General features: G+C 41.2%; 1 protein-coding gene across 1 annotated transcript; it reads left to right on the top strand.

The window, feature by feature from the left end:
* The first annotated feature begins 2,247 nt into the window (after window positions 1–2,247).
* mtr (5-methyltetrahydrofolate-homocysteine methyltransferase) lies at window positions 2,248–51,821 on the top strand. The gene is made up of 33 exons (XM_031323857.2): window positions 2,248–2,435; window positions 5,926–6,137; window positions 7,704–7,793; window positions 8,244–8,313; window positions 8,431–8,523; window positions 10,043–10,149; window positions 11,734–11,793; window positions 12,054–12,148; window positions 12,760–12,860; window positions 14,596–14,657; window positions 14,795–14,862; window positions 14,963–15,042; window positions 17,517–17,629; window positions 17,767–17,907; window positions 19,091–19,276; window positions 19,369–19,548; window positions 22,888–23,004; window positions 24,062–24,202; window positions 24,301–24,390; window positions 25,640–25,792; window positions 26,784–26,891; window positions 28,813–28,913; window positions 29,492–29,559; window positions 31,746–31,866; window positions 35,519–35,600; window positions 38,433–38,531; window positions 40,643–40,718; window positions 41,784–41,939; window positions 43,406–43,605; window positions 44,225–44,425; window positions 45,770–45,962; window positions 48,507–48,619; window positions 51,181–51,821. The coding sequence occupies exons 1-33, from the start codon at window positions 2,396–2,398 to the stop codon at window positions 51,268–51,270; spliced, it is 3,807 nt and encodes a 1,268-aa protein (XP_031179717.1). The 5' UTR covers window positions 2,248–2,395; the 3' UTR covers window positions 51,271–51,821.
* Window positions 51,822–56,030: the final 4,209 nt, after the last annotated feature.

Here is a 56,030-nt window from a genome sequence, read left to right as displayed (position 1 = left end):
ATACGCCCAATGGCAAGCCATTTGAACATTTAATATTGCAGATATCCGTAATTCAACTCTTCCTAGTCAAAAAGAACAATTCAGATGTGCACAATGACATTCTTCCTATCTACAATTGTCATTTCAGATATCCACAACGTCATTCCTAGTAGTACAAATGACGTCACATTTCCCATTCATGTGTATGGGGCTTTCAATTTCAGATATCCACAACGTCATTCTTTCTATCCACAATGAACATTCCAGATATCTGCAATAGAATTATTACTAGGAAGAACTCCCATTTTAGATATCTACAATACAATTGTTACTAGTCAAAACTAAAGTGAGCCATTTTGGCATTCATTATTATCTTTTTGCTTAATCTGTTTGGTGACGTGTTTATTACATCACTCTCCCCTTTCATGTCTAAGCTGTCCTATCAAAGAAAGAAAGAAAAAAGAAATGCTATTTAGGCTCAGCTTTTCTTAGACATGAGTAGGGGGGCACCAAGGAAAAAAGGTTGGGAACCACTGCCTTATGTAACAGATTTTTAAACATTTAATGTAAGTAACAAACAATGCTTACTACTTTTTAAAGAGCACACGTTTATAACAAATGTACACATACTGCCTGTTTATGCCGTTTGTATGCTGTTACTGTCATTCTCTACAGCATGTTGTTCTTTGTTGTCACTGTCTGTCTGTTCGATTGTCCGTGTTTCTCTCTGCTGACACTGTACATATTGTCTGTCTGGTTCTCCATCTTTTCATCTGTTTTAACTCTCTAATTCTGCAATTTAAATATGTTTTTATAGCTGTGATTATACATCAGGGTTTTTCCTTGCTCAGAATTGGCCTTTGAGGGAACACATAAAGTTTTGAGGGTAAAAGACTTCAATTCCTGCATTTTGATACATTTTTAGGCACCAATTTATGGTAAAAACGTCTATATTTATGGCAAGGAAATCACAAAATTCTGGTGGCAGGTAACAATTCAAAATACAAAATATAATGGAATATTATTATATTCAGTAGTCCAGTAAGGGAGCTTTCACATCTGGGACATGGGCCGGATAGGACAACACTCAACCCCAAGGTCCAGTTGTTTAATTAGCATGAACAGGGCTTTATGGTCACTTTTTTTCCCCCAAGGAGCACGTTTTACTTACAGAGGCTACTGCTTTTACTGCTAAATTGTACAATAACACAATCATGTTATGGATATAAAACAGTGTGAAGTGTAATGTTTTCTACATTATATTGATCAAAAATGATCAGTAATGTTGAATATAGCCTACAGTGTAATGGACCACCACAGTTCATGCATACATGTGAACCGCAGATTAATTCCAGAGTTTAACCTACATAGTGTAAAACTAAACACTATGTGAATGGGGCACAGCAGAAAGACGGAGCAGAGCGACACTGCTTGTTCAAGGTTGTCATGTGTAATCCTATAGGCCTACACTTCGCATCAGGTGTTAAAACCAACTGTACCAAAACACAGAATTAGACTACTATTTAACGCGACAGCGAGACGTTTTTAACCGGTAATGAAACTGTCTCAATTTAATACTGATGCCGTCAAACGGCCGTGCGGACAGACAGCAGTCAGAGCTCCGGCCCAGCTCTCTACAGCCTGAACCCTGCAAACGGAGATCCCGTTTGAAGGTGATGTGCTTGATTTTGACTGAACCTCCCAATTTGAGTAACCTCTGGATGGTTCGGTCAGCCCATCTCGGGACCAGGCCGACCGTTGCCGACTGGCCAAATGCTTAATATTTATTATTATTATTAATAATATTATTATTATTATAACCATAGTGAAATCGTGCAAGCGATAAAAACCTGTCCTATGCGCTGTCGGCCTGTAAAGACAATTTATTTGTAGGCTATATTTAAAAAAAAAAAAAAAAATCTGACCGGCCCACATTTAAAAAAATGGCCCGGCCCCTCTGTCATTTGCCAGAATTGCCAGATGGCCAAGCGGCAGCTGCCAGGCCAGGGGATCGGTTTATGCCGCTGCACCAATGACATAATCCATCAGTCACTTTTCAATCTGTGTGTCACTCTGAGTTTTGGCCGCCTGATTCCTCTATTCAGGCTGTATCTCTTTTTTTTATTTTATTTATTTTTTACCTGAGATAAGTATCTCATTCATTTAGTAAAACAGGGCAAATATTTTGTCTCAGTTGAATGCAGGAGAAAATGTTACATATTATTAGTGCTATGCTAAAGCTTTTATTGTGAAGGACTCAGGCCGGAAGTGTAGATGTTGCCTCAAGCGGACCTCAAGTCAGAGGCTCCGGGAAAGTAAGAGTTAGTTGGTTGTATAAGGTTGAAGGTTAAAGATTAGCGGCTTGGCCTTCTTCAGACGGACTGCAGGGCTGTTTTTGAGGCTGACTCTTTACAAGATGGCTCCGACTAATGTCATTAAATACTCTTCAGAAGAAGGTAAATATACGAACGTTAGCTTTCCCAGCGTTAACAGTTAGCGTTTAGCCTACAATGCTCTCTCTGCAATCCGTGTCCATTCTGAACTCACCGCTGTCCACTTGTTGTAACACCACGTGTATGTGACAAGTTATACGAGCTATTAACGTTGTACGACATGTAACCGGATGCAACAGTTTATTTCTGTGTAAAGTAAGCTATTATATAACATGTATTCCATTAGTAACTTTAAATGACAGAGCAGGTAATTATAAGTTAAACATGTAACTCGTCATGTTGACCAGTATGATGGCAACCAAGCACCACAACCAGCTGAGTGAGTGTCAGTGTTCACAGTGTTCAGGTATAGTAAGTAAGTAACTAAGTAACATTTATTTAGAAGCGCCTTTCACACATAAAATCACAAAGTGCTTTACAAGGACAACAAAACACAAGTCCGAGGATGAATACTAGACCTACTATCATTACTTTAGCAACACAGAATGTGAGTTAAGGAACTGGTTACAGTCATGACATATTGTAAGGTAGAGAGCAGGTCTGCAAACTAATTAGTATTTTGGAGGGGGATGGTTGGTGAGCGAAAATAGCTATAGGCTATACCACTACACAAATATCTATATGCAACCCACTAGACTTACTTGCTTACTACTTTACTACTACTAATACTTACCATTAACCTGTTTATACTTGTATGATCTTTGCTATTAATCTGTTTATATTTTTATGATCCTCGCCTGTTTATATTTGTATGATTCTTATTGTTAACCTGTTTACATTTTTCTTTATACTGTTAACCTGCTTACATTTTTATGATCCTTCACAACCTTAGGGCCGTCAACGCAACAGAGTCAACGCATCGGTACGCAAGCGTCCGCAAGGCTACATATCGCTACGCTTCGACCGCCACTATGCGTCGATGCGTAGCAAAATGTGTCGTCCCAGTTTTTGTTACGCGACGGGCCGATGCACGCAATACTATGCGTTGTCGGTGGGGGCGGAATTGCAAATATTGTATATTATTTCAAGTATATGTTATATTTACAGAAGAAGGTTTGAATACAATGGCGCCGACATCCGAAAGTACTGGAAATGTCTCTCCTCGTCCAGGCTTCGCATTCGGGAAGCACCAGAGACACAAACTCCCCATCCTGAACTCTTGTTCGGTTTAAATGCGAACATACCACCGCCTATCTCTGCGCTGCCTATTTTGTTGCCGCCAACGACGTAAAATTAGCAATAGGATGCACTCCTCTTCAGTTGCCATTTTGATCTAGATATCACCCGACTCTGCTACTCCCTGTTGCGTGAGCGGTGTATTGCATTTCACGCATCGCCCGTGACGCTTGCATCCGCTGTGTAGACTATCGGTACAGATCCATTTGACCGTGCGACGCTTCTGTCACGCTGAGCTCTATTCTATTCCTATGGGTGGCGTCAAGCGACTTTAACGTGCACGCAAAGCATTCCGGGAAGGCGGTGCTGCATTTGAAAAAAATGCTGCGCGTCCAAAAGCTGGCCGATGCCCATCTTTATGCAAATTAATCCGTTGAAGGCGACGCGACTATCCAGCAGAAGTAGACGAAAATCTTTTAAACTGACCTTTGTCAATCTGAAATGAAGACAGATTCAGCAACTCTATGGCCTGTTTCTCTCTTAAAATGTTTTCAGAAACACGTTTCGCTGAACTATTTTCGTAAAATACTAGATTGTATTCTCAACGAGCCGCCATGACACTCTGTTGAAATTCTCGAGAAGCTAAACCCACATCAGGCGTTCGTCCAATCAGCTGCCGGTCAGGGGCGTGGAACATCAACCATGGATGTATGACGTCGCGACACCACGCTTAAGTTGTGTCAGACAAATGGATCTGTACTGTTATAGGTGAATTATACTGGACGCATCCAAGGTGGCGCGCGCCATCGTGACGTCAAAATTATGTCATATCCTGCCGGCGCGTCCGATTTATAGTGCGTGCCCGGCTGTCGCGCACGGCTCTTTTTTTTTTTCAGCGGCCCGCGACAAAGCGGAAACGGGAGGCCGAACGAGTTCGCAGCCAACCAGATGCCAGGACTCTCAGAGTGACTGCAAGTCTCTCTTGTAAACTTACTGGGTCAAGAGGAGTTCTTTTATGGTGAATGAAAGGCTTGATCTGACCAAGTAGGTCATCCAATCAAATCGAAGCATTGACGTCAATGCTGCTGCCAGTTCTGCCGTTGTTTACCTTTTTCTCCTTCTTCTAGTCCGTAGAAAGAGCAACGTCTGTAGCCTTTGCTCATTAGCGCCACCTCTGTTCAGGAGAAGACTGTAACTAGTGTCGCGAGCACCAGTGCGGATTAAATAGTCACGGCGATCCCATGACGTCACATTTGTACGCGCCAGCTGGGCTGCGTCCAGTATATAAGAGCCTTTAGAAAGGGAGCACGTTGCTCGCGTTGCTTGCTCGCATTGCTTGCTCGATTAGTTGTCAACTTTTAAATTAATCGCCAACTATTTTGATAATTGAGTAGTCGGTTTGAGTAATTTTTTTTAAGACAAAAGTAAAATTCTTTGATTCCATCTTCTTGAATATGAATATGTTCTAGTGTCTTCTCTCCTCTGCGACAGTAAAATGAATATCTTTGAGTTGTGGACAAAACAAGACACTTGAGGATGTCATCTTGGGCTTTAGGAAACACTGATCCACATTTTTCACCATGGTTTTTATTGTTATCCAATTATACATTATATGTTATCACTAAGAGAGCTGACACACCAGCCTGATAATCGGCCGTCGGACCGTCTGGCGAGGTCGGTGACTCAAGTCTGTTCAGTGTGTCCCGTGCCGTCGGCCGTCCGAGGAGCCGTCGGCATTCATTTTGGCCGACCCGACATGTTCAGTCGGAGACAGGACAGTCGGGACTCGCCCGGAAATGGGGAGCGGATGAGTCTCTCAAAATCTGACGAAAATCTTTTAAACTGACCTTTGTTGATCTGAAATGAAGAGAGATTCAGCAACTGCACGGCCTATTTCTCTCTTAAAATGTTTTCAGAAACACGTTTCGGTGAACTATTTTAGTACAATATGAGATCGTATTCTGAACGAGCCGCCATGACAGTCTGGCTGTGAATTTCCGGAGAAAAAAGAACCACGTGACACGTTCGTCCAATCAGCTGCCGGTTTTCATTTTCTGGGAAATAATCAGACATGGAATGGAAACAATACAGAGCAGCGCCGCCTGCTGCTATGGAGACGTATTACGTTTCGCGCACGCGCAGAGCGTACGCTCAAGTCTGCGTCGCCTCAGTGTGTTCTGAGGCATTTTTTGGACCTCGGGACCCGACTGATCAGTCCGACTGGCTTTTCTGCCGACGGTCGGCCGTCTGGTTGGTGTGTCAGGGCCTTTAGTTGTAATTTTCATTTAAAGTATGTTTTTTTTCTTTTCTTCTTTGAAACATTTGTCTTACTGTACAATCCCTGATGAACATGAAGTCACATTTCTTATCTTTCCAGGATGCAGATGTCCATTAGAGTCCGAGCTGCGAGCAGTGCTGCAGCAAAGGATCATGGTCCTGGACGGTGGTATGGGAACCATGATCCAGCAGCATAAACTTGAAGAGAAAGATTTCAGAGGGGATGAGTTTAAAGAGCACCCTCTTTCACTGAAGGGCAACAACGACCTTCTCAGTATCACACAGCCCAATATCATTTACTCTATACATAAGGTACGTCATCCAGGATGAAACATAACTAACTACTTTGGCTTATTTACCCTTAGTGATATCCAGTGGTGGAATGTAACAAAGTACAAATACTTCATACTTTTGACTTTTACTTTGTTACATTTTGCAGCAATTATCTATACTTTGTACTCCACTACATTTCTACAATGTTCCGTTACATTTTCTGATCAGTTTTCCCCACTGCCAAAACGTCTTCCTGTTACACGTTAGTCTCACCAGTGAAGTTTGGTTGCCATAGATATGGGGCACCGCCGATCCGTCATCGGCTTCCAAGCCGGCTCCGGTGCTCCAGAGCCCGGGCTCAGCGTTGCCGACCCTCGGTAATACAGCCTCCGGTAAAAGTGAAAATGTTTTTTATTCCCGTTTTTAAATCATAGTTGCCATCTATTTCTCTCCACAGCATCATTTACTTTTCCGCCAGGCTGCGTAAGACGCGTTCATATATCTTTTTTTATTTGGCTGGACCTTTTACGTCGCCTCCCCTTTTCCGCTGCTTCACACACTTTATGTGCTTACGCTCCCATGGTTAAAGGAAATAAAACTGTCTTAAAATAAACCATACCAACCAAAATAAAACCAACCGCATTCTGATTCTAACAACATATTTCCGTTTTATGCTAGTTAGGATAGGGACTTCTTTAAAAAGCCAACTGGCCTGGTTTGTGGTAGTGGATAGTATGGTTACTGAACCAGCCCTTTGTAAATCACGGGTCGCTACACACAGTGCCCTCACTGACACTTTTTTTCTTATTTGCCAATTACCATTTAAAATGGTAATATGCAAATAAGATAAAGAGATTAAATTGTTATGCAAGTACTTTTACTTGTAATACCTTAAAGTACATTTAAAATCGGGTACTTTTTACTTTTACTTAAGTAGGGTTGTCATTGTGGTACTTCTACTTTTACTAAAGTAAATATGTCTCTGGTTTTTGTACTTTTACTTAAGTACTGAGATTCAGTACTTCCTCCACCACTGGTGATATCAGCCATGCAGTTAATTTCAGTTTTATTTGTTGTGGTTTTGAGATACATGTATCTATTTTGAGTTTTCTGAAGCCAACCCAAGTGCAAATTAAGTAAATGGTATATTAATTGTGTTGCTCAAAGCAGTCCAGACTGACATTTAACAAACCCAAAATTAACATGTCTTAGTCCTCACTGTGAACTGTCTACTATGTCTCTTAGGGCTGCACAATATATTGTTTTTTAAAGTATTGCGATATCAGTTGGCGCAGTAACCATATCGTGAAAGGCTGCGACATATCGCGAGTTGTGTCTCAGTGTTTGTTGAAAGAAATAGAAAACAAATGCTCTCTAAAATGTCATTCTTGTGTTCTTCTTGTGTGTTCAATTTTAATGTTCAATTTGTTCAAAAAAAGCATGTTGGACATTATTTCCTTTCATTCGTTTTCATTTTAACAAGCACTTTGTTGTTTTTTAGCAGAATACTGAAAGCAGCAGAAATGCAGAACCGAGAACACTTTGATATGTTTATTTATCACAAGTAATATCGTAATGGTGATATTTAATGCTCTGGGTTTATAGGACTACCTCCTGGCTGGTGCTGACATCGTGGAGACCAACACGTTCAGCAGCACCTCTGTCGCCCAGGCTGACTATGGCCTGGAACACATGGTATGATCTGACGCTGCTAGACCACTGTGGATAACTCATGCACTTAGCCCTATTGCTACATGCAGCCCTTCGCCCAGTTCTGTGACCTTGCTCTTATCTCCACCATAAACTACAACATCCTCCATGCACTCTGCAGACCTAGCCTCACACCTTTACCTGTGAACATAAAATGTATTTATTTATTTATTGGTCCATTTTACAGTATTTTACAATTGTTGTGGCTCCATTTTCACAACAGTGTCAATTTGCAAAGCTGATATAGTCACTGGACTAATATTGGCACGTAACACAAAATGTAATTATTTGTTGAAGATTCAATAACATCATATTCCCACCCTTATTATCTGACATTATTGGCAGTTGTGGTATCGGCCTTAACTGTATTTGAGTCCCAGCTTTTTTCTTGCTTTAAAATGAGACTTGTGTTCTGTGTTTTCATTTGTTGTGCAGGCTTATCGCCTCAACAAGACATCTGCGGAGCTGGCGAGGAGGGCAGCCGACGATGTCACCAAACAAACTGGTCAGCTGAATTTTTAGCATTACAGCAGCAAAGCATTGGTAGATAACTGTACAATCCCAGACTCTCGGGGATTTCCTTACTTGTGTAACATCAACTGTAATCTGTGTGTGTTATCAGGCTGTAAACGTTATGTGGCCGGGGCAGTGGGTCCGACCAATAAGACCCTGTCTGTATCCCCGTCTGTGGAGAGACCTGACTTCAGGAACATCAGTAAGATGAATTTACTTTTTTTTTTTTTGTCTCTGTGCATGTTTGGACACTGTACAGTAACGGAATGATTCAGAGGCTAAGAGTTGGACGAGGGCCTGGGAACATGAAGTGATTAAAGGAAAGGGAGAGAAACACAAATGACACAATATTAAAGGACTTTATTATAAGGTGTAACATTTCACTTTGACCCACCAAGTGACCACAGCAGTTCAGTTTGTATTGTTCATGCTGGCTCACTGTCACACTGCCATGGCTTAAGGCTCTTATATACTAGTTGCAGCCCAGCTGGCGCGTGCAAATGTGACGTCATGAGATCGCTGTGACTATTTATACCCGCGCTGGTGGTCGCGACACTAGTTGCAGTCTTCTCCTGAACAGAGGTGGCGCTAATGAGCAAAGGCTACAGACGTTGCTCTTTCTACGGACTAGAGGAAGGAGAAAAAGGTAAACAATGGCAGAACTGGCTGCAGCATTGACTGACGTCAATGCTTCGATTTGATTCAATGACCTACTTTGTCAGATCAAGCCTTTCATTCACCATAAAAGAACTCCTCTTGACCCAGTAAGTTTACAAGAGAGACTCGCAGTCACTCTGAGAGTCCTGGCATCTGGTTGTCGGCGAACTTGTTCAGGCCTCCCGTTTCCGCTTTGTCGCGTGCCGCTGAAAAAAAAAAAAAGAGCCGTGCGCGACCTCTGCTCGCCGGCAGGATATTACTTAATTTTGACGTCACGATGGCGCGCGCCAGCTGGGCTAGTATATAAGAGCCTTACGTGCAGTATTTCTCAAATGGTGGTCCGTGTCCCCCTAGGGGTACTTTGGAGGACTGCAGGCTGTACGTGCGTACCAGACCATTGTACCTCTTTATAGAGACCTTTTTCCTACCAAAAATGAGATGTTTTTGTCACCTTCTTTGGACCTATTCTTGCTTCTTTCCTTCCTCTTTTCTACTGTCACTTTTTTCAAAGTTTGTTGCTTTTTTAAAATTATTTGTCACCTTTGCCGATCTAGTGTTAGCTTCCTTCTTTCTACTGTTTTTTTCACAGTTTTTGTTGCTTTTTGAAGGTTTTGGTACTATTTTCGACCTGTTCTTGCCTTACCTCCTTCCTTCTTTCTACCATCTTTTCTCAAGGTTTTGTCGGTTTTTTGTTTTGTTTTTTCTTTAAGTTTTTGTCGCCTTTTTACATTAGCCTTTAAATGTTTTTCAGTTACAAGGCAGTTGTTTAGTAAGTCTAGACTTTTTATTTGTACCAAAAATGATTCACGCTGGTCAGAAGGGTACTTGGCTTAAAAAAACAATTCAGAGGGGGCACATTATTGAAAAAAGTAGGAGAACCACTGGCTTAGTGGGACACTTGAATTGAACTGAGCCATTGTTGATGTTATTTGTAACACCTGTACTTTAACTACTACGACAAGTCAAAATGTCACACCAACATGCGAATGAGTATCGTAGCAATGTAATGCACAGTTTCTAATTACGTTGAGTGAAATGTGTTTGTGTGTATGTGCTTTCCCCAGCATTTGATGAGCTTGTAGAATCCTACACAGAGCAGGTCAGAGGTTTATTAGACGGAGGAGCAGACCTCCTTCTGGTTGAAACCATCTTTGATACTGCCAACGCTAAGGTATCTCTCATCTCATTGGTTTAAACATGTCAGCTAAATAACTTGACTTATTTTGTACGATGAATTCTGTCCTGCAAAGGCACTCTAGCAGTTACTAGAGGAAAGCTGCAGTTGATAGGAAGTTTCCAGGTTGACTGGGTATATACTGTAACAGATGGATAATCATTTTAGGTCTTAATGTATGTATTTTTAGACTTAAGACCACAAAATCATTGGCATAGACCTTTGGAAAAACTCCATTGTTTAATCCATTAAATATGTAATTTAAAAGTAATGTAACCACGCTCAAGACAAAAGCTGAGATGGCAGTAACTGGTTCTTCTTAGTAGGGATCGACCCATACTGGTTTTTCAAGGCCGATACCGATTATTAGTAGTTAATATAACCGATATTTGGAACCAATATGCATTTACAGTGAAAATGAAAATCTTTAAGTCAAAATTAAGATTTTGGAATGTTACAAACTCAACACAAAACGTTGTTTAAATGCTTTAAGCAATTATTTAATAAATGATAAACTTTCAACATAATGCACAGTAAAAGATAGTCAGATAGTGTTGTGGGGGGGGGGGGACATTAAGTCAGACTCAGTGGTGAGTGAAACCAAAGCAGAGGGACAGACACAGAGCTGTAGCCGAGTCAAAGTAGAACACTTTTTAATACATTAACTTTATCAGTTATCAGGTAAATAAAACGGCGATACAGATAATCTGCAAACTGCCAAAAAAACACCCCGATAATCAGCCAGGACCGATAATCGGTCTATTCCTACTTTTAGCAGGTTTTTATCCTGCTGATTTAGAGATAACAGACTAAATTACCAAAATAGTAGTTAATCAAAACTCATATATTTAAATTACAGAAAACCGCTTGGCAGGAAAAGTAAGTGAATTTGGCTTTAGTCAAGGTTAGCCGTGGTTAGCTCACCAGCTAGCTTCCTCTGGATGTGGCTCTCCTGCTCCAGCTGTGTAGTTTACCCTTGGTGTGGTTGTTAGCTGGGTTTGGTTGTAGCCCTTTTTTCTTTGTAGTAATACATTTCTATGGCTTATAAAATGCATATAGCAAAATAAATGCCATCAGGTCAGATTCTGGCTTAAACTAAGTTTTGACTAAATATGTACTTGGTGCGTTTTGGCTTTGCATGGCAGAATTGTCCAAGAACATTGTTTGTTTTTTATTATAATAACGGCAGGATGTTACAAACATTCAGGGGGTTCAGTACCTTGTGGCACTGAAAAAAAATCTGTTGTGTACTTATACTCTGTTAGACAAGACATGTTTTAGGCATTTACTAAATGTCTTTATTCATTGATACTCATTTATATACATATATACAGTACATGTGTATAATGTATGTAAGTATAAGTATTCCTTGTGGACTGATTTACACAGATGGTTACACCTTTGATGGGAACTCTGTTTGAAGTAGCCTGTGCCATACATTTTTAATGGACACCTGCCAGCCAATTAGGACAAGAGAATTTTCTGTGGGCATTATAAATCGAACTTAAAGTGTCTGTTGTGTAACCTGATGTTGTGTGTAAGGGGATTGATATCTCTACCTATGTATGTTTCCCTCTACAGGCTGCCTTGTTTGCCATCGACCTGCTGTTTGAAAAGAGCTACGAAAGGAAACCTATATTTGTACGTCTGTGGTATTTTATTTATAATCTCTTTGCATATGCAGTTAATATAAAATGCTGTATGTGTGTAAGTGATGTTATATTATATTCAAACTATATTTTCCTCCGTTTCAATTTATCAATATGTGGCTTTTAAAATATCTATACATTGAGTTTCTGGCCAATTTCAGTTAAAGAAAAAAGAATGATGGATGTATTTTGTGGGGATTAGTTGACTTCTTTAAATGCTCCTCTTGCCATCTTGTCCCATTCAACGTATAGATCTCAGGGACCATAGTTGACCGGAGTGGACGTACTCTGTCTGGTCAGACAGGAGAAGCCTTTGTACTGAGTGTATCTCACATGAACCCTCTGTGGTGAGTTACTGTACATCACACATAACTACACTTACAATATACAAAATGGTGTCAAACTGTTCTGTTGAGTTCTGACAATATCTTAACTCCTTTACACTATTCCCTCTCTGAAGTGTATTATAGTGCGTTCCTTTTTTACTCGGAGGTAAGAATCTCCTCAGATCTCTGCAGGGTAAATCCAGACAGCTAGCTAGACTATCTGTCCAATCTGAGTTTTCTGTTGCACGACTAAAACTACTTTTGAACGTACACATGTTCCACCAAAACAAGTTCCTTCCCGAGGCTATTTTGTAGAGGCAGCGGGGCTCCGTCCGGAGCTTAGCACCGCCCATGACGATTGTGATCGGTTTAAAGAAATGCCAATAAACCAGAGCACGTTTTTCTCCCATCCCGGAATGCTTTGTGAACTAGCCAGATCTGGCAATGCGAGACTAGGCTAGAGCTAACCCCACAATGAAAAATCCGACTTGTAAATGGAACGCATTCAACTCGGGTGTGATGTCATTCCCCGCTCCGGGGTCCGAGTTCCGATGCAACTGGAACGCACTGTTAGCCTGAACTCAAGTCTGAACTCCAGTTTCTCACTGGTTTTGTCCCTCTCTATGTTGCAGCATTGGTCTGAACTGTGCCTTGGGGGCGACAGAGATGAGGCCGTTCATTGAGGCCATAGGAAAAAGCACCACAGCTTTCATTATCTGTTATCCCAATGCAGGTAACCCTCACTCAGTCTAAACAACTACATATCTTCAACACAGTGCAGGCCTGGAATTCGTGGTCAAAATTTACAATACAGAGTTAAGGCTTAAATCCAAATGTTGTACCCAAATATACACTTGTAAAGGTTTGGGCTCCCCTTCTTAAAGTGCCCATATTATGAAAAAATCACTTTTTTCTGGGATTTGGGGTGTTATGTTGTGTCTCTGGTGCTTCCACACACATACAAACTTTGAAAAAAATCCATCCATGCTGTTTAGAGTGAGATACGGTTTCTGAATGTGTCCTGCCTTCAGTCTCTGGGTGAGCTGTTCAAAATCGGCACGGCTTGTGACGTCACAAGCCGAAACGAGCAGGCTAACTGCAACCATTAGCTCGTAGCATTAGCGTTAGCATGCTAACGCTAATGCTAACGCTAGCATGCTAACGCTAGCATGCTACCTCGTTCTCAATAGCAAAGCACTGCTACAACACACACAAGTTCACCATAATCTTCAAAAGAACTACTTACATGTGCGCCCTCATTTAGAAGTCTCCCAGCTAATCCTGCCTTGTAACTGACCGAAGTTGTAGAAACAGCCTTTCTTTTACTGTCTATGGAGCTAGCTAGCTGACATGATCTACATCTGAGCTACTGGGCATGTGCGAGTGCAATCAAAGATAGTACAGAAGAAGAAGAAGAAAAGAGGTCTCACTCTGTAGCTAAAACAGAGACCAGCTGAAAAGAGGATCTGCAGCAGTGAGAGAGAGCGGTGCAGTACAACAAAAATATGGTGTTTTTTGAAAATTAAACCATGTAAACCTATTCTGGTACAACCTTAAAATACAATTATGAACCTGAAAATGAGCATAATATGGCTGCTTTAAAGAGTTTATTAGAATGACTAATTCCAGCAGGTCAACAGAATGTATGGAGTCTTGATAGTGCCAGCCCCCATACCTTAACTTTTCAGACTTTAGTTATTGTCATGTTTTGAAAAGGCCATTCAAAATTTTAATTACATGGTAATTAAAATGATGCTTTTTTGTTATTGATTAAATGATACAAATATTTGTGAATAACAACATTTACATTTTTTAACAATATACAAAACATACAACTCACAACATAAACACATCCGATAAAATGATAATAAAATTTGCCTTAGATTTAATATATTGGCGGGAATCGTGTCAGAGCTTAACAGCTGACCAATCAGAGCTCCAGTTGCTGTGGGTTGGATGAAAACATAGCGCGTACTTTCTGTCTCCCCCATGAGGAATTCTTTTTTTTTTTTTTTTTTTTAGATACTTTTTTGGGTATTTTCAGCCTTTATTTTGATAGGACAGCAGAAGAGAGGGGGGAATGACATGCAACAAAGGGCCGCAGGTCGGAGTCGAACTCGACTCCGAGTTCAAACTTATAAATAAAAATGAATATGGTACTTGCAACAATTGGCATCCCTTTCAGACATTTACATGTTGTGGGACAGAATATTAGAAACAGCAATCCAACGATACACCACCACCAACACATACTACAGTCACACAGTTCACACAGACTGGATTTATTGCAGGTAAGGTTAGTTTTGGATTAGTGCATGATGTTAACACACTATAAATGATTCTGCTGTTCTTTTAAGCAGCTGGCGCACACGCTGACCTGTGGCCTTGTTTATGTTGCATCATGTGTCAGGCCACCCAGGATGATGTAATGATTACATGAGCTCTGTTTCTTATCTTCTTTCTGTTAGGTCTTCCCAACACATTCGGAGGGTATGATGAAACCCCAGAAGTAACAGCCTTCAATTTAAAGGTTCTACTCTATTCCAATTATTCATAAATAAAAGTTCAATTCAAAATGAAAAATAGAAAAATGTGTGCCAAGTAAGTCAAGCTGATCCTGGCTGCCTCATTGCTGCAGCTAATATTTAGTTGTATCTTCGTCTGCAGGAGTTTGCTATGGATGGACTAGTGAATATTGTGGGAGGCTGTTGCGGCACCACTCCAGGACACATCAGGTCACTGGCCTTTTTTTCTGACAAGTAAATGTCTGTCTTAAATTTCAGGCAATTTTGAAAATTTTTAAATATTGTCCCCCCTCATCTCCTACTCATACAGGGCCATATCTGAAGCAGTCAAACACTGTCAGCCCAGAGTTCCTGCTGCTGATATTTATCAAGATTACATGCTGCTGTCAGGTATCTAAACCTCCCGTTATCATCTGTGAGGTCTGCTGTGAAATAACTGATGAATATACTCTGTTACATTCATGTTTACAATGTGCATTATATTTATCACTTAATTATCTTTATAGTTTCTAGATTTTAGAGTCCAATTTCTTCAGCGTCTTTATTTTCTATGTCTATATATATATATATATATATATATATATATATATATATATATATATATATATATATATATATATATATATATACACGAGGAAGCAAAGCATATGATATGTAAAGAAGGAAACTCATGCTGTATAAAAAAAAACACGTGAGAAAAAGCGTGGCAGATAATAGCAGACTGACTGAATGATAGATCTAAAAATATACATTTATGAACTACTGCTCTTAACTGAAACCATTCAATGAGTCACTTGCAAAAACGAACAGTTGTACACTTTGCATTAAAAGCGAGCAGTGGAAGTTAATATGACTTAGGAAATTTATATTTTAGCCCATGAGAGAGAGAGAGGGAGAAACCGAGTGAAAGAGATATTTATAATTGATTTAGAAAATTGATCTTCATGGTAAATTGAGTAGCTGAGGAACATTATCTTCTGCTTACTTTTAAGGCAAAGAGTACAACGGTTAATGTGTGCAACATATTAGTAGCCTACTCCTTGAATGGTATGATTACGATAGTTTCACTTCAGAGCAGTGGTCAGTTAATGTATATTTTTAGGCTATTTACGCATTCAGTCGGTCCGTGGTCGTCTGCCTCGCCTTCTCTCGCCGTTTCATTACAGCGGCCGTGTTTCTTTTTTACAAATAATGTGTTTCACGTTATCATACTTCCACAAGAAGCTGCTGCTCACTCTGTATAAAGTACGAACAATGTGTATTCTCCATTTTAGCATCAGTAAATCTGTTATCAACCTTGCGGTCTGTTAAGGAAAGCCGTGAATGCTCATCTATTTGAATTACTCATTTACTCATTCACTCACTCATTCACTGTGCAATTTAATTTATAATCTACTCATATACATAACTGGACATTCTAACTGCTCTTAACTGCTAATTTATGCTAAATGTCATTTATTCACTGTATAATAACACAATACCATACACAGTCCTATATATTTATCTTTGTTTATCTATAGTTTTTGTTTTACTGTTTGTTTATTTATTTACTTTTTGTTTACTTCCTATTTTTAGCTAAAAGTTTATTGTTATTCTTATACTGTATTTTCTATACTGTATTTTTATACCTCTTTATTTTCTATACAAGTGTTTGTAAGCTGAAATATGCTGCTGGAAATCCAATTTCCTTGCGGGTGTCATCCCAAAAGGATCAATAAAGAGAAGTCTAAGTCTAGTCTACTTCAGCCTGGCTCCGCCTGGTCCTCCTCCTCAGCCTGGCTCCACCTAGTCCTCCTCCTCAGCCTGGCTCCACCTAGTCCTCCTCCTCAGCCTGGCTTGGCCTTCGTGAAACGCACCAAGCCAGGCTGCACAGATGAGACTAGGTCAAGTCTCACTTTATCGGTTATCCTGGATTTATAAATTCTGCTTTTGTGAAACAGCCCCCAGGCCCTTTTATTAGAAGGATTGATGCAAACTTCACACTTAACCCAACCTCCATGTTTACCTGTTCCGTGATTAATTTAATATAGTATAATGTAGTTGGACAAAAACTCAACTCAAGGTACACTTACTAGTTTCCTAGGTCAGCAATGAACTTTCAGCAGCTGTCATGTCACACACACCACTCTGCTTCACTTCTCTTTCCTTCATTGTTAAGACTTAACACTTCCTGTTCTCTTTCATATTAAAAGCCTTCTCTTTCCTGCTAGGTTTTTAAACCTAGAGATTCATTGATGCTAGCTTATCAGTGACTAAAAAAATATTGGAAATAATTAGTGATTACAGTCATAGTAACCATAGTTCAGGAAATTCCACTCTCTTCAATGTTGTTGTTTTTTTCCAGTGTTCATTAACATCCTTTATTTGTGCGTGCACATCACACCCCCCGACTTTGATTTGAATAGAGCCTTTCATTTGAGAATTTCCAGTACTGCTGGCTGTGGCTCAGGAGGTAGAGCGGTCGTCTACCAATCAGAAGGTCGGCGGTTTGATACCTGGCTTCCCTGGTCTAAATGATACTGAACTGAACACTGAATACTGAACCCCAAATACGGCACCATCGGCTATATAAATGCATTCACAACTCTTCAAAAGTTCGGCAAACTTACCTCAAAACATGTTTCCAGCATATATACCAATTAAAGTTAAATTGCCCAGGGATTATAACACTGTAACGTTTTTTTCTTTTTGTAAAAGCACTTTCGATTTGTTATTGTTATAATTCTTGTTGTTAATTTCATACTTACTCCTTTTTTGTGAGGCTTGTTGTTCTCTGTATTTTCCTTTCTGTATTGAAAAATTCCAATAAAAACAATTTAAAAACAGGATGGTAAATGTGATATAAATGTCTTTGTAATTTCCAGGTTTAGAGCCGTTCAGGATCGGCCCTTACACCAACTTTGTTAACATTGGCGAGCGCTGCAACGTGGCTGGGTCACGCAAGTTTGCCAAGCTGATCATGGCAGGAAACTATGAGGTGAGACAGATTTGTTATTATTTCTGATATTATTTAATTTGTCATTTTCAGAAATGTCAGTCAAATCATGAGCATAGATTCTAGAAATTCTAGCTTGATTCTGTTGATTTACTTTGTGCTTGTCTGTTGTTGTCCAGGAGGCTCTAAGCATTGCTAAGGCCCAGGTGGAGATGGGAGCCCAGGTCCTGGATATAAACATGGATGAGGGGATGCTTGAGGGGCCAACAGCTATGACTCGATTTTGTAACTTAATTTCTTCGGAGCCAGACATCGCACGGGTAGGAGATTTAAAGGCAGAGGAAATGAACACATACAATTTCTTAATAAGAATGTTTTCCCATGTTACTATATTGGGTATATTGCAAATAAATATATTACAAAAATGAATGTCCAGTCTCTCACATTGCAGACTGAAGTATTTCTGCAACTATTGGATGGATTGTCAAAGTTCACCACACACAGTCATGTCCCATTCAGGCAGTGATAACTTTTCCTCTAGTGCCATCATCACATTAAAATTTATATTTATATATATTTAAATAATTTGGTTTCTGACCAAATGCCTGCAAACCAATGACATGTTTCAGCCTCAGCTGTAGGGCTGCACGATATGAGGAAAATATGCGATAATGTTGTTGAATATCGCGATAACGATAAATAAACAGATATTAAAGTGTACTCTGTTCTGCATTTCTGTTACTTTCAGTATTCTGCTAAAATACCAATTGCTTGTTGAATTTAAAACAAATGAAAGGGAATCATTTCCAACATTCTTTTACTGAACAAATTGAACATTGAATCGAATATAAATTTCGCAAATTTTTATCTGTCCGTTTTTCATACTGCAATTATGCGACACTTAAAGCAGGATTTGGCAGATTTGCTGCCTTTGAGACGCAGCAATTCCCCCAGAAGCAGACACTTTTCATTTTGAGGTTGTGAAACAGGTTGCTGTGACTCGGCTGTGTGGTAGCCTGCTTTTAAAAAAACATAATCATTGTTTTGTTTGATTTGCTAAACTCTGTGATGGCTAAGAAACTTTTTGCTGACTTTTTTAGGGCTTTGTGTCGACCAAACTGTAAGTGAGAAGACTATATGAGACATGCAGTAATACAGCCAAAGATATTTGACTTTTCCGATGAAATAATAACCTCTACATGTCTGGCCCTTGATGTGATTCTCATTTCCAGTGTGGCCCTTAGTGAAGCTGAGTTTGACACCCCTGCATTAGGGGCTTGTGTGTGGGGCTAGCCAGTGATTATGAACTTGTTTCAGTTTCCAACGTTGTCATTTCTTGGGGCTTTTATAGCATTAACCATCGCCTTCAGTGATGCGTGTTCCTTTTATTTTCCCTCATGTTTTCTCCTGAAAATGTCTAATTTTGCGTATGAACCTTTTAATAACCAACCTATAAATGAATCTGCTCAGTAAATCAGAAAAAGGCATCCTTCTCCTCCCCAGGTTCCACTGTGTATCGACTCCTCGAACTTCTCAGTGATTGAGGCTGGGTTGAAATGCTGTCAGGGGAAGTGTATAGTCAACAGTATCAGCCTGAAAGAAGGAGAGGAGGAGTTCCTGCACAGGGCTGCCACTGTGAAGCGCTACGGAGCTGCTGTGGTGGTCATGGCCTTTGATGAGGAGGGACAGGTGAGGCGGCAAACACACACACACACACACACCTTCACACAAAAACACACAATCCAATGTGCATATGACAACAAGTCTGCTGTGCTCTCAAGGCGACAGATACAGACCGTAAAGTGGAGATCTGCACTCGGGCCTACAAGCTGCTTGTCGACAAAGTGGGATTTGACCCCAACGACATCATCTTTGACCCCAACATCCTCACCATCGGTACAGGCATGGAGGAACACAACGACTACGCCATCTACTTCATCAGAGCCACCAAACTCATCAAGGTAATGCACCTGTCAGTCCGAGGAAGAATGAACGCAAAGTCAACCAATCCTTACGCCACTGTTAAGCTTGATTTATGGTTCAGCGGAGGCTCCACACAGAGCTTTCTCCGTAGCCTACGTAAGCGGCCTGAAGTTTATACTTGTGCGTTGGTGTGTGCGTCGATCTCTTTAAGAGAATAGCAGGGCCGGCTTTTACCTGTGTGTGGGGAGTGTGGTAGAGCGAGTGAGAGAGTGACGGTGATTAGGTTTGGAGCGAAGAGTGACTTAATAGAGACATAGTGATAGAAACAGTGTCTCCTCTGTTCTTTCTGACCACGTTTGGAAATCAGGAGCAGGAGAAGTTAACCCTCTCCTTGATTTCATGTTGTTTATGGAGAAGGAGAACCAGGAAATGAGTCGGGGGGAAATGCAAAGCTACCAAGCCACGGCCGAGCAACATGCGTTGTGTGGTTGGGGGAGGGGGGAACTACGCACGACAGTAAGCATGATCGGTCCGCGTACAGTACAGGCAAAGACTTTGTGTTAGGGACTGTTCGTTACTTATTTAAGGGGCTACCAGAGGAGTTTGGGGATCTTTTATTCAAAATAGACTTCCTTGCTCCCTTCGCCAGCAATACATTTTTCTATGACCCTCCAAAATGATTGGGAAAACGGGCATGACCCTCCCCAACAATGTATTGATGCCTTCTCTACTGGTTTGCGCTTGGCAAAGATGTACAGATAGCCACTGTTTATTTACAACCATGACATACATGACTTAACCTCTGCTTTCTCATCTTACACATCACACTCCTCTGTTATGGTACACATAACACATAAACTGTTTTGCTATGGACTCGTCACTAGGCTTCTTCAGTCAGGGCTCCAGACTAACTTTTTGCCTTGGTTGCACTGGTGGGCCTAACTTTTTTATTTAGGTGCACCAGCACAAAATTTAGATGCACCCACATTTTTCCTCGCGTCGCCATTAAGGCTGAATGGGGATACACGAAATATAGCAATGTATTTTTTTTACTAAGTGGGCTAAATGTTCAGTTTTAAGTCAAGCCACATTTCACAAGCTCTTTTATTAAAACAGATTGTGATTAAAATAAAATGCAAAGACAGGGTTTCCTTTACCAGTTTGAAAATATACAGCTGCAACACATTCAGAAAGTTATCTGAAATAAATAGCTTAGGATATATTAAAAAATATATATATCTCTGAGAAAGCTCCTTCACTTGTTTTCAACAACAATAACACACTGATTAAAAGAGAGAGAGGACGCCCGGATAGCTCAGTTGGTATATATATAGAGGTTTGACTCCGACCTGCGGCCCTCTCCTGCATGTCATTCCCCCCTCTCTCTCCCCTTTCATGTCTTCAGCTTTCCTATCAAAATAAAGTCCGAAATCTTAAAAAAAAAAAAAACAGAGGGAGAGGGAAGTGCGATGGACTGAAGCGTATGCTACTCACAGAGTGACAGCTGACTCATTATGAATGGGTCCAGCACGGGTCTTAGACGTCTTGTGTAGGCTATGAAATGTCTCGTCACTGCGCTGCATTTTTATGAACTATGATATTCTGGCCATGGGTCACATCTCTCGCCCAGGTCCAGCAGGCTCCATCTCACGCTATTACTCAACCAACTGAAGTTAGTTGCATTCAATAACTTATAATGTGTTTTTTGCCGTGGCGGCTGCAATAACAGAGAGTTACCAGCGGAAACACTGGTACCAATACAGGTTTCCCTCTCATACTTAACAATATACTGCTGTGTTAATAACAATTACAACTGTAGACAAATGTCAGCAGTTTGGACCGGCGGCGCTGTGGCAGACAGACACAGCGCTGCCGGTCCAAACTGCTGCAGGAGTGCCGTGTGTGAGTGAATGGGGGCGGGGCTGCGCGGAGAGATCCAAACACAGGCACGGCTTTACAGAAGGAATGGGTCATGTAACGCAACATTAAACCATATCAATATAAACGACATTGCTTCGTTCGTGGAGAGGCAGCGGATGCAAGGACGTTAGGTGCACCGGTGCGACCTAGGAAAAATCTTAGTCGCACCCTTACAAATTTTGGTCGCATGTGCGCATGTCAGTCATTGTATATTTTAGCATACCGGTATAGGTAAAGCTAGCGAAGCTGAACAGTATCCAAAACTCAAGAGATTAGCTCTCATATTGAAGTTTATGTTCTCCTTGTTCAACAGGTGTTTGGTAAATTGCTCTTCAACGCATTTAGAGAGGATTTGGGCCCCTATTTTTATTCTTAATTCTTATCACCTTGGTGTTGGTGATTTTCACTTTTGGGGCTGGCTTTTGGGGGGTGCCAACAATTCTTCTATGCAGGAAAAACCCTGCCGACTTACTAGCTGTTATTATTTGCCTTTACCCACTTAGTGATTGTATCCACAATATTGGTGATTATTTATCAAAACTGTCCTTGTGTAAATATTTTGTGAAAGCACCAATAGTCAACCCTACGATATTGCCGCAATATCGACATTGATGTATTTGTTCAAAAATATCGTGATATTTGATTTTCTCCATATCACTCAGCTCTAACCTCAATCTCCTTGCAAATGGCTAAAGCACTTTGTTTTCCTACAATTGGGCTTCTCTTTCTCCCCAATAATCCCTCTGTAATCTCACTGGTGATACCTGTAACTAACCATTGGCTTATGGAGGTTGTTTGGAGTTCTACACAGTCTGGGAGGGAGCAACCTCTATCTGACTGAATTCAATAATACCTTAATTCAGGGGGGGTGTGTGTCTTAAAGGAATAGTTTTCCGTGGGGTTGTATGATGTTCTTGTCAGTGTATTACTCCCATTTTCCACCGGGCTCGTCTGTGCTGCGTTCCGGCTGCGCCGCTGTTTTCCGCCACCCGCCATACCACACCGGGAGCGTCTCCGAAGCGGAGCGTCTTGCTGCCCAACTCGCAGATTTTATTGTCTCCAAAAGTACTTTAAAGAACAATCACGTGTTTATTAAGCTAGTATCTAACTTCCACTCCAGGCACTCCTGCAATGAAACTCCATGTCTTCTCCTTTCTGGCGTTGTCTTTTGGTAAATTGACTGGATAGTTTTGCTGTTTCGCTTCCTGCCCGGCTGTCCGAACGGCAAGCGGCTTGCGAGAAAATTGACCTGACGCGTATCTTCAGCGGAGCGGAGAGCCGCTTCACGCACGCTTCTGGGACGCGCCGTTGTGCAGCTGGTGGATTATCAAACATTGACTTGAATGGCAGCGATTGCTCGCGGGGCAAGGGGTGCACCTGGAACGCAGCACAGACGCAACCGGTAGAAATGAGAGGTTACACTGTGTGTGTGATTGTGTGTTTGTGTGTGTGTGTAGGAGACATTACCAGGAGCCAGGGTGAGTGGAGGTCTGTCCAACCTGTCCTTCTCCTTCAGAGGGATGGAGGCCATCAGAGAAGCTATGCATGGAGCATTTCTCTACCACGCTATCAAGGTAAACACTGACACACAACTATTCATCCGCAGACCTTACTTTCAATAGAGTTCAAGGTAGAATGTTTTACGGAAGAGTCTTCAAATGGATTTTTCTATGCTGTGAATACAAATAATATTACATTCACCTCTATTGTATCGGCGTAATGGCATAAGTCTAAGCTGCAGAATTCTCAAAATTGTGCAGAGAAAACCAAAACTATCTCCATGGCTACATACCTTACAAGGGTTAAGCATGAAAAGTTTTTCTGAATTGGGTAAACTGATCCTTGAATGAGGGTTTTTATAGCGGATTGGGCTCTAACTCAGGATGCTCCTCTCGCTACTCAACATAGAGACCTATTCAGAGAAGGAACTCATTTCAAGGGCACCTGGGTAGCTCAGTTGGTAGAGCGCACACCCATATATCTCGATGCAGTGGTCGCAGGTTCGACTCCGACCTGCAGCCCTTTACTGTATGTCATTGCCCCTCTCTCTCCTTTCATGTCTTTAGCTGTCCCTTTATAAATAAAGGCCTAAAATACCCAAAAAAATAATCTTAAAAAAAAGAAAATTCCCATTTCAATAACTAAGGAGTAAATCTCATCCGAGTCAGCGAGCCAATAAGAATGCAGCATGCTTCTACCAAGATCTAACAATGTTTGTGATTGGAACGTTACACGTCACAGAGACACGCAGGAAAAACTCTGTTACACACCGAGACGGGCGGACAAAAAGATTTGTGCCGTAATGTTGTAACTTCTTTTTATTTTATAAAATTGGTATCGGTGAAAGTACCGTTTAGGAAGCGGTATCGATACCGTTATCGAACATTTTTTAACGATATCCAGCCCTAGCTATAATGTCCCTAGGAAATATCAGTCCAGTGAGCAGAGCATTCACAGGCAGACTTTATTTGGTTAATCTATGTTGCTATTTTGGAATGTGGTACTTTGTTATAAAAAATGGTGTCTGGTAAGCCCGTTTGGGCTGGGCATTTTTTTGTATGCAAGACACAATAATAAAATTATTCATTCATTCATTCATGTAACCCCAATCTGTCCTCTGTCCTGTCTCAGGATGGTATGGATATGGGGATAGTGAATGCTGGGAACCTGCCGGTCTATGACGACATAGATAAAGAGCTACTGTTACTGTGTGAAAATCTCATCTGGAACAGAGACGCGGATGCTACTGAGAAACTACTGGCATACGCACAGGTACACACACACACACATACGTACATACAAAGAATACATCATGCTGATGTTGCTTTAGTTTGGTTAACAGATGTTGACTTCACTACTCTTGTTCACAGAACAATGTGAAAGGAGCGAAGAAGGTGGTTCAGACAGACGAATGGAGAGAAGGAAGCGTGGAGGAAAGGTTGGAGTACGCTCTCATTAAGGTAAAAGAGGCCAGTTGTCTGTCGCTTCTAACTGTCACTTCTAACTTCCTATGCACAAACTCTAAATGTCTTTTGTTAGTGTGGACAAATGAAGACTTGATGTGCTTGTAGCTGTTCTCTATACTCTGAATCACCTCATGCGTCACAAAATGACCCTAGGGGTTAATAACGTGTACCGAGTTGACTGTTCTCTGGGATCTGTTTTCATGCTAATCCAATGTGTGTCTAGCTTGAAACAAGTTAGCGCAAACCGGTGATAGCTTATAACGCTAGCCTTCGGGGCAGAGGGTAAATCGCTATTTCTACACCACTAACGAGGCTCAAAATAGCACCACACTTCCACGGTAGCATATTGAAAAGACTGAAAAAGTTTATAAAGACTGTACTGTTCACTATACAGGCAGGCACCATGTTGGGAAAACAGTCATGACCAGTCGAACCACGAACGCTGTGTAAACAGTAACCAGTAACATAGCTCAAGCATGGCGGTGTTTTCCCAAGATGATAAATTCACTTTTTATTTAAACATAATAAGAAAAAGCAAACCAAAACATTTTAACAGCCTCTAAAAAGTCTGAGTCTGCCCCTAATCATCAGTTGCATTCAACCGAGGTCTATCTCTGTTGTTCTCCAACATTCTTGTAAAAATGTAAAGTGCTGATTGTTTCATCGGCGTTCTTGGCGAGCAAATCTGCAACCACGTTCCTAACATGCTGGAGAAGCGCTGTTCTCACTCGGATTTTAAGTTTTTTTTGTCTGTGACACCTAAACCTGCTGAGACATGTTAGTCTGTGTACACCTCGGCTTCCTTAAAGCCTCATGCAACATTCTAGACTTGTTTCCAACCGATGAATAATTAGTTCAAAATGATTTGGTCTCTTAAAGGTGCATACTAGTTTAATGTGGTTTTCAGTCGGGTTTTGCAGCCAAAATCTTTTAAAGTGCAAAGCTCGAAAATGCTTCCAGAAAAAGAATGTAGAGTTTTTGTTTTTATTGTCGAATTGACTTTTTTTTTAACCCTATTTCACTTTTAAAGTAAACACTGACTGAGACCAGTTCTATGTATCTATTTATCTTTTAAGAAAATATAATATAGAAATCAAACATAATTTGCTCTATTTGTGTTGTGATTAACAACTTTTATTAATTAATTATTATATGAACTGTATGAAAAGAAAAAATTCTCAGGTAATGTTTTAATTTCTTCTCTTTTCTTCTGTAATGCCCCGTCCTGTGTTGTTGCTGTCAGGGAATAGAGAAGTATGTGGTGGAGGATGTGGAGGAGTGTCAGGCTCTGGTTGACCGCTACACTCGACCCCTTCACATCATCGAGGGCCCCCTGATGAACGGCATGAAGGTGGTGGGAGATCTCTTTGGTGCTGGGAAGATGTTCCTTCCCCAGGTAGGATAGTCTCATGTCAGCCGTGCTGGCTGTCACCGTGCACACTAACCAGGATTGTGATTCATTACTCAGTTACAGAAGTAGCGTTTTGTCATGCATAAACAGTAAATGTTTTCTAATAGCTCAGACATTAAAGGACTGAAAGAGCCTTTAATTAAGGGGACTACATATATAGATATATCTATCTTTATCGTCTCTATCATTTTGGTGAAGGTGCAGCTACTTTCTTCTGTTGCTCTGCTGTCTGCATGTCAGAGCTTCGCTGGGGGGCGGGGGGCGGGCCGACACGCACACACACAAACACTGGCACACACACCAGACGCCAGCCACCACATCACTTTTGTTTACTGATAGCTATCGTTTACCTCAGGCTAATTAATTAGCTACTAAGTGGCGATTTTTGGCAGCCAGCCTTCCAAAAGATAGAACAATGAAATGAAATGTTAACCGATCATCAACTGTTGACCGACAAGCAGGTAACGGAGTCTCAGTTCACCGTCTGGGAGGCTCTGACACATTTTCCACACTCTGTGTCCGCGGACAGCTGTAGGCTTGTACCAGTTAATGTTCTGTGCATTGTCGGACACATGCAGCCACTTTCCTGAAACCGCTTGCGAGACTGACAAGTCCACAGCGGTGTGTATGTCCGAGCCTGTCTCCACGCAAACAACCCCTGACTGTTTTTCCACCTATCCAGGAGTGTTTGCTCCTGTTGCCAGACTTTCCTCCTCAGCACTGTGGAGATAGATCTGGCAATGCGAGACTAGTCATTGTGTAACATTAAGCTGAAATCTATATAACATATAATCAATATTATGTTAATCAGCAGTAACGTGTAGCAAAGTTCAGGGGTGACATTGATTCCAAACAAATATATATTTCTTTTTGTGTATCTCTGTCTGTTTATATTGTATTCAACATTTCTATGCTCACTAATGTATTTCAGCTTTTGTATACGGTAATAAAACTTCAAGACCTTGTGTGTTTGTAGGTGATCAAGTCGGCTCGTGTTATGAAGAAAGCGGTGGGCCATCTGATTCCTTTCATGGAGAAGGAGAGGGAGGAGATGATGGCATTGTCCGGGTCAACTGAAGAAGTGGTCAGTCTCAACTAAATATGGGTGCATTTAGTTCTCTGATTTTGTATTCCCAAAAAGATAGGAATTCTTTTCACTGGAGACCTGCATGTGATGTCACAATACTAGTTCAACGTAGCGTAGCTCCATTAAATGAATGTTTGTAGCCTTAAATACAAGGAAGTCCCAAATAACTTACATGACCTGTTGATTTTGTTTACATTACATATCCAAAGTAAAGGCAGTGTTTCCTTTAGGAGTTTTTTAGCAGTGGGGGCAGGTCTGTCCAACAACCCGCCAAATGTTTTACATATGAAATGGATCTGACACTTCGCTGCAACACAAACAAATATATTTATTCACCTCTATACGCACACAATGAGGCATATTTTCAGTTGTGATTGAACTGTATTTTTGAGGAACTATAGGGCACTTAACATCTACAACAGGTCTACAAAATGAATTTTACAAGAAATGCTTCATAGGGAAACCAAAACCCAAATGACTACATCTATACACTATTTCCAATTTATATTATATTACACTGGCTCACTTACCGTTTTAATGTTTCCAGATGTTTGATATCAGGACGATGACCTGACAGAACTGACAAGTTGAATGTTACCGCGGTGATGTTTTTGGTGGAGCTGTTGGTTTAATAGTCGACAGGATAATTTAAAAGGCAACCACGACTACATTATGCATTTGTCCTATTTCTGATACCGTGGTGGCAGAAATTTTGCCATGGCGGGCCACCACTACAAAATCAACATAGAGGAAACTGGGGCAGGGCTGGGCTGTGGTGGCAAGGTTCCAGGTATGAATGTGTAACTGTGTGAATGTGACAAGTCGTCGTTGCAAATGGGAATTTGTTCTCAATCGGCTGACAGGAGTGTAAGTGACTTAAGTGAATTCCTACCGAGGGTTACATATTACCTAAAGGTCCAAATGTGTACATACCTATACAATGTAATAACAGAAACATAAAAACTAGCACTAAAGAAATGAGGATGGACATGTGTCTAAAATGCTGACCGTTTCAAAGTTAAAGCTAAAGGGAGGTCCAGATCATGTTGTTTGCTGCCCTCGATCAAAGTCCTTTCATTGGGTATCTGTCGATATACCGATAACGAGTCAATCCAATATTTCTTTTTATTTGATTTAAAAAAAAAAAAAATAATCACATTTCATCACATATGATTAAAGCAATTTTGATGAGCTTGACAGCTGCATTAAGAAAATATAACCTGCATCACAGCTTTTCTTTTAACAGTTTCCTATAATAAAGTATAGTCTTCTATTAGACTTCGTATCATATCTATAGAGAGGCGTCTCCATTTCCAGTATAAACAAAATTCTAAGATTCAAATGCAAACTTTCAGCCTCTGAAAGCAGGTACTGTGTACAGCTCAGATTGCATATTGTGTGAGATGCTGACAGAACATAATCTTTAGAATGTAAATTAGCCAAGCCTGGAAAATATTTGATTTAATAAATATATTTTGACCAGTAAGCTGCTACTGTATCTGGTTTAAAGTAAGACCTGCAGACCTGACTATTCTGACGTCTCTGTCTTGTCATGACTGAAACTTGCTGGCGGCTGTTATTTTCTGCAGGTTTTGTTTATTGGGGTGCAATGGGGACAGACTTGGTACAAACAAACCAAAGAAACGTGAATTGGTGTCTTGCCTTCCATACGATCGGTCACAAAATTCCTGGATTTGCCCCAATCCTTAAGATCCTTTATAAAGTGAGCTGAAGTAGTGACTGTGCCTAAAATCATATGGAGGAAGAAAGAGAAACAAAGAGAAGAGAACATAGCTAAAGTATAGAGAGAGAGAGAGAGAGAGAGAGAGAGAGAGAGAGAGAGAGAGAGAAAATTAACAGATTCTATTCTGTTCTCTGGTCCTTTAATTCCTCTGATGTATTCTCTTTTGGTTTGCAGAATCCCTTTCGGGCCACCATCCTTCTGGCTACAGTGAAGGGAGATGTCCATGATATTGGCAAGAACATCGTAGGTGTGGTGCTGGGTTGCAACAACTTCAGGTAAAACTGGTTTACAGTTCCATTTTTGATTCCCACTGAGCATTAGTTTATTTTTCTTCCACACATTCCGGCTATATTCACAGTGTGTCAATGACTATGGGTAAATAGCAGTTAACCCTCAGGGGCCTAAGCCATATTTTCCAATAATTGTGTCGCCTGGTTTCCTTGTGTAATAATGCTTGTATAACCTTAACCCTGTGATGCCATCTCCAAAACACATACAATATTATACAAATGCACAAATAAGAATCTACGCATTATTCTTTATTACGCTGTTATATCATTATTTCGGCTCTTTCGTTCCACTTTTAGTATGTGAATCAGCAAACTTACACAGTCAGGAAAGTGGCAGCATCTGCAACATTGTGCCGCCAAAAGTGCCAGTGGAAAAACCCCATAGTAGCATTAGCAGTGTCCTGGTGTACTATTCCCCCACACTTTTTAACATTAATCTTACATTCTGCCAATATACCGAAAAACTATCTACAATTATTATCCACAAAAAGAAAGAACAGAGAAATGAAAAGAGGAAAACGTGAGTGCTTACCATTGGATTTAGGATGTTTTGTGTCTTTCAGAGTGATCGACATGGGTGTGATGGTTCCCTGTGATCAGATCCTCAGAGAGGCTGTCAAACAGAAAGCAGGTACTGTGTACAGCTCAGATTGCATATTGTGTGAGATGCTGACGGAACATATTTTTTAGAATGTAAATTAGCCAAGCCTGGAAAATATTTGATTTAATAAATATATTTTGACCAGTGATCTGCTACTGCATGTGGTTTAAAGGAAGTCCTGCAGACCTGGCTATTCTGCTCAACACAAATCCATACTGTACACTTAAGGGCATCATTTCCCCTCACCTTTAAAGGTCCCATGGCATGAAAATTCCATGGCATGGGTTTTTTAACATTAATATAAGTTCCCCCAGCCTTCCTAAGGTCCCCAGTGGCTAGAAATAGTGATATGTGTAAACCAGATGGGCCAATCTGGAATCTTCCCTTTATGACGTCAAAACGGTCTCCTAAGCCCCTCCGCCCACAAGGGAGAGCTGTGCACGATAGAGCGTGGGGGGAAGGGGAGGAAACCTATTTGCAGCTTGTGCGCGAGGGAGGGGAGGACGCTACGAAATGTGTGTGCCTGAGCAGTGATTGACACATAGTTAGACACCCCCCCCTGGCCCTGATTGGTGCATCTGAACAGGGAACGATGGATTTTTGCAAATCACACTACAGCCTGTAGGTGGTGCCAGAGGAGCCAGATCTTTTTTTAATGACCTGCTTCATGTAGTTCTACTGGAACATAGGGTCAGTTTCAGCAAATATGACAGAAAGTTAGTTTTATAAGGCTTACCTACTGTACCTTTTATAGTAAAGGTACTATTTTCCTACCAAAGATGGTAATACAGTCATATGCAAGCCACCAGTCCAGAATGTGTCCTCTCTGTCTTCATGCAGCCGTGAGGAGGCTGATAGTATGATGTCACTCCATGTTTCACAGCCATCAGAAAACATTGATTTGTACTGTTGATTAAGATGTTGTTATGCTAACTGTTTCTGTGGTGCAACGTTTTACAGAAGATACTGAACTTTGCCTTACATTTGGAACACGCAAACATTTCAGGTACCATGCAGCACATGATATTTCAAAGGGCCTTGGGTTTGATAAGGCAATGTTCAATGCTCCCACTGGGTGTGACACAACCTGACACAAGCCACAGTTCACAGAGGCCTTGTTGACATTGACCATGTCACCAAATGAAATACTTCAAAATGCAATACACAGCATTGACAGGTTTGTGATCTTGCTCTATGACAGAAGTAGTGCATGCACCGAACATTTCCTGAAAGAAACTTTTTGAGAGAAAAAACTACGTAAGGCAGATTCCACCAACCAGTGCCTGTCTGGAACAACATACAATGTGTGGGGACATTTATTTAAGTAGTTGTAAATTTTTATTTCCAACTTGTATACGTTTGTACATTCTTTCCTTTGTATTTATTTCTTTTTATCTTTATTTTTTGAATATTTGTCCTTGTATTCTATCCTAAGGGTGTGAATCTTCACTGGTCTCACGATTCGATTACGACGTTCCTGTCAGTGATTTGAATCGATTGGATATCCTGATGCTTCGCGATGCATCGCCTCCTCGATATCATTATATATTGCTACACATGGTTTTCATCAACAAATTCAAGTAGTCAGATATATATGAACTGCCCTTTTTATTGTATCTGCTCTTAAAACAGAGACTTCCTGAATGTAGCGGAGTCTGAACACAGCAGACAACAGACACGAAAAGAGCAGCGAGTGGAAAATCAACAAGTAACATCAGTAGGCAATAATCGATTATGGTCTGTCACTGCATCGATGCAGAATCGTCCAGGTCCGCATCGCGATGCATCGATGCAGTGATTAATTTCAATGCCCCTACTCTATCCTATTTATTATTTCTTCTATATGCTGTATGTGTGCTGTGTGTCTGATATTTTGCTGCTGTAGCACTGAAATTTCCCAATCTGCGATCAAAAAAGTCTATCTAATCTAATTTAGCACAGATGAAGGTTTGTGAAAAGATATAGGGGCGCTGCAAATGTAGACCCTAAGGGCCATGGCAGCCATTTTTCAAACTGTCCGCCTAATAGGCGCTAAATATTCCTAAAAAAAAAAAGAAAACTGATTTTATGACTTATGATGATTGCCACGGTGTGTTCAAGCTGATTAGATCAGATGTCAGAAGACCACAGACATGTTTTTTTCTCTTTATCTTTTTAAGTTTGCTTTATGAAAAAACTTTTAATCTGAGAAATGTTGGTTTGCTTTGTTCCTGCAGATATTATTGGTTTGTCTGGTCTCATCACTCCCTCTCTGGATGAGATGATCTATGTGGCCAAAGAGATGGAGAGACTGGGAATGACAACACCACTGCTGATTGGAGGAGCCACCACATCAAAGTAACATAAACACACACATACAAATCTGAGAAAATGCAGAAATATACAGCACCTCACTGGTCAAGACACATTTGTGTATGATGGGTAACCGGTGCTCTCAGCGAATCAAACTTAAAGGTGCAATATGTAATGCTGACAACTAGTGTTTAAAATAGTTACTGCAGTACAAATTCAAAATACTGGAGAGCGTCTTGTCCCCCGCCCCCTCCTCCCCAGACTCAAAGTTCACGTTGGTTGCCAGGCTGAGACCACAGCATCCAACAATGTTGCTAGACGCTTGTCTCACATAGCCAGACATTACTCCACAGCACAGCGCAGTAGCTAACGTTAGATGCTGGCTCTATTGACAGTCATAGAAGCCCGTGCTCATGCGGAGCTCTGTACCCAACTGACAGGCACACTTCCTAGGCTTAGAATTATGGAAGGAACCGCTAAAACCACCACAACCTCACCGTCCTCTCCACCTGACGGACAGACACACTACCTAGGCTTAGAATTACGGTGAGAACCGCTAAAAATAACCCTACCTTGCTGTCCTCTCCACCCGACTGAACACACTTTATTGGCTTTAGAATTACGGCAACAATCACCAAACACACTGCAAACTCACGGCCCTCCCGATTTACAGCCTCCCTCTCTTGGCTTAAAGGAGAACTCTGGACGATTTTTACCTGAATCTTGATCACTAGATGTCACTGAGTACTGTCGATAGGAAAAAAAAAAACAACCAATCAGTGCTAGCAAACTGGAGTTGCTGCAGCTAATGGCCAGAGCTCTCAGTTAGCTAAAATGCCAGTTGTGGGGGCATGTTCTAAAGAGTGCCTTTGTGCCTCTTAACAGACACAAGGCCCGTTGCGTTTTTTTGCGTGTCCCCCCTGCGGCAACTCCCGCCGCAGCCCAAACGCACTACCCCCATTCAAAATGAATGGAAAGACCTGCGTATTTGCCGGACCGTCAGACAGCCGACGCAGGCTGTGTGAATTAGGCCTAACTCATCAAAAATGTTATTCAAACTGGACGGAAACAAAATAAAACTTACCAAATCTGTCTTAGTCAAGTCTTTCTACTGTTCCACAACAATCACCAACTCTGGATTGGTAGAAATAAATCGTTTATTCACAGTAAGATTTTTGAAATATGCTGGCTCCACACAATGTTTTCCCATGTGTCGGTCTGCTGGCTTTCACTCCGTCTTTTTGGAGGCAGGCCATTAAATTAGCAAAATACAGTGACAAAAACTGCCCTGCTGGTCTTGGTTGTCTTTTCTAGTTTATCTTAAGGCGCTGACACACCGAGCCAATAATCGGCCGTTGGACAGTCTGGCGAGGTCAGTGACTCAAGTCTGTTCGGTGTGTTCCGTGCCGTCGTCCGTCCGAGGGGCCCTCGTCCTTCATTTTGGCCGATTTTACATGTATAATCGGCGGGGCGGGCACTGCCGGCCGTCGGACTCAAATGACCATCTGATTGGTGGAGAGCTAACCAGGAATCGGGGAGCAGAATGAGCGTGACTAGAGTCTCTCAAAATCTGACAAAAATCTTTTAAACTGACCGTTGTTGATCTGAAATGAAGACAGATTCAGCAACTGCACGGCCTATTTCTTGCTTAAAATGTTTTCAGAAACACGTTTCAGTGAACTATTTTAGTACAATATGAGATCGTATTATGAACAAGCCGCCATGACAGTCTGGCTTTGAATTTCCGGAGAAACCAGACCCACGTGATGCGTTCGTCCAATCAGCTGTCGGTTTTCATTTTTGGGTGACAATACAGATTAGCGCCGCCTGCTGTTATGGAGACGTATTACGTCTCGTCTCTTTGGTGTGTTCTGAGGCACTTTTTTGACAAACTCGGGGAGACTGATCAGTCCAACTGCCTTTTCTGCCGAGTGTCGGCCGTCTGGTCTGTGTGTCTGCAGCTTTAGGGTTCCTAAAAAGTTCTACAGCGCACCTCTGCCCAAATGAGGAGTAAAACGCACATACAGGCGTCGTCGACTACAGCATCCAGCAAAAAGTGCCCACGCTGACATTCATTGCAGCAGAATGATTCAGTTCTGTTGGCATCAGAGGTTAAGTTGGGCAGAGGCAACAGTCATTCTGGCATGGCTGAACATTACATCAGTTACCAGTGGCAGTGTATACAGATGGAGATGCACTACCTACTCCTACTGGTTGGTCAGGCCACCTGCAGGGCTTAAAGGTTTTACATTTATATAATACTTAAAGCGTAACTCTTGTTGTAGTCACAGAGTTTGCTAAAAAAGGTTTTGAACAACTCACTTCAGCAGTTGGTTTTTCCGCTCGCCATCATCTTGCCAGTCAAAAAGTGTCTGTGTACACAAACAATGTTGTCAATGCTTTGGTTAAGGTGTAGAGCCCCTGGTGATGGAGCAAAGTCTCGTGTTGTGTCGAGCCTTCTTAGTGTTTTAAAAATAGTGATTTTGGTGCTATCATAGTAGTGCCCCTAGCACTCCCATTCAAAAGGCCATTTGACCCAAAACAAAAATACGGTCAATCTTAAAAGTGGCGCTTCCGTCCTAATTATGCTTTTAAACAACTCGAGTACATTCATAAAAAGACCCTAGGTTGCATTTTGGTGAGAGTTACGCTTTAATTCAACACAGAGCACAAATTTCCTCCAGGGCAGCATTCCACAAATGGTTTCTTGCTTTAACACCTGCACCTGTGTGGAGAGGGGGGGCTTTATGGTAGAAGGTAGCGTGAATCCCTCGTTTGTTACGTCCTACTGATAAAGCTCCTCACTTTCATGTGGAAAGAAGCAGCTCATGAGCATGAGACATAGCTTTCTACACCCTCCAAAGGCCCACAGAGGATACTAAGTGGTGCTTTAATGATGCTTTGGGTCAGATGTAGAGGTGTGATGAGATCTCGTCCCCAATCTCGAGAGATTAAAATGTGACGAGACTTCTCGTTGAGGTAAAAATTGTCTCGCGAAATCGGTCACAAGCGCAGAGCAGCAGCCGGTAGACAAAGTCTGACCTCCTGGTTGGTCTTATAGTACATCTGGCTTTGAAGATGAGTCTGGCTTGGACCTCTAAATCAGCATAGAAGATCAGTTCGCCGAAGTTGACTCTGAGTTCACTTTTGCAGAGCGGTAGCGGAGTTGCAATTTTAAAAAGCTGCCTGTAAAACCCAGTGTTAGAGGGTACGGCTGCACTCTCTCGCTCTCGCTCTCGCTCTCGCTCTCGCTCTCACCCGTGCCCGACACATACACAGTTCACTGTGGCGCTGACTCTCGCAGATCGCTCTCTTCACTGAAAGGAGTCGGAAGCAAAAAGCAAAACCTAACTTTACTTTTAATGATATTAAACAAAGACAAATGTTCTCACTTTGTCCTATAACGGTCATAAATCAATTCAAGAGCAGCCTACTTCCTGTTTACTGCTGCAATGAAACGCTTGGTTACGGTTAACCTTGGTTCTCTGAGTAAAGACTATTTTTCCAGTCATATTTCTTAATGGAAGTTTTCTTTAAAATAGTGTTAAAATCTTGTCTCGTCTCATTCTCATGAACCCAATCTCGTGTCTCATCACTCTCCTAATCAGAAGAGCTGTACTATACATATAATGGATACATAACATGTTGATATTGTGCAATGCTCTCTTGGGTAATTTGTGTGCTTTATGTTTAACAGGACACATACAGCAGTGAAGATCGCCCCACGCTACAGTTGTCCTGCCATCCATGTTCTGGACGCCTCCAGGAGTGTTGTGGTGGTAAGACATCTCTTTTTCACTCCTACCCTCTAGCCCAGGGGTTCCGAAACCATTTTGTGCCAGGGACCAGTATATTCATTAAAAAAATTCCAGGGACCAGATGTGAATTTGAATACATCAATTTTAAGATGCATCGTTTTTAAACATAGGCTGTTACGGCTTTAGAGAGAAGACACACCAGCCCGATAATCGGGCGTCGGGCCGTCTGGCGAGGTCAGTGCCTCAAGTCTGTTCTGTGTGTCCCGTGCCGACGGCCGTCCGAGGAGCCGTCGACATTCATTTGGGCCGACACCCGTCAGTCGGGAACAGGGCAGTCGGGACTCGCCCAGAAATGGGGAGCAGATGAGCCGCTCAAAATCTGACGAAAATCTTTTAAACTGACCTTTGTCAATCTGAAATGAAGACAGATTCAGCAACTGCACGGCCTATTTCTCGCTTAAAATGTATTCAGAAACACGTTTCGGTGAACTATTACATGAGATCGTATTCTGAACGAGCCGCCATGACAGTCTGGCTGTGAATTTCCGGAGAAAAAAGAACCACGTGACGCGTTCGTCCAATCAGCTGCCGGTTTTCATTTTCTGGGAAATAATCAGACTGTTAATGGAAACAATACAGAGCAGCGCAGAGCGTACGCTCAAGTCGGCGTCGCCTCAGTGTGTTCTGAGGCATTTTTTGGACCTCGGGACCCGACTGATCAGTCCGACTGGCTTTACTGCCGACGGTCGGCCGTCTGGTTGGTGTGTCAGGGCCCTTACACAACGCTTAATTTACAGGGGTTTTGTTTGCATGTTATGAACTAGGTAGCAACAAAAGCTAGTGTATGAAAATACATCTATTTTTTTTTTTTTTTTTTTTTGAAAATATGTTTATTGCAGATCAACATTGGGTTCAGACTGCATTTGTTCATACAAGCAATTTTTTTTTTTTACATTTTCTTATTCGTTCAATAACAATAAGCAGCAACCAAGAACTTACAATTGTAGTTATTTGGCGGATTCTGAATACAATTGTGATGAGGCAAGATACATCTATTTAAACTTTCAGACCAGTTAATGTTTCCCTTTTCTCCCATACAATTAGGTCCATTTCAAAAGCAACTCACACAGCACTCACTCACTCACCAGCAGGTGGCAGTAATGGCAAATTGTATGAAAATACCAGCCCATTTCACCTGTCAAATCTCTCCAGAACCACAAGTGTTTCCCCTATCATTGTTTTGGGGGGGCGGCCAGCCCCCCTAAAACGACCCCCCGCCCACCCCAAATCAGTATATTGATGTTTTCACAGTGCTGTGCCAGCTTAAAAAAACCTGAAGAAACAACAACTATCCCAAAGCAAAAGCTCTCCTTCTCGCCTGTGACTCCCACAATCCCACGCTGTGTGTGCGCAGCAGGTGTAGCCAGTTAAAACATACATTCATACACATACGCTCCGCTAACGGTCCGCATACGTTACGCGTTCAATGTAGGCAAAGTCGCGCAACCTTGCCCCTATTTTCAACTGTTGCTAAATAGTTGTGTAATGTGTAAATCGATGTTGTTTTTATTTATTTTCAAAAATGATATACACTAAACCACAATTGTGCTAGTGGTCACGCCACCACCCACACCCCCCTGCTGCACCTGCCACTTTCACGTGCACTGCGCTCTACGGTCCTGTCAGATACATACGTCCAGAACCAATGAGCCGCAAAGCAATGCTCGATGGTGTTTTAAGCCCCCTACGTCCCCTTCCAGGCAGCGCTGCGACCGTTGACTAACCTTAACCGATTAGGTAGTCAGTTTGAATTCTTCAGGGTGCACACACAATTATTTCAGATGTCTCGCCCCTTAGGTGTCCATGGCTGGCTGGCTTGTTAAAAATAATCCTTCATTAAAATGCGCTGTAGCAGGTTAAAATCCTCCTGTGAGTTTAAAAGCAATCACTGCTTTAAAAAACCACGTAAAAAAGGTTAAACCAAATCAATCCCAAAGCTGCCGCCCAAAGAAACACATTTTGATCTAGGCTACTTATTGTTTATGTTTTGGATGAAATCACATGATTGTTATAGCATTTAAAGCATTTAAAAAAACACAATTATAATAGGAAAAAAGACAACTCAAAAAAGACCATTATTCTGGGAATATTTCAGGGCCCGGTACTACAGGTCCACCGGCCCGGGGACCGGGGGTTGGGAATCGCTGCTCTAGCCTATTGAAAACCCCATATAATTAATCTGATATGGAAAGAAATGTATTTAGAAACAGTCTACACAAATATCCCATTAAGACAAAGTAAAACGGTTTTTTTTTGCAAATTGATTTAATTTAAACAGATTTTTCTCTTCTAAACTAACCTTACTGCTTTGAGTTTGCTTTAATGCATAGAGGAACAGATCTGGGACATGGATGATGACATGCAATGCCTATTTATTTTTTTTAAAGATAATGCCAACAAAGATCTACACATGGATTGGGATAAGCATCAAAATACAAATAGGTAGACAATCATGGCACAGTGACAGATTTCCTTCATAAAGCAAGTCAGCAGTTCATGAGAAAATGTCAAAAACTCCATTGTAAAGAAAAACACACAAAACCTTGTTCCTTTCCCACAGTCTAACAATGCACCACATTTCATCAAAATCAGTTGTTTTTTTAGAAACTCAGCTAACAAACAGAGGGAAGTGAAAATAGAACCTTCTTTGGGTGGGCAATAACATCTTATTCAGAGTCAGAGGGTTGAAATGAATTGACGTGGCCACAGATTTGAAAGATGTTTGAGAGTCCCTCCAGTTGGATTAGTCCAGACCTGAATGTGTTTTCTCCTGCTTGTTTTCCTATCTGTCAGTGCTCACAGCTCCTGGACGAGGAACTGAGGGAGGAGTACTTTGAGGACCTGAAAGAGGAGTATGAGGAGATCAGGCAGGAGCACTACGACTCCCTGAAGGTAAGAACGGCTGGGACAGAATCTGCAGGAATATTAAAACTATGTCACGCGATGTCACAAACCGGCTCACAGCATGTGACAAAGAGGGGAGTCCAGACAAGTTAAAGTGCCAATGAAAGGTTTATTGCTAAATAAACATAATAACTATTTATGACTCCCTGAAGGTAAGAATAGCTGGATCTATAGGAATATCGGGGGTTGTTGAGAGTTGTATGTTTTGTATGTTGTTAAAAAATAAAATAATAAAAATTATTAATCACATAAAAAAATGGCTTATAGAAACATCCAAAAAGGTAGGGTTAGCATAGCCAACCGTCCTTGAGATCAGTGTTGCATCCTTGCGTCTTGAACTTTTATCTTTGAATTTGACAAACAGGTGAAACAATTAGACAGAACCATAAAAGCCAACTCATATTTATTTAGACTGATTAGGGACAATTCAATTTTATTTATATTTAGTATCAAGTCATAACGAGAGTTATCTCAAGACACTTTACAGATAGAGTAGGTTTAGACCACACTATAATTTATAAAGACCCAACAATTCTAGTAATTCCCCCAAGAGCAAGCATTTAGGGCGACGGTGGCGAGGAAGAACTTCCTTTTAGGGAGAAACCTGGGACAGACCCAGACTCTTGGTGGGCGGTATCTGACGGTGGCGGTTGGGGGTGTGATGAACAGTGGCAATAATAGTCACAATAAAGATAATGGATCAGTGACTAGAAATAGTAGTTGTAGTAGTTCAGGGCATAGCAGGGTGTCGAGCAGGTCCACAGCTGCCACCATGATTAGGGTGCCACCCTAATCCAAGAAAAACTGCAAGGCGAGAAAACATAAGCTCTCCGGAGCTAACAAGTTAGTAACAAGCATTTCTGGGACATGGATGCACGCAGATGGAATGAGAGAGAAGAGAGGAGCTCAGTATGTCAAAGGAAGTCCCCCGGCAGTCTAAAACTATAACAGCATAGTTAAGAGCTGGTCCAAGACAAACCTAAACCAGCTCTATAAGGGTTGGTAGATGAATCTGACGACTATGAAGAGAAGCAGAGAAGAGAAGAGGACAGTCTAACCTTTGACGTTGCCAAAATATTATGCACACAATGATCTTTTCACACCTCAGTTATTGTGCTACTTCATGGTCACAGGCAAGTCCATATGAGACTAAACCATTAGAGAGACTCTATAATCGTGCATTGAAAATAGTGGGAAAAAGATGGATGTGTCTTGTATGTTTATGTGCTTATAGTATTTTAATGTGGCAATGTTTAATGTTTTTTTTTTTTATGACTGTTTAAAAGCCCTTGTAGGGATGGGCATTGGAAAATAGCAATAGCTATAAATGCTGTGATCAAACATACACTCATGACATTGAGTGTATGTTTATTGAATTGTGTAATTTTTTTAATTCTCTTTTTATTGAGTTAAAGAAAAGTCAGAAAATACAAAGTTATCCTTATTGGGCTTACAAGCCTGATCTTTCAAGCCTTCTGAAAAATACAGTTGTAGCAAAGGGTAGTAAAACTGAAATACAACAAATATTACAGAAACATATGATGACCAATAAAGTCCTTAAATCTTAAATAAAAAAATAAAAAAGATTTAATATAGAAAATGAACTACTAAATGACAAACCAAACTTAGAAGAACCAGAATATTGGGGTGTGCCTTCAAGATACTCAAATTACTTACAAAACAGAGTAAAATAAATAAATAAAGACCTCAATTGATTTCAAACAAATGATGGTCGTACAGGTGTGATATATTCAATCCAACTTTCCAAAAAAGTAATTCGTTCCGTCATAAAGATATCATAAATAATGTCAATCCAATCAATTGTTGGTATTGCTGGATTCAGCCACTTTCTAAGTGATGGCTTCGAAAAAAAGAATTTGAAATAGATATCCAACATGAGAGGACACATTCTCTAATGGCAGGGCACCCAAATACAGGGTGTCTAATTTAAATGGCATGTCCACATGTAGTACTGTTTGCAAAACTGCATGAACCCCTTGCCAAAAATAAATTATTAATTGTGCAAGACCAGAATAGAAATGTGTAATATTTATAAAATTGCCTTGCCCTTCATGCTCCATCCCCCTCTGTTGTCTCAGGATCGCCGGTATCTGTCTCTTTCCCAGGCCAGAGGGAAAGCTCTACATATAGACTGGCTCTCTCTGCCCAGACCAGGTAAAGTTCACACAGATCAATGAATTCCAGAGTTCTTAAAGGGTAACTACCTTTTTTTCAACCCTATTTCCCTATGTATGTGTGTCTAAGTGACTGATGGGAACAACAATCTTTGACATTGGTCCAGTATTAAGCAAACTCACTGCAGTCAGCAGCAGCGAAACAAGCTACAATGTTAGTTAATAGGGCAATTGTCCAGCTTGTATTTACGTCCACAAAAGTGCTCGTTTTGCCGCTGACAGGCTCAGATTAATATTCTAAGTGTCAAGTGACAACATTATGGAAAGGATTTCTAAGGATGTCAACCTTTCTGTTAAAGAGTAAGATCCTTTTTTTAAACATAAAAACATCCGCAAAATTTGCGTTCGCTAAAGCCACCAGACTCCATGTAAATAAACAGTAATTTTAGCATCGTAAAATACACTTCATTCAAAATCGACAAAAACAAAATAAAACTATGAAAAGCCGTTTTGGGTCGTCTTTCCACTTTTCCAACCATCACAACTCTAGTTTTGGTTGAAATAAACACAGTTTACCGATTTACATGTAAAATATGTTGGCTCTATACACACCAAAAGTATTACTTTTTTAAATGGAGTCTGGTGGGTCTCAAAGAGGTTTTAAAGGTCTATTGCTGAAGGGATCCTTTCCATAATGTTGTCAGACACTTAGAATATTAATCTGAGCCTGTCAGCGGCAAAACGAGCACTTTTGTGAAGGTAAATACAAGCTGGATAATTGCCCTATTAACTTACATTGTAGCTTGTTTCTCCACTGCCGACTGCAGCGATCTCGCTTAATACTGGACCAGTGTCAAAGATTGTTGTTCCCATCAGTCACTTAGACACAAAAACATAGGGAAATAGGGTCCAGGTTGAAAAAAGTGTTAGTTACCCTTAAAAGCAAAACTCTATGACAGGTACACTGATGCAATTATCATATAGCTTCAACATCGACATGTTGTAACAAGCAGATACAGAGGACATACTGTATGTAATACTTTGGGACGCTGTGGAAAATGTTCTTCATTTTCTGTATGGACCTTAAAAACCAAATGTGTTCCAGTGTGTCCTCAGTTCCTGGGCACCCGCGTGTTCGAGTGCTACGACCTGAACAGTCTGCTGGACTACATCGACTGGAAGCCTTTCTTCGATGTTTGGCAGCTGAGAGGAAAATACCCCAACAGAGGCTACCCCAAGATCTTCAACGACAAGACTGTTGGTACGAGCTCCACCTCTGTCAGGGTTCATCATAAATCATACCACAAACTTCTATCCTGCTACGTGATCGAATGTTGCCTATGCATTTTATTGTTTTTTTATCTTAACGAGGTCTTCCGTGCAATCGTAGGCCTTCCAGAAGCTTTGTAATCCAGCCTAAAACTACAGTGCCTTTCTACAATAAAACCATAATTATGAATCTATAAATCAAGTTATGTAATGTTGGATATCTCCGCATTGCTTCAAGTTAGTTGTTCTGATTGTTTCAAGTGAGAGCTTCTGTGAGATCGTAGGCCTTCCAGAAGCGTTGTTATCCAGCCTGGAATGGCACTGTCTTTTCCAAGGTTTTGTACAATAAGTCCAGAACCATATATCCAAAACTGAATGGTTATTTATTTATCTTTCTATATGAAAAGTTATCGTTTTACTGTTAGCCCTGGCCATCTTGACTCCTAGAATGCAGTGGGGTGGGGCGTTTCGACCAATCAGAGGCTGTCTTCCTGAATGTGTCCGAGATCAATCTACAAATGCACGGCGCAGTGATGTCTGTGTGGATTTGACCAAGCGCCACTGCTGATGAACATCCTCATATTCTGTCAGATCTATGCCTGCTATTATAAACATTAGCACACTAAAAGACTTCGCTGCTACATAGACTAAGCGTGGAACTAAGGAGCATGTGTGCACATCTGTTTTATACAGTCTATGGTGCACATATGCGTGCGTGTGTATTGCAGGCAGAGCTGCAGGTCATTCAGGCAGCTCTGGATGTGTAAATGAGTGTGATTTGGCCTCCTGATGTCTCATAGCAGACAGGAAATGCATTGAAGATAAAAAATGAGAGAAGATCAAAGCTTATAGACTTTTCTTAGTAAAAATGGGACTTGGGAGAACAATTTTCAAAAGCCAAAGGTCTTTTTCATTATTGTTCTCTGTGATTTCAATACATTTCTGTGAGATTCAATTTCCGTTTAGATTTTTCTTCTGTCTTTATAGTTATATCAATTTATACATTCATGTGACATCCCTGCAGCATGCATATCCTGATAGCCCAGGAGCCAATATTGGAAAAATGGCTAAGACCCCAGAGGGATTAAAAATAAGAATATTTATTTGGCTCATATTGAAATATATTCATGTCATGTCAAAAAAATAACGATAAAAATTCTTTATTTAGGATTAACTTTATACAAAAGACGTTACTGTAACATGTTACTAGATGTTAACTAAGCAATACTGATACAATACAGTGTCATTTTTGAAAAAGTTTGTATATATTGTGAATGCACAGGTTCTATGCAAGTGACTATTGTACAATTGCTGGTGATTAGTGCAGTAAAATGTTCAGTGACATCATGAAAGCTAAAAATAATATAAGTGTCCAACTTCAAGAACACGAACATATTGGCAGTAGTGAATCAGTGAAATGACTGACCGTAGAAATGGTTGAATGTTTGCTTCCTGTAGGTTCAGAGGCCCGGCGAGTCTTTGATGAGGCCCAGCAGCTGCTCAACCAGATGATTGACAGTGGTAGTCTTAAGGGGCGGGGCCTGGTGGGGTTCTGGCCTGCACAGAGTGATGGCGATGACATCAGTGTGTACAAAGATGATGTCACAGTAAACAGGGACACCAAGCCCATCGCTACATTTCATGGCTTACGACAACAGGTGAGTTGTATAAACAGTTGTAGTATATGTCATTTCATTGCTTTAAATCCTAGTGTCTGTCAGACACAGGTACACACACCCACCTCACAGCAGCAGCCTTGATTGTTGGTGATGTTGTTGTGGAGCACTGGGCTGTTAAATGTCTTGTCTTTATCTGTAATGTCTTTTCTTGTGGTTGTATTTTTCTGACAGTTGCCACAACACAAAGGGAATTTCCAAAAGGATACTTAACAGAAACTAACTTAAAATGGGTTTTAACTATTATGTTACATTTCATATATAATTGTACACTACTCTTGGCCTACTGCAAACACATCTTGTTGTTTTACAGTCGAAAAGACTGAGGAGTGGACACATGTAGCATAAACAAAGCATTATGCTGCTTTACCATGGGGATGTGTGGTGCCTAGATGTAGTACTTTGGATTTTATTTTGTCATGTTCTTATTCAGATTCTGAATGTGACCTTCATGAAGAGGCCAGAAATGGATGGTAATACATGTCCAAAGAGTAACTAACAGGTGTGTGTGTGTGTGTGTGTGTGTGTGTGTGTGTGTGTGTGTGTGTGTGTGTGTGTGTGTGTGTGTGTGTGTGTGTGTGTGTGTGTGTGTGTGTTGCAGGCGGAGAAGGACAGCTCCAGTTCAGAGCCCTACCTGTGTGTGTCTGACTTTGTTGCCCCTGTAGACAGTGGCGTGCCAGACTACATCGGTGTGTTTGCTGTGGGGGTGTTTGGAGCTGAGGAGCTGAGTCAGCAGTTCCAGGATCAGGGAGACGACTACAGCAGCATCATGGTCAAAGCCCTGGCTGACCGACTGGCTGAGGTACAGTAGGGACCACATCCTAGTAGGGGTGTCACGATTCTCCAAATCTTCTATTCGATTTTCAATTTAAACATTTTCTTTTCAGCAGTGATGGCAATGCCACAATAAGGCCTCCTGCACACTGCCTGCGAGGCGTTAGCGTGTCAACTGCGTGGCATGTCCATTTTTATTTCGGCTCCCATGGTAACAGGTTAGAGCTTGCACACTGCCTGTGTGACACACACGTCTCGAGCCATGCCAAAAAACGCGTGCATGCTAGAAATAGGACCGACGCCTATTTTTCACGCGACACGCAAGCGTGTTGGAAGCGTTTCCAGGCAACATAGAATACGAAAAGATGTTTATATGTCATTTTGACACAAATACATTTAATAAATGACATTTAGATGTTTGGAAGTCTCTAGGTTTTGACATAAATGCAGATATAAATGTAATTTAAAAAAATAATAATAATTATCGATTTTAAAATATTACACCTGTCATTACAGAATGAAATATTCTGTAGCCTATTTTGCCGTCAATACCGCTGACGTTGTCTTTGCTGTAATCAAATCAGTATATATTTATGTTTAACATGAAGTATACTACTGCTTGAGTGTATTTTATCAATGAGAAACATCCATGTGTACAGACAAGGCTAGCAGCAGCAGCTCTGCGTCAGACACATTTCTGCTGTGCAAAGACGTAGAAAACGCCACGCAGCTGACACGCAACAGAAACACCACGCTCACCCCACGCAGGCAGTGTGCAGGAGGCCTGAGAGCCACTAGATGACAGAAGGGTTCTTTACAACAATAGTTAGTTTTTCAAAATTAACAAAGTGCAATTGAAAGCCCCATTATTTTACTAAGATGCAAATGAACGCACCATGAAGTCCCGTCAGAGCCCACAGGCTTTGCTGTTCATTGTTTTTTTTACATAACTCCTCACGGGGAAGGCAAAATATTGCCACACGGTAACATTCAGGGAAGCAGGAGGATTTTCCAGTTCTGATGTTTCTCCATTATATTGGTGTCTGGAAAAACCAAGCTGCTGTGAAGCCAGTGTCTTTTTGCTACATGCTACCAGCCGGTAAGCAGGTACGCTGTGTTGATTTTTTTGTGTTTCTTGGGTCGTGCGCTAGTAGGCGTGGGAGAACAGAGGAAAAAAAATGACTCGCAGATTCATTTTGACCAATCTTTGATTTAAATTGAAATCATGACACCCCTACTTCCTAACACACCAGGGCTCAATTACTGCTGATATTTCATGGGTTAAGGGGTCACTGGTGCTGAATGACAAGTTAGCTGTTGCTGTCATGGTGTTTCTTTGGTTTCTGCTACAACCCTACTGTCCGTCCTTCAGGCCTTTGCTGAGGAGCTCCATGTTCGCGTGCGTAAGGAGCTGTGGGGCTATAGCACTGACGAGGCTCTGCAGGCCTCGGACCTCCACAGAATCCGATACCAGGGCATCAGGCCTGCAGCTGGCTACCCCAGCCAGCCTGACCACACAGAGAAGACCACCATGTGGAGCCTTGCTGGGATCCAGGAGAAGACTGGTGAGAGCGCCAACCATTTCATGACAGTCATAACTGCAGCGGAAAGGCTCCCAATGCTCTTGTGTTGTTCTTTAACATGAGATGCAAAAGATGAGAACATATTTACATGCACTGTAGTAACCTGGTTACTGTAAGTCCACATATACATGCAGCAGGTGATCAGAATACTCCCCTACCCCTGACCTTATATCAAAAGCATGGCTGGTTTATTTGAATTTTTCTCTTATTTCATCCAGCTGCGCTTATACTTACCTTGCGTGGAAGTAGTCAGGGCCTATTGCAACCCTGAGTAGTGTTTGCAGGTGTTCCTTTTAGGTTGCACATTGCCTCGACAAACTTTGACAAATAGGGCAGCCTGTATACACCTTGGGAGACAAAACCCACGATGATCTCTACCCAGAACAAGAGGTTGCTGCTGCTTCAACTTCAACTTTATTATCCCGAAGGAAATTTGGTATGCAACAGGCATCAAATCACATCAAGATACAAACATAAGATATTGACAACAGAAACAAATGCAGAAAAAGTCCACACCACAAATGAAAACAAGGTACACCTGCCACACTGAACCAGAAGCTAAAAAACAGCTAAAAACATTAGAAACAGCACAGTAAAGAAATACATGTTAAGTGCTGTACTGAGACAAGTAAAAATGGAATGGAATACATTAATACATAAATAATCTATCCAAGCTATCAAACACGGATACACATAAAAGCAAGCAAGTTAATGAAGTAAATGAAGCTTCTCAATGGCCACAGGCAGTACTTGTTCTTGTTCTGGGCATTCTGAAACTTTATAGGGGCCCTATCTCGCACCCGGCGCAGCGCCAGCCCGATGCAAATGTCTTTGCTAGTTTAAGACCGACACAGTTGTCAGTTTCCGGTCCAGCGCCCACGTCGTTTAAATAGCAAATGCACCTGCATTTGTGCGCCCATGGGCGTGCTGGTCTTACAGGGAGGTGTGTTCAGGTGCATTCTGGGCGTGCTGGTCTTACAGGGAGGTGTGTTCAGGTGCATTCTTGGTGTATTGCTATCTTGAGGCAGCGCCTTGATTGTTCCATTGACCAAGAAAAACCTGGTCTAAAGTCAATAACGCAGCATTTCATTGTTGTTTTAACAGAGCATTAGTAAAATCCTCCTAGGCTCATGCACAGCGCGCGCACACTATGCTTGTTACACACACAGGGACGCGCAGCAGCACACACACATGCAAAAGATTAAAAAATAAAAATATTACAGTGAAAATCCTCCATCATAATAGCAATGCTCCAAGGTCCAAACGCACCGGGCTTTTAAAGTGAATGGGAGATGATCTCTGATTGGTTGATTGCATGTTACGCCCAAAACACCCCTCTGATTAATGAAGACACTAAGTACAACCCTTTAGAACCATGCGCCCGGCGCACCGACACTTTTTTCCACCGTTAAACTAGCAAAAGTGGATTCATACACACCCTAAACGCACCTGCACCAGGCGCTTCACGCCATGCACTTAGACCGTTAAAATAGGGCCCAAGGTGTTCTAAGCAGGAAATTGATGGGATGTTTACCAAGCTGGAATACATGGATTATAGCTTCAATTCACTGAGATATAGGCTTGAATTTTTACATACACTAAACATAAGATCTCTGGCACCATGCCTGAATTTAATACATTGTACACATTCCCTACCTATATACTGTATACTGTCCTGTGGGGTTTGAACAGAGAGAGAGGTCAGTCCTTTTTACCGGTTGATGTCTCCTTCCCAGGCTCCTACTGAGAGCCACAGCGTTGTAGCCTGCTTGGTCCTTTTTTTTTTTTTTACAATTCCTTTCCACGCAGCCTTGAGCTGGCTCACTTAATGCCTTTATGTCATTAATTGAGGGGCTGCAGGTGTGACCAGTGCCATGTTCCTAGTGGCTGCAGCACTTGAACAGGATGATACACTCCCTCTATTACCACCACCACCACCCCAATCTGAATTGGCTGTGCTGTTTCCCCTGGTTTGCCACAATATACATCTATATACAGTATGTATGTATATGTTTGTATATTAGCGGCAGTGGTGAAATATGACATTAAAAGATGGAACAAAGGTCCCCTGACAGATTTGAACCGGGGATGTTGTGGTTCATTGTTGGCATCCTAACCCCTAAGCCATGGGAGGAACAATATCAGGCCCTCACAGGATCTGAATATTTATTTATATATATATTCAAAATAAAGATAACATGACAAGTACAAATTACTTTATGTTATGCTTTACCCTAAGCAGCTTATGAGACTACAAAAGGGTCACACAAGTTTCAGACTGCTGAGGCTAATAAAAATCAAGGTTATTTAGATTTTACAATTATGAAAATTAAACTGTGTGTGTGTGTGTGTGTGTGTGTGTGTGTGTGTGTGTGTGTGTGTGTGTGTGTGTGTGTGTGTGTGTGTGTGTGTGTGTGTGTGTGTGTGTGCGCGCGCGCGCGCGCGTTATCATGTAGGTATTATGTTTTCTTAGCTTTACTGTATGCATATGTAATGACTACATACGTGTATTTTGTCTGTGTGTAGGTATTTGTCTGACAGAGTCCCTGGCCATGACGCCTGCTGCCTCAGTGTCTGGACTTTACTTCTCCAACCCTCAGGCCTCGTACTTCGCTGTGGGAAAGATCACCAAGGAGCAGGTTCAGCTAACCATCCACATCTTTAACTGCTATTAATAACTAGTGAAAATGTTGTTGTAAATGAGATATCCCGTTAGTGGGGGAACTCCCAAACACCATACCATCACAATGGGTGTTCTAGATGTTGGTGTTTTGTGAGTGTTTATTGTGACATTAAGTAAGTGAGATTAACACAGGTTTGCGACCGGACTCACAACTGGATAACAGATCTCTGGACCGGACTCACAAGAACTCAAATATTGTACATACAGTGATTATAATATGACATAAGAGCATAACAACCTCACCTTACATATGAATTGTGTACAATAGAAAGTTTGTTACTCCTTATAGAGTAAGTAGGCTGTATATGTAATCAAAATATGACACAGAAAAGTTTTTGCTAGTGTTATAAAAAGACCAGGTATAGATTCAGGACTGACCAAGCAACACTATTTGAAGTGGATCATCTTAACTTAAAGGTGCCCTGCCACACAAAACCGTTTTTACTTGCATTTTTTGAAATATGTTAGGTCTTGTGTTTGTGTTATGTGGTGAATGTGAAAATGAACTGCTACCTCCTCTGTCAGCTCTAGCCACTGAAAAGAAATAAGCGGAGAAATCAGGCCAATTACAAAAGCTGGTCAGTCTGACGTGGTGTTGCCTGAGCTCATTACTATTCATGAGCTTGCCCAGTTGTGCTGGGTAAAACATTGGCTAGCTGTTAGCCAATCAGAGTCAAGCAGTTTAGCTCATTGAATATTAATGAGAACTGGCACAAATCGAGCTGAGTCTTCCTGCAGGCTTTCTATACCAATCTAGAATGGCTTGAAACCAAGGCATTTTTTCCACAAAAAATGTTATAGAGTCCATGGTAGAACTTCAGACATTACCACAAAGTAATGAAATATGTGTGGCAGGGCACCTTTAAAATTCTCAAATAAAGGCAGAGTCACAAATAATAGCCCTAGCTAGCACAAATAAATATAGGCCAGTTGATAAGAAAGGCTGGGTAAACATCTGTATAGTGGCTCAGCATAATATTGTACATTTCTACAGCACTAATTCCATCAGTACAGTGTCATGTGATTCTCACTACAGGACATTTTTTTCATTTTAAATATCTTGCAGGGAATGATGAAGAACAGCTTAGCTTTCTCTTCTTTAACAGAAATACTGTTTTCATTCTGTGTTCAGTGACATGACTACTGTTTTACTCATGCTGTGGAAAAAAAGTACATTATACTGAATTTATCAAGACAACAGGGAGGGACTGCTGAGTTTGCATTGAACGGGAAATAAAGATGAAAGGTTTCTTTATAAAGCTTTTTTCTGGTGACACTAAAGGCTTTATACTACCTATTTCACATACGCAGCAGTTCTCCCCAAACGCCTGTAAACACACTGGTGTAAATCAGTGGAGTTCCCCTTAAATAGGGACATTTAACATATGATATCATTTTAAAAATAAAATACTGTAAATTATCATATGAGGGTCTTTATAAAAAGTGCAATATGTAATACAGACAGCTAGTGTTTAAAATAGTTACTGCAGTACAAATTCTAAATACTGGAGAGAGTCATCTCCCCCGCCCCCTCCTCCCCAGACTCAAAGTTCACGTTGGTTGCCAGGCTGAGACCACAGCATCCAACAATGTTGCTAGACGCTTGTCTCACATAGCCAGACATTACTCCACAGCACAGCGGAGTAGCTAACGTTAGATGCTGGCTCTATTGACAGTCATAGAAGCCCATGCTCACGTGGAGCTCTGTACCCAACTGACAGACACACTTTCTTGGCTTTAAAATACTGCAACAACCGCTCAAACACCACTACCTCGCTGTCCTCTCTACCTGACTGACAGACACACTTTCTCTGCTTAGAATTACAGTGAGGACCACTAAAAATACCACTACCTTGCTGTCCTCTACACCCGACTGAACACACTTTATTGGCTTAGAATTACAGCAACAATCTCTAAACACACTGCAAACTCACGGCCCTCTCTTCCTGATTTACAGCCCCCCTCTCTTGACTTAAAATAACTCACTGTTGTTGGCTACGGCCTCTGAACAGGCTACACGTTGTAAACAGCTGTGGCCCGTTTGCCTGGTCCTCGGGTAACGTTAGCAGTTAGCAGGGCTAGCGTGGTGGCGTTAGCCAGGACCAGTCGGAATCACTTTACTGGCTATTTCTCAGTTGTTGGCGGGCCGCCACGACAAAATCAACATAGAGGAACCACGGAATTTTACCCCAGCAATAGAAATACATCTCCATTTAATTTCTTCATTTGTTTTTTGAAAAGTAAACCTAAAAATACCTCCCAAATCATATTTACTTTCATATATTGAAAAATTAGTCCTGAACATTATCTGCATTATTTTATAATAAAACAAATCCTTTAATTTCATACCTTTAGAATTTATAAACAGTGGATTTGTGTTATCAAAGTAACCCGCTTTATTAATAATACATATAGCCCTTTGTTGTAGGAAGATTATAGAATTTAAAGTTGTTTTATAGGGAGAATGCGGGACACAGAATCCAGCTGAACTTGTGTTTTCTCTGCTCTTGTCTTCAGGTGGAGAACTATGCCCGGAGGAAAGAGATGTGTGTGGAGGAGGTGGAGCGATGGCTGGCTCCCATACTGGGCTATGACAACGAGGCGTAGGGCGTGACCACTCCAGCAGTAAACTGGACCACACGAGGGATCAGAGCAGGGCACACTACTGCCATGGAATCAGGTGTACAGTCCCACCATTTCTCTGTAGCTCACACAGGTTCTTACTGTGGCTGCTCCCCCAGGGATTCCCTGACATTACATAGTATATCACACTAAGTCTTACCGTTTTACCATTTTACTCAACATTTCTACTGGACATTTCAGAACAGTAAAACAGGGTTTTTTGTTCTTGTTTTTTTTTAGCTCTCTGTGCCAAAGGTTTATGACAAACGTTCTACTTTTAAACACTACGGACCCACACACATTGTATGTAATGGTAAAATGATCTCTTAACCCTTGTGTAGTCCTCCCGGGTCAAAACTGAAAATCAACACTTTTTCAAGTTTTTCGACACATTTTTCCATGTGTTTTTCAAGATTTTTCACGTTTTTGAAGCTGTTTCAAACATTGTTATCACCTTGTTTGATGCTTTTTCCAAAGCTTTTTTTTCTGCTTTCAATGGCTTTTGACGTTTTTTTTCAATGTATTTGGCGCTTTTGTCACTTATTGCCATTTTTTGTCAACATTGCGAAGAGCGTTGCATGGAACCATCCATGTTATTTTTGTGCAATTTTGTTTAAAGAAAGGTCTACAAATGGAGTGAAATAATCAGTGGTGTTACATGACAGTCACATGTGTTTTCAGTAGTGCTTTGATCCCGATTATTTTGCTCAATATTGAGATGATTATTATTTCAGCACTCATACCTGGGCTGGGTATCTGTCAAAGTCAGTCTACACATGTGCCAACATGATAACTGACTTAGTATTAGCTATACTTCAATTTGGTTATTATAAAAATTTAAAACATTTATTTCTCATTTACTAAAATGGGGCAATACATCTGTGTTTATGGTTAGTTTATCTTAAAGGAATAGTTCAGCATTTTAGAAAATGTGCTGTTTTCCTGTCTTTCCGAGAGTGAAATGAGAAGATTAATATCAGTCTCATATCTGTCTGTTAGTACGGAGCTTGAGTCAGGACGTGGTTAGCCTAGCTTAGCATAAAGACTAGAAATAGGTGAAAACAGCTAACCTGGTACAGCAAAAAAAAAAAAAAAAAACGATGCGCATAAGCCTCTGCCAGTGTGCCTACCTCTCTGCTGGCACACTGGACGCAGGTTTTACACATGCTCCCTTGGCCAGTTTGACCCGCTCCGGATAGATTTCACCGTAATCCCAATAAGAACCTTGCAGGCTGTTGAGAAAGTCAAGCTTCTGTAATGGCGGGTAGCTGTCATCATATATGGCATCTGGATGTGCGTCTGTGGCATTAACGTTAACGAGACAGGCTGTAGCTGGTGCCGACTCGTCCTCGCTGGCAAATTCTTGGCTTCATATACGTTAGACCAGCCGCTGCTTGGTGTTATGAAGTAACTCACAATATTTCCGTTTCGCCAGGGCTTGGGCTTTGACTTTCCCACTTGCTTGTCGCCGTATGTTGTAAATCCACGCTAGTCTTCTGTTCAATCAGAGCGAGAACGTGACGTAGTTTTTCCTTTATCACATACGCTACAGTCTACAGTCATTTTTTAAATGAAAACATATGATGGTTCATTGTTTTAATAGACAAAAGATATTAAATCACTGTAGTCTATTTTAACACAATTCAAATTGTGCAGAGGGAATTATTCTGTCATTCTGACCACAGAAAATTAGAATTTTCAGTCCTCATCATTTTTTTTCAGTTAATGAGCGGTTATTACCAGACAATGGAAACTTGGCTACCAACACATTTTAAAGCTCACTGATCAATATGCTGTATCTCGTTTTTTCTTTTCTTATTTGTACATAAACATGAATGTTGTAACAGTTTACCCATCTGCCTAGTTCTTCTGTGAAGCATCTCTGCCCTTGAACACAATCGGTGAACACCTGTTTTTGGTTTTGGCACAATAAAAATCGATTATATTCGGTTTAAGGCAATACCCCGATTTCTCAAACACCATGTAAGCACCTTACCCCGGTTAAAATCGGAGTTCTAATAACTCGGTTAACCGAGGTAGAGAACTCCTTCAGTGCGGTTACTATCCCTGCATGTTACACCTTAACCGGACTATGATCGGGTTAAACGTCTGCGCGTGCTTCAACTGCCTCTCCCCACTCCGCTTGAGTGGTTTTTGAACCAGAAATAATCAGTCAGCGCTGCGAGTAGTACAACAAAACAGCGATGGCCGAATCAGCGGGCCATCGGCAGAAAGAGCCTGCAGTCCGTCTGTTTTACTCCCTGCTAAGGCAGCAGTGAACTCCGGTACATGGCTAAACAGATTGTCCATCTCCAGGACCGTCAACGCTGTGTCTCGGCAAAAAAGTGGAGGGACCGAGCAGCCCGAGCAGCGGCCGCGGCTAACGTTAATGTTAGTTAGCTAGCTAACGAAGTTAGCTTGCTAATTCCACCCGACACCTCTTACAGATAACGTTATAATCAGCGTCTGGCATGGACACTGTGCTTTCCGACGCTGTGACAAGTTAAGTTGTTAAATTTTACTAATTGAAAGGCCGATCGGTGTAATGCTGACATAGGTCAACTGGAAGAAAAAGCCAGTTGTGCGTTGGTAGAGCGCCACCTACTGTACCGGAGGTAGGGTTACTCCTGTCATTCTTCCTATTCTTCCTCATGTATACGGGGAGAACTGGCATAACACGGTTATTCACTTAACCGGGGTAAGACTATACCCCGGTTACTGCTGTGTATGTAAACACACTGAATGATACCAAACTTGGCAACCTCACAAACAAATATAAAGTCCCTGCACCTGCCTGTGACTTTGTATTTTTTTAGTGAGCTTTAGAGGGGTTGGTAGGCGTAGTTTTGAACTTTGAACAGAACCAGGCTAGCTGTTCCCCCTACTTCCAGTCTTTATGCTAAGCTAGGCTAAACAAGTCCTGACTCCACATCTGTACTTTAACACAGACATGAGATTGATATCAATCTTTCCATCTCATTCTTGCGAATAAAGTGAATAAGTATATGTTGAAATATTCCTTCAATGCAAACAGCTTTAGAAGAACTTTGCTTCAGGAAAAAAATGATTATGATTAAAATCAGCAAAATATCTGATCAAAGAATCAGCAATAAACACTAATACTTAACATTCATTTGCGTTCAAAATGTATTGACGTAAACAGCCCAAATTTATTTAGGTTTTTTCTTCTAAAAATCATTATTTTATTGCTTTTGTGTAAAGGTTTTAACATCATCAATATTTGCATGGAGGCTGGAGTGTACCAGCTGAATAGTTCATCCATTTTCAGCGGTTTATTAATCTGAAGCTCAAGCTTGTTGTTTTATTGTTCACTTTTAAAGCGATAGTTCGGAGTAATTTCACCCTAGGCTGCTTTGCACCATGACCTCGAGCCAAAAAAAACCCATAAGCTTTTTTCCCTTATTATAACGTTGATCGAGTTAGCGTTATCAGCTGGTTAGCTTAGTGCAGGCGCTAATGGATCCACGTTTGTATCTCGTAAATTACCCCACTAATAATGCCCGGAATGATACCAAACTTGTACAGTAGTACAAATAGTTTCTGTACCGTACTAATTTATGAGATACAAACGATGAAATTACTCTGAACCATCACTTTAACTCACTTTACATAATCTTTGCTATCTCTTCCCCCTGATTTGATACTGAATTGTACTACTTCATTTTATTGCTCATTATAGAAATGGTTGAAGTACATTTTAGCCTCCAAGCATTTAAACATACAACAAGAACTCAATGAATCCCACCTTTTAACATATGTTTCTTGTTTCACCTTGATATCTTGGTATCGTGTGAAACTTCAAGAGATTAGTTCATTATTTGAATCCAAGGTTTCAGTGTTTTATTGGCTGGTTACTTAAAAACTGCTGATTGTCCGTTCTTTTTGTAATTTCTGAGGGGATTGTGGAAGCATTTGTCCAGTCTGAGGTTAAATGCTTCTTCCAAATGCCGCTGTAGTGACTTATGAAGTAAAGTAGGACAAATGTATAGAAAAATGGGATTGTTTTTATATTAAACAGTACGCATATTCAACTGTTTCAAAAGTATTCAATCACATATTTTTTCTACCTTGTGCAGTTTTCATCTGAATGAAGAACAAAGCAGGAGTAATGACTAAACAGTCAGAATGCTATAAAAAGTATACTATACCACCATGGAAGGTTATCAAGATAACGGATTTTAAACTTCAATATAATACTAGTGTGTTATAGTACTTGATAACTCTTTCGATACCCAATCTGCCACAGTTCGAGTTTGTCAGCGTTTACGAGGTGCTCTTGAATGCACCATGAGTTTACAAGGTGCACCTGAATGCACCATGAAGGCACATGCTAATGGGGAAAAGTGCAGCTGCATGCTACCCTTAAGGCCGTTTCACATTGTACGCGGCATGCGCTGCGCTCGCCGCTAGGTTGTCCTATTCCCAATTATATTTGTTTGCTTGCCGCCGGGCTCAGCGCAAATTTACGTCATACATGCGCCAATATTTGAATGCACGTCACGTCTGCGTCCGGTGTTTACATCGGTCGTGCAGTAGGCTACATGCGACATTGTGGATACACAGTAGTGATTTGGTGGAGACGATGTTTCTGTCTTTGAAACAAAAGAAAACCTTGGAACTTGCCCTGGTTGTGAGGAGAAGACGGAGGAAGGCAGCAGGAAGAAGGGTGTGGGTGCACGAGACCCTCAGGTCCAGAGAGCAGTTGGGGGCTGGTGAAGGAGCTC

The sequence above is a fragment of the Sander lucioperca genome, chromosome 22 (genome assembly GCF_008315115.2).
Source record: "Sander lucioperca isolate FBNREF2018 chromosome 22, SLUC_FBN_1.2, whole genome shotgun sequence".
Classification (NCBI taxonomy): domain Eukaryota; kingdom Metazoa; phylum Chordata; class Actinopteri; order Perciformes; family Percidae; genus Sander; species Sander lucioperca.
The sequence above is the reverse complement of the archived record's forward strand: the minus strand, read 5'-3'. Positions and strand labels throughout refer to the sequence as shown.

Coding starts and splice junctions, on each gene's coding strand:
- mtr (XM_031323857.2), top strand. CDS start 2,396: ATGGCTCCGACTAATGTCATTAAATACTCTTCAGAAGAAG. Junction 8,314..8,430: donor CGATGTCACCAAACAAACTG/GTCAGCTGAATT, acceptor GTGTGTTATCAG/GCTGTAAACGTTATGTGGCC. Junction 23,005..24,061: donor TTCTCTACCACGCTATCAAG/GTAAACACTGAC, acceptor GTCCTGTCTCAG/GATGGTATGGATATGGGGAT.